This window comes from Mercenaria mercenaria, chromosome 10 (genome assembly GCF_021730395.1).
Source record: "Mercenaria mercenaria strain notata chromosome 10, MADL_Memer_1, whole genome shotgun sequence".
NCBI classification, from domain to species: domain Eukaryota; kingdom Metazoa; phylum Mollusca; class Bivalvia; order Venerida; family Veneridae; genus Mercenaria; species Mercenaria mercenaria.
This window is the reverse complement of record NC_069370.1, coordinates 6,917,867-6,989,955: the sequence shown is the minus strand read 5'-3', so window position 1 is coordinate 6,989,955 and position 72,089 is coordinate 6,917,867. Positions and strand designations below refer to the sequence as shown.

General features: G+C 34.1%; 3 protein-coding genes across 3 annotated transcripts in view; 1 reads left to right on the top strand and 2 right to left on the bottom strand.

Annotated features, from left to right (window-relative positions):
* The window catches only part of LOC123559968 (uncharacterized), a 6,315-nt gene extending 2,587 nt beyond the window's left edge, over positions 1 to 3,728 (bottom strand). The window contains exon 1 of the mRNA XM_045352146.2: positions 3,507 to 3,728. Within this exon, the coding sequence (XP_045208081.1) occupies positions 3,507 to 3,603 (97 nt within the window). The 5' untranslated portion in view covers positions 3,604 to 3,728. The remainder of the gene's footprint in view (positions 1 to 3,506) is intronic.
* Positions 3,729 to 40,506: 36,778 nt separating this feature from the next.
* Positions 40,507 to 55,071, bottom strand: LOC123559966 (myosin-binding protein C, fast-type-like). The gene is made up of 7 exons (XM_045352145.2): positions 54,914 to 55,071; positions 48,033 to 48,272; positions 46,620 to 46,889; positions 45,933 to 46,202; positions 45,252 to 45,389; positions 44,521 to 44,679; positions 40,507 to 41,199 (listed from the first exon to the last, which is right to left on the bottom strand). The coding sequence occupies exons 1-7, from the start codon at positions 54,960 to 54,962 to the stop codon at positions 41,093 to 41,095; spliced, it is 1,233 nt and encodes a 410-aa protein (XP_045208080.2). The 5' UTR covers positions 54,963 to 55,071; the 3' UTR covers positions 40,507 to 41,092.
* Positions 55,072 to 57,784: 2,713 nt separating this feature from the next.
* On the top strand, positions 57,785 to 71,298 carry LOC123559965 (hemicentin-1-like). The gene is made up of 9 exons (XM_053552211.1): positions 57,785 to 58,035; positions 58,748 to 59,020; positions 64,796 to 65,065; positions 65,484 to 65,621; positions 66,533 to 66,694; positions 67,902 to 68,030; positions 68,794 to 68,868; positions 69,720 to 69,782; positions 70,459 to 71,298. Exons 1-9 carry the CDS (start codon positions 57,936 to 57,938, stop codon positions 70,482 to 70,484), a joined length of 1,236 nt encoding a protein of 411 aa, XP_053408186.1. The 5' UTR covers positions 57,785 to 57,935; the 3' UTR covers positions 70,485 to 71,298.
* The last annotated feature ends 791 nt before the right edge of the window (positions 71,299 to 72,089 follow it).

Here is a 72,089-nt window from a genome sequence, read left to right as displayed (position 1 = left end):
AGTCTGGTCAGGATCCATGCTGTTCGCTAACGGTTTCTCTGATTGCAGTAGGCTTTAAAAGCGAACAGCATGGACCCTGACCAGACTGCGCGGAGGCGCAGGCTGGTCTGGATCCATGCTGGTCGCAAACCCACTATGTTGGTTTTCTCATGGCACGGCTCAAATATATTTGATGGAGATTTTCTAAATTTAGCGCAAATATCTAAATATAAAATAATTTAGTGAAAGATCATCATTGGATATCTTTAATCTTATATTGGCTGGCATGCAATATTAACGTAAAAGCTCTGTATATAGTTGCCAACTGTTGATAAGTAATTAACTAGAACAAATTGAGTTTTCTAATTACCGGAAGTGAATCATTGATGATGCTTACACGGTAACAGCAATCGATATAGAGATTTATTTTCATAAGGCGCACAATGAAGACGAAAAACTGCCTTAAGGTTTAAGTTCATCATGTTAACTAAAGTGAAGACATGGAATGGTTATATGAGGCAATATTAATCTGTTTCATCCGTGAGTTAGGTGAACAGGTTCTACAAAAGATCACGATTTTTTTATCATTTGTCGGTAAAGTTCACATGTTTCACAAAATTTCATGAAAATATTTATCAAGTTTTTTCCTTAAACGTGGATTACTTTGAAATGTGCACAGTTTTTCGCAATGTTTTAGCATATAAAGACCTATTTCCTAAAAACTTAAAAGCAATCTTTTTTTTGGGGGGTGGGGGGGGGGGGGGATGAAGTGGATGCTTGTTACACTTCCTGGATTTCCTATATACTTTCCGCTTTCCTCATAGGATGGCTCTGTGTAAGGACATCTATTTCGGACATTGTGAAATTATTTTTTGTTTATATTTGTGTTGTATGTATGTTCTTATTGGTGTTTATATATGTATTTTTTCATTGTATGCAAACTGAATTTATATTTCTAATCTTAGGATGGAATAAAGATATCTCTATCTATCTACCATCCTTTATAATGAAGATTTTGACAGATTACAAGCTTTATAATGATGAATTGGTGATGTATATGAGCCGTGCCATGGGAAAACCAACATAGTGGGTGTGCGACCAGCATGGATCCAGACCAGCCTGCGCATCCGCGCAGTCTGGTCAGGCTCCATGCTGTTCGCTTTTAAAGCCTATTGGAATTGGAGAAACTGTTAGCGAACAGCATGGATCCTGACCAGACTGCGCGGATGCGCAGGCTGGTCTGGATCCATGCTGGTCGCACACCCACTATGTTGGTTTTCCCATGGCACGGCTCATATGACTTTTCACAAATACAAACAGTTACATTGTCCATGCTGTAATTTATGTAAATATACTGCTTTCTCGACATTTTGTAAAAAACAGTTCATGTATATGTACATAACTGACATTGGGTATATCTATCCACTGATCAGATCCAGTATTTCAAGCTTTTTACTCAAAACCCATTGAGCATTCTTGATTATTTAAGGGTGACTCAGATTATACGCCATGTTTGCGCCCTGACTACATAATATTTATATATCGTTTGATTGCTTTTTCGATTAATTATACATGTAAAAAGGAAATATAAAGTGAAAGTAAACACAGACGAATTTCTGTTTTGCCGAGACATTATCCTTAATCTGTTTATAAGCAATATTGTGTACTATACTCAGTATTTATACTTTCCTTTTTACTGTATTTAGCAATTAAAGCCCTGCTCCGCTGCTATTCAAATTCTTTTGTGTGTATGCAACCCATGATTACAATAGGTAACAGTTAACGGTCACTTGCCACACTTTAGCACGCAAAACCACAGGTATTTCATTAAAGAATTTTATATAAAATGGACTCTATTTTGACAGGCGTCACAGTTAATAGTCAGGATTTTCATGCTTTTTCAGTGACAATTCAAGGTTAAAAGGTAGGACTGGAACAGGTCTTTAAGGAGCGGACACGTAATGTCACTCGGCAATTTCCGTGTGAGTACGTACCCTTGGTAAGCAATTCGGCATTCTCCGTGAACATGGATTTCCTTGAAACGAAAGAATGCCGAATTGCGAGTGGAAATTACGGATTCGCCTATCACTGCCGTAAGATGTTAACAGAAAAATTCATATAGTTTATAAATTATATTTTTTGATTTTATATGTAAATAACTGAAAAGTGTTCCTTTCATCATGTTATGATTTACAAGTGATAAACAAATATTTAATATGCCCCTGTAAATATTGACAGTAACAAATACGACCTCGGTGTTATTATTCATGTGTGTCTAATTAATTTAAAGCATTTTAATGTGAACTTTTTGGCAATGACAGATGTATTATTTTGCTCAAATATAATCAGCAAAATGAGCCGCGCCATGAGAAAACCATCCTAGTGGCTTTGCGACCAGCATGAATCCAGACCAGCCTGCGCATCCACACAGTCCTTTCAAATCCTATTGCGATTAGAGAAACCGTTAGCGAACATCATGGATCCTGACCAGATTGCGCGGATGCGCAGTATGGTCTGGATTCATGCTGGTCGCAAAGCTACTATGCTGGTTTTCTCATGGCGCGGCTCAAATATAAATACGAAGGTCTGTTTAATTAAAGTGGAGCTTGCCAACGGGAGTACATGTTAAGACAATCAAATTGCTTTTTTTTTCTTTCATCTGAGATTAAGTAAGACCATGTCTGAATATGACACAATTATTGAATAATTTAATTCAAAGAAGTTTAAATAATTATCAAAACAATCTGTACTTTTACCCGCTTTAAATACTATTCTTGTTTATTCATCCCTTAAAAAAGAACTTACATTTACTAGACAAACTGTGTCTTAAAATTCACAATTTTAACGCTATTCTCTAAAATAGACCGACTTTAGTCTGTATGAAATTGAATTAAACGAAAAGGGAAAAATGCATAGAAACATCTTTATTTTCAGTCTATAGCTAGTAGTAGCTAGTTTAACAAAACAAATGTGTTCATCTGCTTTCCGATAATATGCTAACATAAAATTAAATTTTCCATTCAGTTACCTTTATCATTTAACATTCCACAGCCGTCTGAAGGTTGTGTTAACGTACGTTAAAATCCACATACACATTATTTATGCATGACTACATAATATACATAAACATAGGTATGTAGAGTTAACTATGTAGAATAACATTTGCTTTCTGCGTGAGATAAAAAAAATCTCCAACATTTTTAAAGAAGTTATTTTTATCCACTCCCTCTATCTAACTAATCCGATGAATTTATGAAATGTAAATAAGCTAATCTAACATGTACATCTTGACATATAAACTGGCCACTAGACTGATAATATATGATATTTGACGAAGAATGCGCTATTTGTCTTGTTTCTCTTTCAATCTATCTCTGACTGACAATTAAGAAATAATACAATGAAAGAAAATAGATAGTGATAAAACCACATGTTATTCGTCAGGTTATGAGTATAAATGTCTGTACGAATAAACTTTAACTCATCGTATAAACATTTTCTCTACTTCACCAAATTAACCCACTTACCTACAGCTTTCTTGTCTTTACATAATTCCTCTACATCAACTTCTTCCCCTTTTTTATTGATTATCTTATCTCCAACTATTGCCTTAATTCCTGCCATTTTATTGCCCGTTCCTTACCGTGTTCCACAATACTTCTAAATGCTATGTGAACCTTTTACATATGTTTATATATACAACATACCAAGATAAGTTTGTACTTGTCAGACTGCCAACAAACGAATGCCTAGCAATCAATACTTGTAAACATTGCGACCGAGGTTTTATATACTATTGTGTGGTCAACTGGCCATTGCGTTGTATAATATATAAATATTAATAAAGTTTAACAATGTAAAATCCATACACATTGTATACATCTCCGACCTTGGTAATGGCTATATTTGCATTTATTACAATCGGCGAATCGTTTCATATTCGTAGTAGAAATGTATGGTCAATATTACAGACGCCCTATGTTTATTAAATCTTACCTTTAAAAATGTTACGAAAATATTTTTGTTTTAGCTGGAAAGATAGAAATTAGAATTATCTGTACGAAATTGATCAATAAATTCGGTGCGATACTTTCGTTAATAACTGAAAGGGAGTTTCCTGATCCGTTTCAGGCATAAAATCTTGAGACCGCAGCTATTGCATTTTGATCACAAAATTGCGAATATCTTGGCCTTTATTTGCATATAAAGATTAATACTTTATCAATGACTTTTAAATAAAACTCAACTTTGATAGAATTTGACTCTTTGATTTTTGTCGACCAAGCCAAACAACATTCATTGGAATTGCCATAGCCAGTGAATCGGTAAAATCGTTTGATTATCGGAAGTCTCCGGCACAAGCTATAAGAAATAGCATCAACAGTGTATTCTCACGGCCTCTGTTAATAACTCAGAAATGTGTACCACTTTATCAATACATACAATATATTTCACTTAATTGCTTCTAGGAGTATGTTTTAATAAGAAGAGAGAATTTACCGATGATAGGAATCTGCTGCCTATGGGGGCTCATTTATGCCATTTCATTATTCGTTATGTCGTTATTACGCCCCGCCGAATGTCGCCCCTCTGAATGTCGGCCCGCCGAATGTCGTTATGGCGCCCGACATTCGGTGGGGTGACGTTTATCGGGACGACATTCGGCGGGGCACCTTAACGACGTTTGTCGTTCTGTCGCTGCGACAGAACGAAATAACGAAATAGCATAAATCAGACACCATAGCTGGCTCTGTGATTAGGACAACATTTATGCATTAACTTTTTTCTTTTCAAGTACATGACTTTATACATGACTTTTGTGTTATCAATAGATTGACACAGGTATATCGTAACTACCTGGCTTATTAAGATAAAAGGTGTGCTTTGTTTTGTTTTGTTTTATTCATTTTTATTTGTTTACGCTGCGCTGCGTAGTTATGACTGTTTCCAGTCTTACTAATCAATCGTAGGCTCAGCGAGATTTGAATTTCGAGACCCGTTGCCAGATACAGGTCGGCGCCTGGATCAATTCCAGAGAATTATATTCATATGATATAATTAAAAGGGGGCCTTAATTCAAGGCCCGGGTGTTAGTTTTGGAACATGTCTGTGTCTTGGCTGGAGTATTTTTTGTTATTGTAATGTTGTTAAATGTTATACCCCCTAAATTTGTCTAGATTTCCATAATAATAAATAGATTATGAAATATATATTTAAATTTATTAAATTTTGTCATCCAGGGTAAGAGCCGCGATTACCTTACTTACACTCCTGAAACGCCTGAGAAAAACTGCCACTGACCATGAACTACATCTATACTCTTAAGATTTATTTTATTAATATTAAAACTTTAGAAACTTTAAAACTTTAAAAACACATTTAAAAAGATCATTTATATACGTCCGATAATTGTCAGTACACAGGTTATTTATAGATTACACGCCACGCGTACTGCATAACTGTGTCATATCGATAAATATGCTTACTCTATATGCGCTAAACATTCAATGTGCTTTAACTATTTTGTTTTATTCTATATTTTTAAATTGCTGTCATTTTGTCATTTTTTAATGTTTTTCCGATCTGTTTTTTTGCACTTTCTAGTCTAGGGTCTAAATTTAATGATTATATCGATATAAATTACTTTACGTGTTGTATAGAAAATATATTTACGATCGCGCTGTATGAAATTTTGCTATTGGTTTTATCAAATTTCGACCGTTTCTAGGTGATTTTGCTTATATTAATTAAATTATCTTACTAAAAATGCTCTAGCCATATAGCTATATGTATTCTTCAGCGATTTTGAGAATTTGAAGATAATCTATGAATTAATAAATTTTTTACACGCGAATCCTGTGTACCCGGTAGCTAAATTACGCGTAAGAATTTTTACTTAAAATTCACCTGTTTACCTGTTGTTTGTTTACCATTGTATGTTGACATCTGTATGTTTCCGGCTCATCGTCCGGGCGTTGTTTATGCCACCATAGGTCCCTACCACATATTTACATTGCTGGCCATTACTTTAATTTAGTTTACTAGATTAATTTGATTTTGTTGTATCTTTTATCTGAATAAAAGAGTTAAAATTGAATAAAAGTTGGTTAAAAAGCTAGCTAAAATTCGATAAAATTTGATAAAATTTGATAAAATCAGAGTCGGCCTTTGCCGAAAGACGAAACCACAAAGACTCTTATTCCTGATTTTTATTTTCCTAAAGTTTTAATAAAATTGAGTTATAAAAATATATTTAAAATTAATTTAGTAAAAACAGTTGACCATCCTTGCCGAAATGTAAAGTAACTGCAAGGATATGTCTCCTAGTTTTAAAATCATTGTCTAAAAAGAGCCTGATTATGGCTTAAAATTACGTATATGTTTAAAATCAAAATAATTTAAAATATACTGGTAGATAAAAAGTATTTGGCCTTATGATTTAAAATATAGAAAAATTAAAATAACATATGTATATACACCTTTAACTACTCAAAATTTAAATTAATATAATAAAAGTTATAATAATAAAACCTCTTTCAGGCTTATTTCAACTGATATGCTCCATAAACAGTCGGCTCCTGTTACTATGTTAATTTTAAATTTATTTATTGCTGTTCATAGCTGTGGCCCGACCCTAGTAACTTTACTAGATAGCGCCTTTCACCCTGAGGATATATCGCTTGTATTGACTGCACCAGTGCCGTTAAGCCTTACATGGTACCCCCAGACGGGGTGCATATACTAGCTCAACCCCCCTGATTATTGACGCCATCTCTTTTGTAAGATGTTTAAGATTTTAACATGTTTTTACACGTTTCCCCTGAGATTATATTATCTCTATTGACCGCACCAGTGCCGTTAAGCCTTACATGGTACCCCCAGACGGGGTGCATATAGAGATTCAAACCCCCTGGTACTTTGTGATATTGAATTAAGGCCAAAGTTATAAAATTAGTTGCTTGGTCGGGCCCCTCCTATGTAATGTTTACGTTTGTTTATATTCTGTTCAAGTAACCTATTTTCGTGATGAAATGTTTTAGGAGACTGTAGACCTGCTGCTCGACTTCCTTTGGAGGGAAGAGGAGTGTCTTTCTGTCTATACAGACCAACCCGAGTTTCAGGAGTCCACATTCAAGTTCCAATCTGTGTTCTGCATTTCGTGTACACTCTTTGTGTATGTCAAAGAATACGTGGTTGAATGTTTCGTATTCTGTACAGTGTGGGCATAGATGTTTATCTGAGTAGTTCTCCCAGCCCAGACCGTTCCGCCCCAGCCTTAATCTGGTAATGATCTTATCATGGCGGTGTTTGTGCTATAAATTTGCATTTTACTGGGGATATGTTCTGAGAGGGCGCAGCGCATTGTGTCTTGTTGTAGCCATCTCTGTCTAAAAAACTCCCTTGATTTGGCCGTTATTATGCTATTAACCTCAGATACCGCTAATTTGACCTGTTTTGGGGCTCCATTTTCGGACCCTTGCTTTGCTAGTTGATCAACCCTTTCGTTTCCCATAATGCCTACATGACTCGAGACCCATATTAGGGAAACATGTATACCTATTTTACTGAGATGGCTGATTTTATGAATAATGTCAACTATTATATTAGATCTTGATTGTGACCTGCCTGTATTTATTGATTGTAATACAGACAAACTATCTGTAAATACAGCTATGTTTCTGGGCATGTTTTCGGGTATCCATTTCAGTGCATGTTGGATGGCTGTTGCCTCACACGTGAATATGGAGACCCTTGGGTCTAATTTGAGAGCCGACGAGCAAATTTCTTTGCTATAGGGATCAAAGACAACAAAGGCCGCGCCCGCTTTATTTTCGCTGGGATTTTTGCTACCGTCTGTATATATATGGTAATGTGACCTAAAATACTTCATTATATGCATTTCTGTTATATGTTTGGCCTGGGTGGTATCTTCTGTTTTATTAATGAAGCATTTAAGGCTTAAGTCGGGGGTTGTGACCATGATCCCAGCATTATATGAAAACACCGGCTCTTGTATGTTTACTTCATTTAATTGGTATTTATCTAGTAACCTATTAACCTCTCGAGTGTACGGCTGTGTTCTAAGCTCTTTCCTACCAGTGTGACCGTTTCTAACCCTTTCGATGGTACTGGGGCATTCTTTCAGTGCTTTGATTGTATTATTTATGGGCAGATTTTCACCTAGGCGGCTTGATCTGGCCCAATATTTGAGCATATTGACCTCTCTTGTTATATCTAATGGTAGCTAGGCCGTTTCTACTAATACTGCCATTTTATTAGTTGTTTTATATGCTCCAGTGACTACTCTTAGGGCCTTACTTTGTATTACATCTAGCCTTTTTAACTGTGATTAGCAGGCTGACGCATATGCTGTGCTACCATAATTAATTTTGCTCATAATTAAGGAGTTATATAACAGGAGTTTAGTTTTCTTATTAGCTCCCCAGTTTGTTCCTGATATTAGTCTCAAGAGGTTAATATCTTTTTCACACCTATTAAATAGATTATTTATATGATGGTGCCACGTTAAATATTGATCAAAATACATTCCTAAGAATTTGGCGGTCGGTGCTATTTCAAGGGTTTTACCACATAATTTAAGTTCCGGCGTTACTTTATTCGATTTTGCTAGGACTTTAAGATATGGTTGCCGGCACACCATTAGCACTTGTGTTTTATTAGGGTTGATGGTGAATCCCCATTCATTACTCCATTTTTCTATTACCTCAAGGACCTTTTGGCCTTTTAGTAATGCACTATGTGGGTTTGGTGATGTTACCCATGTGGCTCCATCATCTACAAATTGGGCCGCTTGAAGTTCGGTCCGGTCACCGGGAGGGGACTGTTTGTTGTGTGCATCTATAGCCGTGTTTAGAGTGTTCATGATGAGATTAAAGATCAGTGGACTAATCACACTTCCCTGGGGTGTGCCATTGTCAGGTTCTACTGTATCTGACAAATGGCTATTGACCTTTACCTTAATTTTTCTGCCTTCCAGGAAATTAGCGATCCATGTAAGCATTCTCCCCTTAATGCCTAGAGATATTAAATTCAAGAGAGACCCTTTATTCCAATGCCTATCAAATGCATTACTTAGATCTAAAAATATGCCTAGTAGGTAATAACCTTTCCGATGGGCCTCTTTACAGTCTGATTCGAAGCGAAGGAGGTGGTCTTCGCACGAATGGGCTTTCCTACATCCTGACTGATATGGGGAGAACAGATTATTATTTTCAATATAAGTTTCAAGTCTTGGTTTTATCATTCTTTGCATGACCTTGGTGAGGGTTGACGTTAGGGAGATGGGGCGGTATGAAGCAGGGTTTGTTTTTTCCTTATTGGGCTTAAGTATTGGCACTATAATGGCCTCGCCCCAGCTTTCTGGGGTAGAGCCTTCTTTCCAAGACTGATTATATAGCTTTAAGAGTTTTTCTTTGGCATGTATTGGTAAATTTTTGATCATATCATAATGGATCGCATCTTCGCCTGGGGCAGAACTATTACATTGATCAAGGGCTATGTTTAATTCAAGGAGGGAGAATGGTTTATTATACTCAATATCGTCATGTGGGGCTGTGTTATTTTCATTGTAGAGATCGTATTCTTGCTCTTTATATTGTTTATTTGCCAAAAATTCAGCACTGTAATTGTCATTACTGCTGATTTTCTTATAGTGTTGCACCAGAAAATTCGCCTTATCTTTTTCCATAACCACCGGATCGTTGTCCTTCAGAAGTGTACCAACAGAGCTAGATGATTTGCCTCTAAATTTATTGACAACGTCCCATACTTCTTTTGATGTTGTTTTGTGATTTATTTGCGTTATGTACTTTTCAAGACTGGTGCGTTTTGCTTTTTTAATTACCTCTACAGCCTTATTGCGGAGTGACCTGTATTTTTGAAGATTTTCATTATCTTATTTCTGCTATAATTTTTCCTAGCATTCTCCCTTTGTTTAACTGCATTTGCGCATTCCTCATTCCACCAGGGTATAACCTTTTTCCTGTTGTTGTTGCCTTTGACCATTGGTATACTCTTTTTACTAATACTATAGATATCATTTATAAATTGTGTGTGATTTTCATCCACTGTCTTGCCCTCAGTGTTATAATGGAAATGCCTGATTGCAAAGTCATGATATTGGTCCCAGTCTGCTTTACCTATCTTATATTTGCGGGTGGTATGAATCGCCTCTGTTTTTATTGAAAATTCTAATCCCAGCAATATTGGAAAATGGTCACTGCCAAAAGTATTATTGATAACTCCAAAGAATGCATATTGTGCCAAAGTATGAGAAACTATTGCCAAATCTATTGCTGAGTCTTTTTGATTTGGTAAATCACTTAGCCTTGTTATATTTCCATCATTTAATACAACTAGATTTTTCTGTGATAATAGATTTAACATAGTCTCAGAGGCCGAGTCACACCTTGGATCGCCCGGGGGATTCCAGAGTGGGTTTTTAATGTTGAAATCTCCCAGAATTACTGAGTGGTTTCGTATGTTAGAGAACATTTTTTGATAGTGTTCTTCGGTGTTATGTCTGTCATATGCTACATAACAATTATAAATTGTTATGTTTTTGCTGTGACCATATATAGTTATGCCGTTAATTTCATATTCATTGTGAATTATTGATCTTTCTACTGTGTATTTGATGCCCTGTTTGACATATATTATTGTACCGCCTCCTTCTTGATCTGTGCGTTTTTGATATGTGGCAATTTCATAGTCATAAAGCTTTGGTGGTGTTATTTTTTTGCAATATCTAAACGCTTCCTGAATACACACGGCATGTATTGTATCTGTGGATGAGTTAAGGAAGCTGTTTAATTCGGTGACCTTTGTATTTTTGTCCCCTGCAAACCTCCGGGCGTTCCAAGACATAATATTAAAATTACAATTACCTGCCGTCTTGGAATCTACACCGGACATTATTAATTAGTTAATTAGGTGGGGATCATTGTTTTACATTTTCGTTTTACTTAACAGTGATGTCACCTAATAGGGACCACATCCGGCATACCACTGGGGTGGTGGTGGGGGGTGATGTGGGCCCCACCGAGGGCGTCTGCGACCTATTGCACCATGTGGCCTTACATTTCTGTTCACGTTATTATAATGTCTGGGTCCAGATACCCTTCTGTTGTGGTATCTGGGTGCACTGGTATTTTGTGTGTAAGTGGGTGGGGTATGTGTTTGTCCCGCCACAGTCTCTTGTGGTTGGTCTTGTTGTTCTGGTGTGATGTCGCCCTTTGATATTGCTTCATCAACCATTTGTTCGATTGTTTGGCCATCAATATCTTGACCTTGTATCTTAGTTGCTAGTTGCATAATGATATCTTTAACCTTTGACTTGTGTATATATTCGTTTATGTTTTGTGGTTGCTGCGATTGTGTTTTATGGTTCGGTGCTTCTGTTGATGTGAGACCAGCATCTTTCATTCTGGTTTCATATTCATGTTTAATTGCTGTGTTTTTGTTATGGATGCTTTGCAAGTAGTTGGTGTACACTACACAGCCTTTGTATGCAGCGCTATGTGGCCCATTGCAGTTAGCGCATTTCTTTATATCGCGGTATTGACATTCATAGTGTGAGTGTGGGCCCGCACAGTGTGGGCATATTGGTTTTCCTGTGCATTTGTTTGCAGAGTGCCCGTGTTTTTGACATTTATTACACCGGAGGGGAGATAACAACGATGGGTAGACTGGTACATGGGTTCCGTCATTCAGTTTCACCTTCAACGGTGCATTTTCTGAACTAAATGTGAGTTTAATTGTTGCTGACGGAACCTTCCTTCCATTAATTATTTCGAATCCCCGGTGATAAACTTTGATGTTATTTTCGCTGGCAAACTGCTTTATGATGTCATTGTAGTTTATGTCTTTAACTTGTATGACTCCTTTTGATATTTTATTTGTGTTTTGACTGGAACGTTTGTCAGATATCAACGGTTCAAGAGTGAAATCATATTTATCAAACGTAAACTGCTTAGCCAGGTCCAACTTGTCATTGCGTATCCTAAAAGTAGGACACCCTCCCTCGGTGGATGGATCCTTAATGAAAGCCCCCCCCCCCACACCCCCCTACATAGGCTGTGAATGCAGAAGAGATTTCCTGCAGCTTCTGCTTTGGGAAAGCACATGCAACTGTACGCAGCGTCACCGCTACGTAACACATGTTCAGGGCCTCCCCCACCGTTGTTTTACCCGATGACCTTTTTGGTCCCTTGGTATGCCATGGATTACTAGATGGCATATCAGAGTCTTCCTGTGCCGACATGTCTGCCGTGTGTACCTCACTGTGGGTGGTTGTGCAGGGTGGGTCTCCGCCATTATCGGTGACCGGTTGTACCTGGTGGAGTCTTGGTAATGATGGTACGGGAGGGGTATCAATGATGTCATCCCCCTGGGTTGATGGTGAAACAGGGTGATTATTACCGGACCCTTCCGGTTGACTGTTACCAGTTGTACAGGGTGGTGATGCCCTGGTTTCGGTCTCTGGGCCTTGCCTAATGCTTTGTTCACCACCTTCCCGGTCAGTTGCTTTGGGCGCTGCCGGTGATTTTGGCATACCATCCCTGTCTGCGGCCGGTTGGCCAGGGTGGCCAGGGTGGTGGCTATCCTCTGACAGGGAGGGGGGTTGCTATCTATTGTTAGCCTCCCCGGGCTTCCGGTCGAGTTGGACTGGTCCACTACCACCGGGCTTGGGACCGGGTATGTGACGTTGCATAAGGGATTTAACCTTGTATTGGATAGATCCAGAGATCCGTCCGTGGAGTCAGAGAGAGCCTGCACCTTGTTAACGGGGCTCCCTGTAGATGAATTGAGAGATGTTTCTCTCGACCTCTTTTTCCCTGTTATTTTGCCCAGTGACTGCATTGAGTCTATAGGCGTAGACCCACCCACTGGTGCAAAATCAGCACTTAACAGCTTTCTAGCTGTCCCTGTTGCTTTAACCTTAGGGGTTGTACCGGGTGATGATGTCCCTGGTGACTTATTGTTTTTTCCTGACTTTTTACCCATTGTTTATTAAGTACTTCTTGAAAATGATATACGTAAATATGCCTATTTATTTATTTAATAAACCTATACTTATGAACTGTTTTCTTAATTATTTATCTTATTTATAAATGTACAATATATGCCAAATCGTCAATTTTCTATATTGTACACTATGTCCTAGATACTGACTTTCTATAAGTCAGTATTAACCTTATAAATTACCTACACTAACAGTAAAGTGCAGTGGTGTTAGTTAATCCTATTGTACCTACACGATCAGTTAACCTTAAGGCTCGTCTACACTATTCAAGAAAATCTTGTAGGGCCCATAAATCACTAGATAATTTATATCTTGTACAAGCAATTAGTGCTTTGCAATATTTCTTGAACTTGGAAGACACATTAATTTTAAATGGAGGGAAATCATGACAGGTAAATAAGAAAGATGGCCGAAATGATACCGGTACAAAGTGTTTATAAAGATCAAATATTTGTACATTTAAAAATGAATCATTGGTGAAAACATTGATTGAGAAAAACTCTTGTTGAAGTGATACATATCCGGTTGAAGAACAAAGCTACTTAAAAGATATTATTTCAGGAAATATGATAAAACAGTCATATTTTGTTAATATGTAACCTTGTGAGAAACATCATTGATAGTGTAAAAATACTTTTTGAGAACGCCGACCTGCTGATGTTACTCTTCCACTGGAGTACTAGATATAATTTTATTATTGAATTATATAAACTTGGCTTTTGAGCATTTCATTCAATTAAAACATCATTTTTTTTCTGCTGTCCACACTGCCATGTTTATTGTTAAATCATCAAAGACAAACATTCAATGATGATTTTATTAGATCTCAATACACATTTAATGAAAAAATGTAAACAAAATACCATACTGGGCAGGTGCTCCTCATCAAAAACCCTTTATCAGCGCATTTGACAGCACTACCATCCAAGAAAAATAGGATGAGTTCTAAACGCTACAAGATCTTGTAGCCAAAATTTATCTGGAAACTGCCACTCAAAAAGACACTAATGGGGGACACAATGTACTGTCTACACTATACAAGTTGCTGTGATTTATATCTTGTGCAAGTTTTCTTGAATAGTGTAGACGAGCCTTTATATCGCCTGCGGCCTAATAATGTAAAGCGACGCGCACGATTTTTATGTGAAAGTTATGAATTTATCCTATTTCTAAGAGTTAGTTAGAGTGCTTTACGATCAAGTATTTTGATCAAGATCAAAATACCTTCACGTAGATAAATAGACCCTAAATACCTTAAAAGTGGCAGTTGTCCGGTGTCCAACGCAGATTTCCAACGACGGCCAATTAATCGAGTGGTTCTATGAGCATACCGTTGTAAGGAATAAGTCACAGGACGAGCCTATTTGCCCTACTCGAGAACCTACCGAAGCTAAGTATGACACTTGTCGATACTTTGCTATACCATACGTACGGTCAACGCACCGATAAAAATAACGTCTTATCGTTACGTAGCCAATATGGTTTGAAGATGAAGATAAAAGGTGTGCAGACAAGTTGAGAAGTTTGATACATGCTATAAATTCGAAATACAAACAAATGTTGTTTTTGTAACAACTCAAAGCGAATTTCAATCCGCGGACAAAATTATTGACAAGCAATTAGGAAATAAGTAACTTAGACAGCTGGTTACAGCAAAACCTCGCTAGAACGAACACCGCAAAAAGGTTTTAAAGAAAACAGTTTTTAATCTGCAGACTTTAATTTATTGAGAGTTTAAATAAACGGGAAACAAAATGTCAGCCACTGTAGAGAAGGATTTGCTCTTCTGATGTTTTCTTGAAAGGGTTATACTGTATTGTAAGCATCAAGTCATGGTTCATGAGGTGTAACTTGCGAAAAGCTTTTATACAAGCAAAAGTTGTTCTATTCGAAACGACGTAAATTCATTTTCTTTTCTGGCCAAAGTTACACACTTTCAAAATATATAACAGAGTTGCGATTTTATACATGTACATTGCAGGATCTTTGTACTTCAATAAGCTTCTCCATCATATACTGCTACTGCACGTTTTTCACGCAAATTAGCCGTGCAAGTTCAAAATTTACGTGTAAACTCGTAATCTGTAGTCTTTTATTTAAATACAGCAGTTCACAAATACGTAATCTTTCTCACAGACTCGTGTGTCTTACTTCTTAAATTCATACTTGACACTCTAGTCTAGCTACCGACTAGATAATCTTTTTTTTTCTTTTGTTTAGAAAAAATAATTCTGTTATCTATTCTGAAACCATCAGTCTTAGCTCTGATTATCTAATGTTTTGAGAAGAAAAGGGCATAACTATACAAAATTTGAATCGCCTCAGGAGTTATCTCCTGTGAACAAAACACAAGGTCTGAACACATACTATTGACACTCCTTTACCACTCTAAAATCAGAGATACTCCATAGATAAGCCGAGACATACAGATAAGCCGCTAACATTCGGCAGCAGGAAAAGGTAACCATGTTATAACTATGAAGGGAAGTAATTTAACATAAAATATGAGCAGAGACTATGACTGGCAAATGTAAGGACTGTGACCAGTCTAGCCATTTCATTACAAGTGCAAGTGTGATATTTTAAAAAAAAAAGAAAGGAAGAAAAGGAAAGAATTTGAAAAAATTGGGTCAAGCCTATAAACAAGATGGTAATTGAAACCTTGACAACCTTTCTAATATCATTTCATTAATCATGAACTTGGTATTCAACTATAAGCGGGTTGAAATTTAAACCTTGTACGGGCGCGGCTTTATATAGGTTTTCGCCCGCGTCATAGATTTCAACATTCAAAAGAATTCCTTTTTCACCAAATATAGCAATATACGTTCAAAATATACTTTAAAATTTATGTGTTCATAAAAGTGATATTTAGTTCAAGTTAAAATGTAGTACCTTCGCTATAAACTGCCGAGTGATATTTCACTTTATTATCTACGGTGTTCCGTTTGGACAATCGTGACTTTTTATTTAATACTAAACCGCGATGCACGATGGTACGATGACAAAAACGCGATGGCACGATGATAAAACAACGATGGCACGATGGTGAAAACGCGATGGCACGATGATGAAATCGCGATGGTGCGATGGTACGATGGTGAAATGTCGATGTAATATCGGGTTTTCATCATCGTACCATCGAGTTTACACCATCGCACCATCGCGTTTTCACCATCGTGCCATCGCGTTATCACCATCGTACCATCGCGTTTTTACCACCATGCCATCGCGTTATCACCATCGTACCATCGCGGTTTCACCATCGTACCATCGCGTTTTCACATTGTACCATCGCGTTTTCACCATCGTACCATCGCCTTCCGGTTAGAAATGTGTAGTTTCGTGCACATGTATTTTTGTCAACAATAGATAAATGTATCTCAATGAAATTTACCATTTAGATTATGCTGTATTGCAAAATGTTTTACAAAATGTTTAGTGCTCAGTTCATTAAAACTGTGTAAAATCTTCAAGGCCATGTCCTTTGTATTTTATGTATGCATGAATGTAAATAAAAAGCTGGGTGTAATAGTCATATGATATTATTCAAACTCTGCTTATTCTTGTTAGGATGTAGAAGATGCATAGTGCAATGTGAAGATGAGATTGTATGTGATAACGCGATGGCACGATGGTGAAAACGCGATGGTACGATGGTGAAAACGCGATGGCACGATGGTACGATGACGAAAACGCGATGGTACGATGGTGAAAACGCGATGGTACGATGATGAAAACGCGATATTACATCGACTTTTAACCATCGTACCATCGCGATTTCATCAAAGTGCCATCGCGTTTTCACCACCGTACCATCGTTGTTTCATCATCGTGTCATCGGTTTTCGTCATCGTGCGTCGCGGTTTAGGATTCAATAAAATGTCACGATTGTCCAAACGGAACACCGTAATTATCAGATTAGCTACTTAAAACATCTGATCAATGCAGTGATTCAAAGTTAAATCCTATACAGGTAAATATTGCAAAGCTGCAATAAAATAATTGTAAGTGTATTGAATCCTCAGACAATTTGTTAATATATACCGCTTTTATATCAGAAGAATCAAAACATCTTTGGTGCTGCTTTCAAAAAGGAAAAAATGGTAAGATACCAGTTATTTTTGCAGTAATTAAAACCACCAGGTTACAGGTTTAGTAAGGTAAAACACGATGGAATGTAACGAAACACCAAGCAAATATATTGGCCTAACGATAGATTCCTTTCCTGGCATTATCATTATATTGACCGGTTCTCTTTCCCAACGGAGAAGAAATTACCGCTCGGAAACGACACGCCTCGCGGGGACTCGATTTAACGATCTTCTTGTAGGAAGTACTGTGTACTACATGTTGAGCATTATACAAATAAACGTGAATTATTCATATGCAAGCTTTGATTTAATACTATTCCGAAACAATACCTTTTTATTTGCAAGTGTAAATATGACTATTTCGATTACACTAAATACAACTATGACTCTATTTCGATTACACTAAATATAACTATGACACTATTTCTTTCACACAAATATAACTATATGACTCTTTTTCGATTACACAGGATAATAAATAAGCCAGCAGTATGGATATTAAATTAAGCAACTAATCCTTTTTTTGCGGTTTCGCAACACCTGAAAGTAGTTATTCTGTGCAAAATAAGTACAAATTGAGTTTTTGACTTTTAATGGGGAGAAACACTACAGAGAATAACGTAAATTAACAAATAAAATAAACAAAAAAATGAGGAAATTGATCAAGAAGAGACAAAAGAGGGAGAAGAGAAATAAAGAATAAATAAATAAAATTAAATGAAAATAAGAAATGAAAGCATTTAAAAAAACGAAACCTTTACCTACTTTATAGTTTTCAATCTATATGATAATTATAATTTTCAAAACAAAATAAAAGCAAAAAAAAAAAAAAAAAAAAAAAAAAAAAAAAAATCAAAAACGAAAAAAGGTGACTCGGGTAGTTTTAACTTCTGTTTAAACTTTTTTTGAAATAGTTCATGTTAATAACATCTATGTCAAACTACATACAGATTAAAATGGATTCTATTTTATTGTTTTGTATGCCACCGTGGATAAAACAAATAATAATGCCAACAAATAACAGCTTTATAATCGAGCATTAATCGAGTTAAGCCCCTTTAAATGTCATAAAATCAAGCCGTTGACCGACTTCATGAAGTTTTACTGTACCACGAAATTCATATGTATATCACAAAAAAGATAACGACAACTTGTGCTAGAACAGTTTTTATTTATTTTTTTTTTAAGGGGGGTGGGGGGTGGGTGGTGTGGGGAGTGAATTCAAAATTTTTCAACAGAGACATCACCATATTGATTTATGTTGCATCTTGCTGTATATTTTCTAGCGATCACTTAAACGAAAATGAAGGACAATCGAAACCAAACACATACACAGAAAAAATACAGGGTGTGGAAAATTCCCTTCATACTTCTATAGATGGGATTTTCGAAATTTTAATGGGCTGTTCAACTAACCGTTGGTTAGATTTTGATTGAAAAACACATTGGATGCACAAGTTAAATTTCTCAGTAAATGTTGGAGAGTTTCTTTTTTTGTTTGAAAGGAACATATAACATTATATATTCATCTGAATTCATTACACTAAAAACATTTTCTGATATCGTACAATAAGGATGTACACAGGCAGATAAGTTCCGCGCCCAATAATCCAATTACATATGATAGGTGGGACTCATGAAAGGTAGATAAGAAGTTTCAGAAAAGCTAGATGTATGCTTGAACATGATCAAATGAAGAGTTTAATGTTATGTTCTGTCTGTTATACATAGACACTCACCATTGCTTTTTAAAGTGTTTGTTTAACCATTTAAAATTTCAGGTGCTCTTTCTTCCACCTGTACATATATAATCTTTTAGGTTATAATATTACTGACATGACGAAGTCCAGATTTTTAACTTTTCAAGGTCAAGTATAAATGGATAAGAATTTAAAGGTATAATAATGAGTGTTTTTTAAATCAGAAATAATGTATTTTATGTCCCTCTTGTAATAAATGAAACACATCTGTATTTAGATAATCCCTATTAATAATAATGATATACGTCATAGTAATCTTATTAAGGGAAATAAGTATGCATTCATCAACTGAAATAACTATGCACTCATCGTTTTCTGGTTGCTTACGTACACCAACGCGTTCAACCGGTAACGCCGATTTAGAAAAATAATGAAATGTATTGCTTACCAAGCGCGGAAAGACAAGGTAATGCGGGTGGGAGTTCGGGTAAATGTCAAATTGACCCACACAAACTGTTGTGATCGTTTAAACACAATGCTCATAGATACCATATGCGTTTACTATTGTGTTTGAATTTTCGAAGAGTTTTTTTTTCGTCTCTGTGAAGTTAGCAGAATAGCAGAATAGCAGACTAGCAGAATAACTGCAGCAGAACAGCAGAATAGCAGAATAACTCCAGCAGAAAAGCAGAATAGCAGAATAACTCCAGCAGAATAGCAGAATAACTCCAGCAGAACAGCAGAATAGCAGAATAACTCCAGCAGAATAGCAGAATAACTCCAGCAGAACAGCAGAATAACTCCAGCAGAACAGCAGAATAACTCCAGCAGAACAGCAGAATAACTCCAGCAGAACAGCAGAATAGCTCCAGCAGAATTGCAGAATAGCAGAGTAACTCCAGCAGAATAGCAGAATAGCAGAATAACTCCAGCAGAATAGCAGAATAACTCCAGCAGAACAGCAGAATAACTCCAGCAGAACAGCAGAATAACTCCAGCAGAACAGCAGAATAGCTCCAGCAGAATTGCAGAATAGCAGAGTAACTCCAGCAGAATAGCAGAATAGCAGAATAACTCCAGCAGAACAGCAGAATAGCTCCAGCAGAACAGCAGAATAACTCCAGCAGAACAGCAGAATAGCAGAGTAACTCCAGCAGAATAACATTAAAAAGACAAAAATGCTAAATGATTTTGTGACCCCCCACCCTCCCCTATGAGTGGTGGGGGCATATAGATTTGCTCTTGTCCGTCCGTCCTTCCATCCGTCCTTCCGAGAATGTTGTGTCGCGCCTAGCTCCAAAAGTATTTGACGTAGTCACAAAACTTTACAGGAATGTTTGTCAGCATGTGTAGTTGTGTACCTTGGGTTTCGCGTCCGGATTCATTTAGTCGTGTAAGAGTTATGGCCCCTGACTTTGTAAAAATTGTCATTTTAGTGTTGTGTGGCGCCTAGCTCCAAAAGTATTTGACGTAGTCACAAAACTTTACAGGAATGTTGGTCAGCATGTGTAGTTGTGCACCTGGGATTTTGCGTCCGGATTCACTCAGTATTGTAGGAGTTATGGCACCTGACTTAGTTAAAAATTGGTCTTTTTAATGTTTTGTCGCGCGTAGCTCAAAAAGTATTTGACCTAGAGTCACCAAAGTTTACAGAAATGTTGGTCAGCATGTGTAGTTGTGCACCTGGGGTTTCGCGTCCGGATTCATTCAGTCGTGTAGGAGTTATGGCACCTGACTTAGTTAAAAATTGGTCTTTTTAATGTTGTGTCGCGCGTAGCTCCAAAAGTATTTGACCTAGAGTCACCAAAGTTTACAGGAATGTTGGTCAGCATGTGCAGTTGTGCACCTGGGGTTTCGCGTCCGGATTCATTCAGTATTGTAGGAGTTATGGCACCGGACCTAGGAAAAATTGTCATTTTAATGTTTTGTCGCGAGTAGCTCCGAAAATATTTAACCTACAGTCATTATTTCACTACACAAGACCCGACTTCTTGTCCAGACTTACTCAAAAAAAAAAAAGTTTGTGAAACATGTATGTTAAAATGTAGTTCACCTAGAATGATAAAACATTAGAGGATTGTTTTATAGCCTATGAAGTGTTCTCTTTAGGATTTTACTCAGCTAGGCCAGAGTTATGGCCAACTAAGTGAAAAAACACATAAGGTTCTTAAAAGTTTGTGTTGCAAACATCTTAAAACTTGTTTAACCTGAGTCATTTAACCATGTTACAGTGGCAGGAGTGGGGGCACATGTGTCCTATGGACACACATCTAGTTTTTAACTCCAGCAGAATAGCAGAATAACTTTTTTTTTCATTTAGCTCGCATCTGTATGACAATTAAAATTAGCCTAAGACTATTTTTGCAGTAAGCATGTTACCATTTTATTTTGTTAGAGATACATTTTTGTCAGTTAAAACAACACTTTTAAACATTATACGTCTCGCATATTACCTCGCACAATTAACATTAGCATAAGACTCTTTTTGCGACACACATGTTACCATTACTGCTTTAATGACTGTTAGTAAATCATTTTAGCCTGTTGAAAGAACAACTTCAGCAGAACAGCAGACAGAACAGCAGAACAACTCCAGCAGAATAGCATTAGAATTATAATGGTAACATGTTTACCGCAAAAATAGTCTTAGGCTAATTTTAATTGTCATACAGATGCGAGGTAAAATAAAAAAAATCATTTAGCATTTTTGTCTGCTGTTCTGCTGGAGTTATTCTGCTATTCTGCTGGAGTTATTCTGCTACTCTTCTAGCTTAGGCTAATGTTAATTGTGCGAGGTAATATGCGAGACGTATAATGTTTAAAGTCGGTCTTAAAGTTGTTATTTTAACTGACAAAAATGTTTTTTTTTTAACAAATTAGGGTTACATGTTTACCGCAAAAAGTAATCTTAGGCTAATTTTAATCGTCATACAGATGCGAGGTAAAATGAAAAAAAAATCATTTAGCATTTTTATCTTTTTAATGTTGTTCTGCTATTCTGCTGGAGTTATTTCTGCTATTCTGCAGGAGTTATTCTGCTATTCTGCTAGAGTTATTCTGCTATTCTGCTGGAGTTATTCTGTTATTCTGCAGTTCTGCTGGAGTTATTCTGCTATTCTGCTGGAGTTGTTCTGCTATTCTGCTGGAGTTATTCTGCTATTCTGCTAGAATTATTCTGCTATTCTGTTGGAGTGGAGTTATTCTGCTATTCTGCTGGAGTTATTCTGCTATTCTGCTGGAGTAATTCTGCTATTCTGTTATTCTGCTATTCTGCTGGAGTTATTCTGCTATTCTGTTATTCTGCTGGAGTTATTCTGCTATTCTGCTGTTCTGCTGGAGTTATTCTGCTATTCTGTTATTACGCTATTCTGCTGGAGTTATTCTGTTAGTCTGCTAACTTCACAGAGACTCTTTTTTCTACTACATTTTACGCGTACTGTTCAATGCGCACGAGCTCGAGCGCGTGTGCGTGTGCGCATATATATAACGTCGCAGAATCCCGAGGGACTGGATGTGCCAAAAAGCCGTCAATTAGCACAAAATGTTTTAAAACCTAAACTGAATTAGTATTTTTGTACAAGAGTTCGTTTCTTCTCTAAATGGTTAACAATGGCCGAAATACGCTTGCACGTTTACATACATGGATCGTGGATATATGTAAAACTGTTTGTTGTTAAAACATGTTCACACTTTTGTTAAACTACTCTTTGAATAACAGTTACAACAGTTTTATCGCATGTATTTTCCATACCTCATGTTTTTATTTCGATGTAAATGAGATGTGAAAGTCATGTTTGGCACCATATAACCTGTTCTGTGTTAGTGTGCCGTAGCCTGGGACGTCATTGATAATTCGTGCTTTGTCAGAAGAAATCATTCCTAATATCTATATAGTACTGATCCCACTGACAAGTTCCTATTACAATTCGGTCACATCTTGATCAATGACTTGATAGGTAGGACTTTTTGCAAAAAATGTAAATGAGAAATTAGATTAGAAGTTTCAGAGAAGCTTAAAATAGGCTTGACATAATCAAATTATGTTCTGTTTTAAGGTATTGGACCCGTAATAGTGTACCTCCTTTTCGAAGATTATTCAATTCCTACCATAAACCTACTCTGACTGCAATTTTCAGGGAGGGGAGTGGGTGGGGGCGTGGGGGTTCAAGCGCCACTGGGACCAAAAATTTGTTTCCATATTTTCCTTTTTTTTCTAGTAAGTTTTTACTTCTCTCAAGACTTATTATGAATGTATTGTACAAAAGTGGAAAATTTTCATTTTATAAGCGATTTCTTGCTGTTCAAAGTGAATTTACCTCTGAATCAGGAGGGGTAGAGTTAGACATCTTTAAAATACTGAGTTACATGCAGTAAAAGTTCTCTATATTGCCTTCAATCTTTAGATTACATATTGTGGAAGAAATGCAGGTAGGTTTTACTTCTGCCCCAAGGTTATTTTAATGAAGTGAGCAAAATTCAAAACAGACCCACAGGATTCGACCTTAATTTTTCAATGTTGGAGTTAGAATTCTGTCTCATTAAATCTGTTAACTTGAGGCACTCTAGAAAAAATGATATTTAAGGTTTTATTTTGTGTTTTATAATTGTTTAACTATAGTTTGATGTTTCTTTTATCAAAATTAATGCTATAATGAATTCTCTGCAAACGTTTAGACAATGGTCATCGCATTTAAATTTGTCTCTACTTGAGCTTGAGGAAATACCATAAATTATACAAAATTGATAAAAAACAGCACAGTAAAAGTTGTTTAAACTTTGCAACACAGTGCGAAACATGGTCAATTTTAAGATTATACCGAGCAAATGCCATTCTTTTAAACATTACTATAAGGGGTCCAATACCTTAAACAGTAATACACTGTTACTTTTTTTAATTGTTTGTTTAATAATAATTTATTCGAGGTTCTCTCTTACGTCTGTATAGAAACTCTTTTATTTGTAGATTATAATATTGCTATCATGAAGTCCAATTTCTTAAAACCCGTCAAGGCCAAGTATAAACGGATAAAAATTTAGTGATTTGTTGTAACTAATACACATCTATATTTAGATAATCCTTATTAATAACACTGCCGACCTGATATACGTCATAGTAATCTTATTAACAGAAATAAGTATGCAATAATCTATCGAAATAACTATGATGGCATTGTTCTTTGGGTGCTTACCTGTATTTAGAAAGAAAAAAAGAACTGTATTACTTGCCTAGCGGGGAAAAATGTCAAGTTGACACACTTCGCAGTGCGTTGACCCACATAAACTGTCGTTTCGTAATGTCTGACCTGCATAGAGACCTCCTGGTGTATTTGGCTGCTTTCTGCCATTTTGTGTTGGCGGGGCAATAACATGACAGCACGAAAACACGACAAATTTTACACGAAAACACAACGTAGAGTAGAGGGCACCGACACGACACATTTATCTGGCGAATTTTCGTGTTGGCGGGTATGAATCTGCCATGTTGGTGCCCTTTGTCATGCTGTCCTGTTTTCGCCCCGTCGACATGAAACCACGACAAATACATTATTATTGTCGAGGTTTCGTGTTTTCTCCCACCCGATACGAAAACACGACAAATAGGCCTATCTTAAGTGGCAAGGGCCAGTTACGTATTTGGCCCGGGTACGTTTTTTTTTTCAAATAAAATAGATAAATGTACTTTAAAGGCATTTGTTGCACCTCAAAATGGTAGCAACGCATTTTGGTAGTCACTACCAAAATTCGGCCGAGTTTTAGTAGTCACTTCCATAATGCGTTACACTCAACGCAATTTGGTAGTTTGCAATATATGTACACATCTAACGCAAAACTGTATATATAATAATCTTGTGATTTACAAAAAGAATATTTTGTAACCAATGGACATTATCATTTTAAAGAGAATCATGATGGAACTTTGTCGCTCATGCAACCTTGACCTTTTGACCTTGAAAATATAACGGCCCTAGATTCAGTCAAGCAACTCTAACTTTGACATACATCGAGAGATACGATATTGAAGGAACTTGGCACAGCCGCTCACCACAATTATTTGATACGTCGTTCGCATGATCCTGGGACAGGTTTCACAAACGCCACCTTACATCTAAAGAGAAAAATCTTTTCTGCCGGAAATATTTATCTAAGATCCCTAACACACGCACAGAACTCACCATTTATGTTTATGTAAGATGTTTTAAAAAACATTTAGGTGGAGGACCCACGTGCCATCCTAACATTTATACTTGGTTTTACAGAATTCAATTATCAGATTATATGTCGTTTAAAAGTCAGGAAATTTTAATTTTAAACTTGCAGATTATTTAATGAAATCTGTTATTTAGAACAAAGAATTCATCAACTGAACATGTGGATGTACTTTCTATCTATTTATAAAATTTGTAGATATACATACCTGCATTTTCAAAGTGATTTTTTTTTTCAAGAAAAGCTGACAGTAGACCAAAAATAAACAAACATGAAAATATATGTTCCATAGCTTCCTTCACACTGAAATTCTACCATCTGCGTTAAAGGAAGTCCTTGCAAAATGCACACTAAACATTAAGTCGAATCGATTTATTTCGACTTAATATCAACTTCGACGATATATATGTGTTTCTACACGACGGAATTCGACCAAAACTACATACAAGATCTATATGTGTCGGTTGTGCGTTTTAATCGGCCTTGCGGGGCGGGGTTTCGCGACGGTCCACTGCATTATTGTGCAGATGATATAGTATATTCGGCATTCACTGGCCATGTACCTTGCATTGTAACCAATGCAGCGTTGAATAGAAGATTACGGTATTAAACAATTCTATTGCTCTACAGAATTACCGAAGCGAGCTCAATCTGACCCCCCTGACCTTTTGACCCCTCGGTCCAGACTGACCAATGCCGGACAATTTAAAATCCACAGGTTTTAAACCAAGTAATTAACCCAACCCTAAACTTATAATACTAACTCGCGAAGCCGAAACCTTCAGGGTCTTTGACCCAGTCAGACCTACAGTCTTTGGTTGCACTCGGTACACTTGTACCCTCAAAATCTAACGACACCGGTGTCATTTTCTTTAACAAGTTTATCAATCAATATCGTTTGTGAAGCGACGAGTTTAAACAAATATTGACTCAATGTAAAGCGACACCGGTGCCGCTTTATTGGATTTATTTTCATTCATAAAACCGATATGTTTACATTTGTAGTACAATTCGTTTAAACTTCCTTGTGATCGATTTACGTTTTACAGCTGATTTAATATAAATGTCAAAGGTAAATCAAGTGCATTTTTTAAAAATGATAATGCGGGAAACCACAAATTCAACCAATCAAAAGCCTGCCATTTTTCTGCCACGAAGGCAGCAAACTGTCATTTGCTTTTACTTTGGCCGAATCTTTGGCCGAATCTTTGGCAGAACTTTGGCAGATTATATTTATTAATAAAATGTAAGGTATTTGATCTTATTTTCAATTAGTAAGTATATTATCAGGGTACACATAGTAATTAAAACTTTAATTAAACTTTTAATTAAGCTTTTAATCCAAAAGTCTGTTTCTGCCATGGGATACAGGTTCATCCGATATGTAGAATCTGATGTAACTATCCGCCAAAAGCGAAAATGTTAATTCTGTAGATGCTGAATCGTCATACGGGTGAATATCAATCAACGCCCCTTGTTCTAGATAAATTTTAATTTTTTTCTTATACATAGATATTAACCGATCAGTGTCAAAGTCCTCAGCTGTTATATTTACATTATCAGATATAAATATAAACAAATTTGGAATAATACTCCACCACCTAAATATAAAATGTGATATTGGGCTTTTAATCGGTTTATCCGGTTCACCTATGGGCCTGGCCCCCGTTAATAAAATATTAATATCTATTATATAAGTTCCAGTTTTTTCGACTATAAACACACCCTTCAAAGTCACATCTTGTTTAATTAATTTATATTCTTGGTTTGTTTTTATAAAATCTTTATAATCTACAATAATTCCAGGTCTAAATTGAAATGTATTTAAATAGTTCAGACCGGCCAGATCTTCATATGTTGAATATATCCAGACACCACTACGGCTAAAATACTTTTTCATTTTTACATAATCATAAAAACTTTTATTATAGTATTCAAAGAGAAACACTTCATGTCTCACTTTTTCTATTTCTTTTTCCAATTCTTTTTCCAATTCTTCTTTTATTTTTTTGTCTTTCTTTTTAAGTTTAAGAATTATTTCAGCTAAATCATCAAGTCGTTTTGTTGTAGCAACTTCAGAAGCAGATAAATTGTCAACAACGCCTTTTGTTCTAGCTAATTGTGTTTCTTGTTTTAAAAAAAACATTTTTTACTTTTGTAATTTCTTGGGTATTAGTGGTAATTTCTTCGACATTAGCGGTTATTGCTTTAGTATTAGCAGTAATTACTTGGGTATTAGCAGTGATTGATTCTCCTTGTTTATCTGATATTTTAACTACAGAGTCCAAATCATTTATTATTTTTTTAAATTGATCATTAACATCTTTTTGTAATAAACCTTTAAGTTTACTTAACTCTTCGTACTTTATATTGTGACGTGCATCAACATTATTAATCATGTTTACAAGTTGTTTCCTCAAATTTTCTAGCTGATTATTAATTATGTTAATTGCTTCAGTATTAGCAGTAATTAACTCTCCTTGTTTAACTGATTTTTCAACTACAAAGTCCAGTTCATTTTTATGTTCTTCAACTTTAGCATTAAATTCATTAATATCTTCTTGTAATTTTTTTGTAATATTACTTAATTCTGCATATTTTAAATTGTGACGGTTGTCAACAATACTAATCCAATTTCGAATTTGTTTTTTAAAGTCATCTATTTTAGAACTGAGCTCTTTTTTAAAGTCCTCTAATGCTGTGTCATGATCATCACCTCTTTGTGAAGCTGCCTTTTCCAGGTCAGATTTATATTCTGCAAGTTTATTTGAAATTAATTCTGATAAATCTTTATGCTTATTTTCAGTTTCAGTATTTAGTTTATTTATTTCTGTTCTAATTTCTAACTGATACATATTTTGTAACTTTTTCTCAGCTTCAATAATCTTGTCTTTTAGTTCTTCATGTTTAATCATACTATCTTTTAATTTTTGAACTTGAGTGTATAACTTTTCAAAATTGCTTCTAAATACTTTTTTTATATTGTCATCTGTCAAATCAGATTTCTCTTCAAGTTCTTTAATAGAATCAGTCATAGCTTTCATTTCTTCTTCAATTTTACCTTGTAATTGATTAATTAATAATGAATTCTTTTTAAAATCTTTTGTTAATTCTTCAATATTCTTTACTTCTACTTCTAGTGTTTGTTTTATAGATTTGATATCTTCAAGATTATAGTCATCTATTACACTTTGAACTTTTTTAAACATAAATCGTCTTGAAACTGCATCGTTGGGTTTATCTGGATTTCCTAGGTTGATTATTTCATTACCTCCCATATCTAATGCTCTGTTCATTGTGTTATCAAGTTCCTTATTTCTGTGAAGATACGATTCCGTTTCCTTTTTAAGCTTTTTGAATTGTTTTTTAGTAGCATAATCACTTAAATCAATATCAAATTTAACTTTACTTATACTGTCAGGTTCACTTATTTGTTTTACATCATTAAAAACTCCCATTATATAATTATTATATATTACCAGTAAAGTTTTTTTTTAAAAAACTTCCTTGGTTTGTCAATATATAAGAAATCATGTTTTTGATTTGTTACATTAGCAAAAGTATCACGATCTATATTTTGTTCATTACAAATCCTATTATTTTCCATTTTATCTGGATATATAAATAAAATATAATGTGAACAGTTAATTCGAATATCTTTTGGTGTTTTATAGTAAGACTGACTTAAATAAATAACACAACAGTTTTTGTGACGTCCTTGAATAAAGTATTTTGTTATTTCATTTTGAACTTTTTTATCTTCACATACAAAATCATCAAATATTACTACTTTTTGTTTTTCTGATTCAAGATTTTCACAAGGTTCAATTTGGTTGGGATCAGCTGAATATTCAAGTATTTCATTTGGATCTACTTTAATTTTTTTTGCAATTTGACTTAAGTTGTTAATTAAATCTTAATATTTAGATTGTTCTAAGTTTTTAGCATATAAGTATAATTTATCATAATATATAAGAGGTTTTCGAAGTATATGCATTAATGTATTTGTTTTTCCAGATCCAGAAGATCCACATATTAACATTCTAAAACATGAATCTGGCATAAAAGGATAAAATTGTTTAAAGTTATTGGATTTATCACTTTTTGTATCATAATTTGGAATTTCCATTTATATAATATTACATTATTTTACATTATTTTACAATATCTTACATTATCTTACATTATTTTACATTATTTTACATTATCTTACATTATTATATAAATGCAATCAAAACTTAATGAAATGATAATAAGAAAAAAATTAGTCGGGCAAAAGATGAGAGATCTTAGAGAAGAAATAATGAGAGAAAAAATAAGAAAAGCTACAAATCGGGATATGTATACTGAAATTTATAAACCAATTACTGAAAAAATAGAAAGTCAAAAAGAACAATTATCAAGTCAGTTAAAAGCATTACCTGGAATAAAACAACAATTAGCGTTACTAGGTGATGAAATGAAAGACATACAAACATACCAGGGTTTACCACAGCTATTCCAAGAACCACCACCATTATTACCATCAAAACCGGCTCCCTATACACCAATAGATTGGGGAGATGAACCTGTTGGATGGGTTCCTCAAGATGAACTTAAAAGATTAGAAGATTACGGAAGAGAAAAGATGGGAATAACTGAAGAATCAGAAGAATTTCCTGAAGAATCAGAAGAATTAGAAGAATTTGAGGCAAATTTAGATATAAATATCGATAAAGATGTATTGTCAGATTGGGACTTACCTGTATTATCAGAGTTAGCAATAAACAAAGATAAAGATGATTGGATAAAAACAAGAAAAGAGGTTACCGAAAGATTAAAGAAATGTACTCGTAGAATAAATGAACACAGGAAAAAAAATCCAGATGAAATAGTTAAATTTAAAGATGCAGAACCTATGGCTGCAGGTGAGTATGTTTCGGAGTTAAAAACAGACAAAGAAAATCTTAAAAGATATGGTGAACGCTTATCAAAAATGATTAATGACTCAGAGGTATTTGGAAAAGGAATAAGATATCATAACCCATATAAAGTTTCACCAAATGGACAATATGGTAATTTAATTATTAACTTAAATAAACTTTATGGTCAAAACAAATTAATTGCTAAGGATAGAATAACTGGAAAAGAAGTAATTAACACTAAAGTAGATGATGATTTAATTGATTTGATTAATAAAAGATATAACAATAATAAAAAACATTCAATTCATTCAAGAAAAATATTTAAAGAATTAACAGAAAAATCAGGATTACCTATCAATAAAAGATCTATGAAATTTAAAAAAGTAATTAGAGGTGAAGGTTATGACGTTTCTCCATGTAATCCAGAAGAATTGGTTAATGAGTTGGAGTTAATTTGTGGTTCAATTAATGCTGGAAATAATAATGAAGAACTAAAAAATGAAGGTATTAGAATAATTGATGAACTATTAAAAATGAGAACATTGTTACCAGAACAACATGAAATGTTTTATAAAAAATATTTTTCTTGAATTTAAACTTTTAGTTAAAGTTTTAAAACTTTAGTTTTTAATTATATATAAATGGAACAAAAATAGTATTAAGTTCTGAAACAGTTAAAGATAATAAAAATAAACCGAGTGATTTTACAATCAGATTTAGTCGTTCTTTAATTTTAGATAAAAATAAAACTTATGTTGTTGGTTTGGATAGTATTAACACTATGACCTATTCTTGGCATAATATTAGTGATGAATATGACAATAAAAGAATTCGTTATAATAATGGTAAGGATTGGAAAGATATCATATTTACAAATGGTTCTTACAGTTACACAGATATTAATAATTATATTAGGGAAACATTAATAAGTAATGGTGATTATGAATTTGATAAATCAGAAATTGCTCCAATAAGTTTGGAATTTGATTTAAGTAGTTTTAAGATTTTGATTTCAATTACAGATAATTTTATGTTGGATTTTAGAATGTCAAATTTTCATACATTGCTTGGATTTGAGAAAAAAAAATTAGACAAAACTGAATGGGGAACTACAACACCAAATATAACTAACTCTGTGGATACAATTTACATTCATTGTGATCTTATTGATAATTCACTTGTTGATGGTAATTTCAGTGATATTATCTATGCTTTAAGTACTGCAGATTTAACAAGAGCTTATCCATTTACAAAAGAACCACAAAGAGTTGGATATTCTGAAATTAATAAATATATTATAAATTCAATTAGAATATATATTACAGATGTATTTGGTAGAATAATTAATTTTAATGAGGTTGAAACAAGTTTTACACTAATTTTAAAAGAAATTTAATTAAATTTTAGTTTTATATAATGTACAAAAAAGTTTATGATAAAAATAAAGGAATATTTATTTATGTTGATGCTCACACAGGAGAAGAAATCATACACGGAACAGGTATCTTTGACACTTTAACGAAATTGCTTTCAAGTTCAGCCGCATCTTCAATTAGCACAGCTGGAAAAAAAGCTTTGGAAACAGCAGGAAAAGCAGCACTTGAAAGTGGAACAAAAAAGGTTGGAACAGAAGTTGGAAATTTAGCTGCAGCTAAAATTGTTGAAAAATTTAAAAAGAAACCTGCTCCAGCAGTTGGTAATTTAATTGCTAAGGAATTACAAGAAAAGAATAATAAAAATAATAATAATAATAATAATAAAAATAATAATAAAAATAATGATAATGAGGAGGATATTCATATGAGAATAAATAGAATATTGTCAGGATCTGGGACTTTAGCTCGTGCTGGAACTTCAGCTCAACAAAAACGTATTAACAGATTAATTTATAAAAAATAAAATAAAAACTAAAATAAAAACTAGAATAAAAAAATAAAATAATATATAATATATACATGTTTAGAACAAAAGAATATTGCGAAAGATATGAATTAACTCCTATTCAATTAGATACAGCATTAATATCTGTCCTGGGAAATAATGTTAAACAACAAAAAAACGGATATCACTTTACAATTAATGATAGAAGTTCATATTTTGATTGGTTTAATGGTTATTTTGAAGTAAGTTTTAAAGTAAATAAGCTTGCTAATGGTAATAATTATGGTGGTGGAGATCAAATTGCTTTAATTAATAATGCAGCTTCATTAATTGATCAGTTAGTGGTTAAACAAAATGGAAAAATTGTATATGATTGTAATAATTTATACAAAGTAATAAATGTAAAGAGTTTGGTTGAACTATCTGAAGATTATGTAAAATCAACTGGAACAAATGAGTTTATTTATTTAGATACTGACGCTGGCACTGAACTCAGAAAAACCGAAGATGCATATAATAGTGGTTTTGCTTCTAGGAAGTTATTAATCCAAGGTGGTAAAGAAGTAAATGCTAAAATTCCATTAAATAATTATTCATTTTTTCAGGGTTTAGAAACTAATATTTTACCTCCAAGTCAAATTCAAATAACACTGCAGCTGACAGATGATGATGAATTAATTTTTAGAGCTAATGCTGCTGATCCTGGTAGGGTAATTGTAACAAAATTAATTCTATGGGTTCCACGTTTAATTTTTAATGAATTTGGGTTTGATCTAATTACTACTGAAAGATTTAAAAAAGCAAGATGGTCATACCTTAGGGAAATGATGACGCAATCAACTGATACACAACAAACTAATATAACCTTTAGAATAACAGCTGGTGTAATAAAACCACAACATGTATTTGTTTATTTACAACGACCTGACAAAAGTAATTCACAAGAACATAATCCACATTTATTAGATACATTTAAAATTAATGCAGCAAATGAAAATTGCATTTTGAGTTCTTGTCGTCTTGAAGTTGGTAATGGTGTTTTTATCCAGAAACAGAATACACAAGTATATCAAGAATATATGACGATGTAATTAATTATTATTATAAACAAAATAACAAAACTACTGGAAGCCTGCTAAATAGATCAAACTTTAATAGTTTATTTGGATTTATTCATTTTAACTTGGAATATAAAAAGGAAGTAACTACAGATGACCCTAAGCATATTACATTAACAGCTAAATTAAATATTCCACCAGCAGCCAATATTCGTGTTTATGCAATTGTACTGTATGAAGAAACAGTTGAAATAAATACTATTGGAAATGAACTTGTTATTGTTTAAATAAAATAAATATAAATTAAAATAAATATAAAGTATATAATGTCATCAAATTATATTGAATATAAAGTTAACCTTACAGATGGACAAAAGAAAAATTTAGCCCGAGCCTACAACAACAAAATTCCACATACTTTTAGATTAAAACATGAACAATTACGTGGAAACTTCCCTTTACTTTTAACAAAAACACAAATTAATCAAATTAAAAAAGCTGTTGCAAATAAGAAGGGATTAGAAATTACAATTTCAAAGAAACAAATGTCCAGTCAAGGTCAAAATGGTGGATTTTTAGGAGCTTTGGCTGGTTTGTTAGGAAAAACAATTCTTCCAATGGCAGCAAAAATAGCTCCAAAAATATTAGCCCCTCTAGGCATTGGCGCTTTGTCTGGACTGGCCAGTACTGGTGTTAGTAAAATACTTGGAAATGGTATGATTTCAGTAGCTAATGATAAGAGAAATATGATATCACCATATCTTACACCTAATCAAAGAAAGCAATTAGTAGGATCTGGAGTGATTAAATTAACACAAAAACAAAAACAAGACGGTGGCTTTTTAGGTATGTTGGCTGCTAGTCTAGGAATACCTTTGATTACATCTTTGTTAAGTGGGAAAGGACTACAGATTGATTCTCAACGGAGACCTTACAGACGAATTCCTATAGTAAAAAAAAAAAATAAAATTTATAAACAAACCAATATCTAACTTTGAAATTGAACAATGGGTAAAACAATTAAAAATTAAAAACTTTAGGGGTGTATTTAGTAGAAATAATTTACCAAAATTAAAAGAAAAGGTTGAATGTGGAATTATAAATTTGGACGACTCTGTTGGTCCTGGAACACATTGGGTTTGTTATATTGGTAAAATATACTTTGACCCATTTGGACTTCCTCCACCAAAAGAAGTAATTAAGTATATACCAAATGTAAAATACAACAATGTTCAATATCAAGACAAAACAAGTATGCTTTGTGGATATTATTGTTTATTTTTCATTAAAATGTTACAAGATAAAGTACCGTTGTATGATTTATTGTATAAAATACTAAAAATTCATAATCAAAGAGTAAATGAACAAACTATTATAAATTATTTTAATAAAAAAGGACATTTATTTAACTGGAATAATTAATATAATGGGAATATTCAATAATATAAATGAAAAAGTAAATAAAATAGAAAAAAAAATAGAAAGGCAATTAATAAGAAAACCTCCATTGTTTTTAACAAGTTATACCCAAGATACTGATGGTGGATTATTTCAATGGAAAACTGTAAATGCTAGTCCTGGTTTAGTTCAAAATGGTAATAATGTAAGAATTAATTTTAATTGCATCTTAATTATTCTTGTTGATGCAATTAAATTAGATAAAGGAGAATCTAAATTACAACTAAAAAATAAAGAAAATGTAATTCTTCAAAGTTATCATGTAAAAAATAACAGAAAAAATGAATCTATTTCTATTAATTATGCAAATGAATTTAAAATGGATGATGTTTTTTATATTAATTCTTTAAACGTTACGAATATTCAGTTAACAATTTATGGTTCTATAATTTAATAAAAACTTTAATAAAAACTTTAATTAATTTAAGAATAAGCTAATGTATCAATACCATTATCAAGAATATATCTTTTATCATCATAACATGATAAAGATGTTTTATTTATAACATAACTGGAAAGATTGTGTTTATTAGAACGAATAACTTTAAAGGTGTGATTACTTTGGGTTGAATTAAACAAAGTATCTTTATAATTTTTATGAACTATTGTTTTCTTAACAACAAGTTTTTTAATTCCTTTACATTTTTTAATGTTAACTTCATTTTCTAATAAATATGAATACATTTTACTTCTTAATCCGACAAATTCAACAATGGGAATGCCGGCAGCTTCATCTTTAAATTTTCCAATTACTTTTTTATTATTATCGAAATAAAATTTTGAATTACTATCATAATCACTATTATCAAATAAATCTTTGTCCTTATAAAAATCCTCATATGCATCTTTAGTTTTTATTTCATAACATAATGAATCAGTGTCAGTAAACAATAATTTACAATTACCCTCGTACTTTTCCTTAATGTAATTATAATGAAAATCATACATTAAATATTTTGATAAATCTAGAATGCACATTCCAACATAACAAGGTCTGTTTAATAACAAACTTTCTTTTATTCTATGAATACCAAAAAGGTTAGAGTTAAACATCGTTGAACTAACAAATGAAGGTTTGGCTATGTATTTTAATAAAATATTTTCATCATGAGTTAATTTAATATTAACCCTCTTGCGTAAATTCTCCATCGTCTTACCGAATACAGAATTGTTCATTAACTTAAAAAAGTCCTTTTCAAATGAATTTTTTGCTTTAGATCTTTTTTGAGTATTAAAATCAATATACTTTTTTAACCAAGGACTTTCGTCAAAAGTTAATATTTTATGTATTTTTGTTACTTTTAACCCTAATTGTGTATATAGTTCAAGATTTTTATAATGAACTACATAATTTTGTTTTTTCATTAAAGTTGGAACCAACTTCTTTACATTACTTTTTCCTATTTCAAATTCTGTTTTAATATTTTTACTATAATCAGAAAGCCATTGATCTGGTATTTTTATTTTTTCAGGAGCTAAAGGATAATCGTTGTGGGTTTTATGTAATTCTTTTGGATATTCAAGATCACATTCAACTATAAAGTTAGTTTTACCTTTTGTAATTAATTTCTTGAATTGTTTTTCGGATATAAATTTAAAGTTTCCAGAGGGCAAAGGTTGACACATAGCCCAACCGTAAAGGTTATTGGCGTCGAGGTACATAATGTATTTGCTTTCTTCTTTTGAGTTATAATCCTTCATATATTTATTGTTTGCTTTACTGTATCTGTTTGAAATATAACTTATTCCTCCTCTCAGTCCCTTTTCAATAAAAAGATACATATCAATATCAGTTATTAAATCTAACTTAATTCCAGTCATTTTTAACATTGCATCCCAAGCTAAACCAGGACTACTAAAATAATGACAAGGATCTAATTTGTAGTACTCCAAACATAGTTTTCTAAAATTTTCGAATACATCAGCTAAAAGTAATACGTCAGTTTTTAAATATAGATCATGATATTCTCCCATTGTTTTAATTTTAAATTTTTTCCAGATATTTTTTGCATGTTCGTATTCATTATCAGAAATATTAGTTTCATTTAAAATTGAATAAAACTCTTCTTTAGAAGGTAATTTTGTTTCTTTGAACTTTTTAAACGAATCCATGTAATCATATGGATAAACACCTTTTGTTTTTAATAAATTAATGCTTTCACAATCAAATTCTTGAGATAAGTATTTAAATTCTGGAATATTTTTTACTAAGTTATCCAATGATTGAGACATAAATTGGAATGAATCAATAAAGACCAAGTCAGAAATCATAAATGCTATATACATGTATCTTTCCATATTGTTAGGAATAACATTAATTTCTTTTTTAAATTTCCCTATTTGTTGCATAATAAAATGACCGTCATAACCTCTTAAATTATGAAAAATAACAGGAATTTTATGTGTTAGTTTAAAATTAATATTACATTCTGAGTGAGCACTTCCTCTGAATTTTCCTGTTATATGACAATGATCACGTACTGGCACTTCATTTTCCTTATATTCTTTTTCACAGATATGACAAAACTTTTGTTTTTTAAATTCACTTTCATCTTTTTTAGACATTCTCAAATCTTTGTTAAAATGTTCTTTAAATATTTCTTTACAATATTCCTCTTCCTCAAGCATTTTTTCAATAAACTTATAAACTGCATTAGGACCTCTATAAATCTGGGTTGGTTTAGTATATTTATCGTCATAACAACAAACAACTTTATAGCCGTAACCACAATCTATATGATTTTGATATGGTTCAGTAAATGAAAATTCAGTTGATGGTAAAGCAGTTAAAACTTTTTTAGTTATTGATTCAAAATCAGCATAAATTACAAAAGGTACTGCTAAACCTTTATGATAATTTTTAAATTGTACTTTACTTCCCTCTTTTGGCATTTTTACACCTTGGGTACCATTAATAGCTAAACAATTTGGAATATGTTCATTTAATATTCTTTCTTGAGTAAAATGTTGTAAGCAACTTTTACAAAAATGTTTTCTATGTTGGTCTTTGGTTTTGTTAGTCATTAATCTATTAAAGTCTTTTATCCAAACATAATTTTGGACTACAGTTCTTGAGGGCTTACAGTCATCATCATTTATTTTATCATTTATTTTATCATTAGTAATTAGCAACATGTCACAGTGTTCTTCGTATTGATATTTTGATATGTACAATGGATAAATTCCCGTAGGTTCTTCATAACCAAATATATTAAATGATATTTCATTTAAAACTTCAATTTTAGGTATTTGATTTAATGTAACAGGAAATTTAATTCCAGTATAATCAAGATCGTTTATATGTTTTTTATAATTTGAAACTCTTTCAGAATTTTTTGTTACAGGAAATTTATAAGCTAAATGACACCATCTAAAACATTCGTTATCATCATTCTTTATATTTATTAATCCTTTCATTGAATTTTGTAATGGTTTTGGTAATTCTAAATAACTTGAAGCAGCCAATGGACTATACTTATATCTATTTATATAATGAGCATCAACTGACTCTATTCTCCAGCCACTTCCTTCAGAAATCCAATTACCAATTCTATTTATTATTTCATCAAAAGCTTGATGTAAAGTTCTTTTTATTTCGTTTGTGTTAATAATTTCTAAAGCCTTTGATTGAAAATAAGCTGATTTATATATTGTATCAGTTTTATCCATTTTTGCAAAAGTTATTTTTAAAACAACGTTTAATTTTATACCTTTTAAAGTTTTAAGTTCAGATTTAAGTATTTCATAAGAGTCGTTTATAGTTAAATATAATTGATTTTTTGGATCTTGTCTATATGTAATTTTAATTTCAAATTTCTTATAATATTGTTTTGTAGATCTCTCGATTTCCATCTATATATTATATTTAGAAAAAAAATCACTAAGGAAAAAAGGATTAAAAAAATAATTAAAAAAATAATAAAATAAATAAAGTTTAAGATGAATTAAAATATTTAAATTTATATCTTTTTCCGCTGGTTTTTGATATTCCACTTTTAACTTGGTTTTTTCCTTTGCAGCACATTGTTATTAACCCTGAATTAATATTAAGGTCTTTGGATGCTGCATAAGTGCTTTTATATGTTTTTTTTCATTAGTGTCACAATCGGTTGCAATAACTTTTTTAGGATTGTTTCGAATATTATTTGGTCTGGGACAATCACATAATCTTTCAGCATTTTCTTCTTCAGTTAACAGACAACCGCAGTTCCATTCAAATAAATTATTTTTTAAAAGATAAGGATCTATAACATTTTGTAATTTATCAATGACATGATTTTTATATTCATCGCTAACTATTTGATTAAGTTTTGATTTAATAACATTTCTTCTTTTAAGAACTTTTTTATATGAATTTTTGTCTGGATTCATTATTTCTCCTAAAGTGCTAGATAATTTTGGTATAATCATTCTATCTACCTTTCTATTAACCATCTATATAATATACTTATAGAAAAAAAATCTCTAAAAACGCATGTAAAATTTAATACAGCTCTTCTTCTTTTTTACTTTTATATCCGTTAAGTTTAAATTCCTTCATGTGCATTTCAAGAGGTGTTGAATAATTTTTTTCTTTCTGCATTTCTAATAGTATTGTAAAAATATCCTGAATAACTTTATTTGGATCTTCTTTATTTACTTTTCCGATCCGTGCTTTTGTTATAAGTTGTTTTATTTTGTGATGATGTGCTTTTAAAATAAATTTCTTGTCGTCAAGTTTTAGTCTGTTAGTAAATATTGTAATTACTGATGGAACAGCACCAGCAACTGCTACAAATATAGGAATAGCTGGAACAAGTGCTAATGCAGCTGAACAACCAAAAACACCTGCTGTAATATATAACCCAGTACTTACTCTCCCACAAAATTTATAACTTTTTCTGTAAGCAGCAGCTAGTTTAGTTAAGTGAATAATTAATTGATCTATTGTTTCTATTCCATTATTATTAGAAATTAAATTTTTATTGCTCATTTATATAATTAAACTTTTTATTTCTAAATTAAATTTGTTCAAGATCGCTAAACGGAACCCAACTATTAAATTTTTCACTATAACCTTTCCATTTTACTAAAGCTTGTCTTTTCTTATAGTCTCGTCTAATAACTTTTTCTATTCTAAAAACTTCTTGTGTAGTAGGTAAAAGTTCTTGTTCATAAAATGAACCTTGAACTATTTCATTATTTAAATCTTTAATAGTGTATGTTCTGGGATTTGTATTATTAATTTTATAAATTATAAATATTTCCTCTGTCCAGTTTGGTGTATATCCTTTTTCAAAATGTCTTTTAAGTTTACTTAAGCGAACTCGATCACCAATTTTAAATTTTGCTTTACTCTTTGGTATCTTTAAATCACCATATAAATTAAAGTAAACAGTACCTTTATTTAAGTTTTTACTAGCTTCGGTTGGTGTCATTTTTATACTAGAATATTTTGTTTTGTTATATTTATCAGCCATATCCTGCAAATTATCTAAATAAGTATAAGTATTATTTGCTGTAAAATATTTCCACATTATTCTTTTTAAACTTCTATTAAATCTTTCTATTACTACAGCCTTTCCTTCATTAAATGTATGGTACATATTAATCTTATTTTTATTCAAAAATGATTCAAACTTTTTATTATAAAATTCTTTTCCTTCATCTACCCATAAATTTACTGGTAATCGTCCTTCAGAAATTATTTTTTCAAATGCTTCAGTAACAGATTCTCCAGTTTTATTCTTTAATGGAATAACCCAAGCATATTTACTAAATATATCAATAACGGTTAACAAGTACTTTACTCCTTTATTATATTTTGAAAAGGTTTGCATATCAACTAAATCAGCTGACCAAGTATCATCAATATCATTAACTATCACTCTTCGTTTCCTAAATTTCCTTTTAATTGGTTTGTGTAATTCTTCTGCTAATTCATCGCTCCAATTTATTTTGGGGGTAGTAAAAGTTTGCTCTAGCCCCTTTTCCCGTTTTTTGACTTTCGTTTTTGTCCCAACCCAAGTTTGTATTTCGTTTTGATAGCTGGTTTTACAACTAAATGTTTTGCAATCTTTTCTCCAAATGTTTTTGATTTAGTGTTATTTAAATTGGAAAGCATTTGCTTATCACATGTACTCTTTTTTACACCACTGTCATAGCAAAGTCATGGTCCATACATACTGCATCCAGTTCGTTGACAGGAGGTCCGTTATCTAAAGGATTTCCTGGTCCACAATAGTTATATCCTGGAAGTGTTAAACCTTTTTTAGGTAATAAAGGTAACATTGCTTTATGAATATCTAAATTACCCCCTGTACTTTTAACAAACTTTGATTTCATCTTTCCACAAGATGAACAGGTAGCTTTTATCATTTTTCTCCCATTTTTTGTTATAACATAATGGGGGTTTATATTATCAGTAAATCTTCTTTCTTTCAAACAATATATTTTATTCTGTAAACTCATCTATATCATATGTATTTAAATTTAACTTTAAAAACTTTTAATTGGGTTTAAAACCTGTGGATTTCAAATTGTCCGGCATTGGTCAGTCTGGACCGAGGGGTCAAAAGGTCAGGGGGGTCAGATTGAGCTCGCTTCGGTAATTCTAATACTACTCTCTACCTATTTTGCTCGTTTTTTGAAATTATCATTATTAAGTCAGGGATTAATTCCCCGCCCCGTAGGTCAAATGAAATGCACATTACTAAAGTTCAGTAATTGCACGTTTTAAACTGTTCATCTAAAATCGGCCAATATATTACATAAGTTCTCAAATGTCTTAAATTTCAAGTAGCGCGATAAGTACTGGTAGTAACAAATTTCTCAAACTCAGTGGATATGGCATGCTTGCTTCTGATGGTGACGGCGGTTCTGGTGGCGGGACAGCTGAAACAAAAACTAAACGGTAATTATCGTTATTATATATCTTTCGACCAAAATGCTTTTATCGATTTGTTTATGGATTTGAATATTACATATGTCTTTTATTTTGTATCTAACTTGAAATTTGAATTTAATTTGAAATGTTAGATGGCCTGAGTGACCGAGTGGCTAAGGTCGCTGCCTTCAAATCACTTGCCCCTCGCCGATGTGGGTTCGAGCCTCACCCGGGGCGTTGAATTCTTCATGTGAGAAAGCCATCCAGCTGGCTTACGGAAGGTCGGTGGTTCTAACCAGGTACCCGTCCGTGGTGAAATAATGCACGGAGGGGCACTTCGGGTCTTCCTCCACCATCAAAGCTTGAAAGTCGCCATATGACCTATAATTATGTTGGTGCGACGTTAAACCCAACAAAAAATAACTTGAATATTAATGTTTGCAAGACTGCTGATATCGATCATAAAACGAACTTGAAAATGCGAGAATTCTTAGGCTTTAACTCGAGGATAACTTTAAGAAAAATACAAATTTACATAATTGAGCCGTGCCATGAGAAAACCAACATAGTGGGTTTGCGACCAGCATGGTTCCAGACCAGCCTGCGCATCCGCACAGTCTGGTCAGGATCCATGCTGGTCGCAAACCCACTATGTTGGTTTTCTCATGGCACAGATTTATTATTTGGATTAAATGAATGCGTTTCCTCCCTTTGGTATTGACATAAAAAGGCAGCATGCTTGTTAACATACGTTCTGTGGCTGTATATCTATCAAAATGCATGGAAAATGAAATAGTCCTCTATTAAACAACATAAATGCATCAGTTGTTCAAAGACTGTTGTTACAAATTAAGTAGTACGAGAACTGTTACGCATGTAAAACAATTATTGAATGAATGTAGCAGTATGCACAGTATTTAGACCACGCTCTGTCTCAGTCTACAGTGTAAGATAGTTACTTAACTACGATATTCTATATCTACACTGCAAAGATATTGACAGAATAAGTTTGCCAATGAGATTGTGAAAATACACTGATTCACCACAACCTAAGAATCTAATAGTTCCTCCCTCTTGAACTTTGTGAAAGGATGGTACAATACAGCAATATTACAAGAAGACAGGGCAACTTATCTACATTGCTACATTCCTAAGAAACATACCTGGTGTGTTACACTGAACCATATTAGATAGATTTGCTAAATCCCTCAAAAACATACCTTTTTTGTTACACTGAACCATATTAGATAAATTGGCTACATTCCTCAGAAACATACCTGGTGTGTTACACTGAACCATATTAGATAGATTTGCTACATTCCTCAGAAACATACCTGGTGTGTTACACTGAACCATATTAGATAGATTTGCTACATTCCTCAGAAACATACCTGGCGTGTTACACTGAACCATATTAGATAGATTTGCTAGCTAAGTTCCTCAGAAACATACCTGGTGTGTTACACTGAACCAAAATAGATAGATTTGCTACATTCCTCAGAAACATACCTGGTGTGTTACACTGAACCATATTACATAGATTTGCTAGCTAAATTCCTCAGAAACATACCTGGTGTGTTAAACTGAACCATATTACATAGATTTGCTAGCTAAATTCCTCAGAAACATACCTGGTGTGTTAAACTGAACCATATTAGATAGATTTGCTAGCTAAATTCCTCAGAAACATACCTGGTGTATTAAACTGAACCATATTAGATAGACTGGCTACATTCCTCAGAAACATACCTGGTGTGTTACACTGAACCATATTTGGATAGATTTGCTAGCTAAATTCCTCAGAAACATACCTGGTGTGTTAAACTGAACCATATTAGATAGATTTGCTAGCTAAATTCCTCAGAAACATACCTGGTGTGTTAAACTGAACCATATTAGATAGATTTGCTAGCTAAATTCCTCAGAAACATACCTGGTGTGTTAAACTGAACCATATTAGATAGATTTGCTAGCTAAATTCCTCAGAAACATACCTGGTGTATTTAACTGAACCATATTAGATAGATTTGCTAGCTAGATTCCTCAGAAACATACCTGGTGTATTAAACTGAACCATATTAGATAGATTTGCTAGCTAGATTCCTCAGAAACATACCTGGTGTATTAAACTGAACCATATTAGATAGATTTGCTAGCTAGATTCCTCAGAAACATACCTGGTGTGTTAAACTGAACCATATTAGATATATTTGCTAGCTAAATTCCTCAGAAACATACCTGGTGTGTTAAACTGAACCACATTAGATAGATTTGCTAGCTAAATTCCTCAGAAACATACCTGGTGTATTAAACTGAACCATATTAGATAGACTGGCTACATTCCTCAGAAACATACCTGGTGTGTTACACTGAACCATATTTGGATAGATTTGCTAGCTAAATTCCTCAGAAACATACCTGGTGTGTTAAACTGAACCATATTAGATATATTTGCTAGCTAAATTCCTCAGAAACATACCTGGTGTGTTAAACTGAACCATATTAGATAGATTTGCTAGCTAAATTCCTCAGAAACATACCTGGTGTGTTAAACTGAACCATATTAGATATATTTGCTAGCTAAATTCCTCAGAAACATACCTGGTGTGTTAAACTGAACCATATTAGATAGATTTGCTAGCTAAATTCCTCAGAAACATAACTGGTGTGTTAAACTGAACCATATTAGATAGATTTGCTAGCTAAATTCCTCAGAAACATACCTGGTGTATTAAACTGAACCATATTAGATAGATTGGCTACATTCCTCAGAAACATACCTGGTGTGTTACACTGAACCGTATTTGGATAGATTTGCTAGCTAAATTCCTCAGAAACATACCTGGTGTGTTAAACTGAACCATATTAGATAGATTTGCTAGCTAAATTCCTCAGAAACATACCTGGTGTGTTAAACTGAACCATATTAGATATATTTGCTAGCTAAATTCCTCAGAAACATACCTGGTGTGTTAAACTGAACCATATTAGATAGATTTGCTAGCTAAATTCCTCAGAAACATACCTGGTGTATTAAACTGAACCATATTAGATAGATTGGCTACATTCCTCAGAAACATACCTGGTGTGTTACACTGAACCATATTTGGATAGATTTGCTAGCTAAATTCCTCAGAAACATACCTGGTGTGTTACACTCAACCATATTTGGATAGATTTGCTAGCTAAATTCCTTAGAAACATACCTGGTGTGTTACACTCAACCATATTTGGATAGATTTGCTAGCTAAATTCCCCAGAAACATACCTGGTGTGTTACACTCAACCATATTTGGATAGATTGCTAGCTAAATTCCCCAGAAACATACCTGGTGTGTTAAACTGAACCTTATTGGATAGATTTGAAGCTTCTCCTTTTCTGTTACTGGATTTGATCTCCATGTCGTATGTTGTGGCTGGGTTTAGGTTCGAAATAGTGTGGGTTACACGATCTAAGCTGTGGTCTTCCAATGTTACCGTGTCCAATTCTGTTCCAAATGTAATTATAAAATTACATTTTAACAAAGAAACACTTTCTAATTGTGCATAACCTTGTTTGAAAATTATTCATCAATTAACTGCTTTTACTCTAAATTTCAGACGTAAGACTAGAAACACATTTTAACATAATGTAGAAACTGATTCCACAGAATGTAAATGTTCTTGTTTTTTTCAAAAAAAAGACATCTTTAAGAAGTCACTTAGTTAAGGCCGATGTATCTACTTCGGTCGAAAGGCAATACAACTGACGGAGCAAAATTACTTGGCCTGCATTGAAGAACTTGATAACTGTTCATTTAAAACTATGAAGTAAAGAAACAGTACAACGTTTTGAGCTAAGACAAGTTTTGCAGGTAGGCAAGACAGGAAAAATCTCTTTCATTTTTTTAATTAAGTAATATTTTCCTGGTATTTTTATATTGATCACATTTACTTTTCAACGATATATGTACAACACATAGTAATGATAAATTAAACGTGCTTAACTCTCCATTTATATCACAGTTTTGTTCACAGCACATATTGATATATGGCAAAAAATACAAATACCTTCTCTTACCTTGTTTTTCGCCGTTTTGTGTCATAATGATAGTGAATGTCTGTTTGTTGCCATAGTCAAAGCCGGGAAGCCAAGACAATATCGCGCTGGTAGTGGTTATCGTTCCTGCCTGAAGATCTGTTGCACTATCAGGTGGACCTTAGAAAATACAGCTGCGTAATTTAAGTATCACGTTTCAACAGACTCGATATAAAAAGGAAATCAGTTCAATTACGATATATATAGAGAAATTTATATAGAGAAATTTTTAATTACTGCATTTGATTAGAACAAATTAGGACTTTATATTAGAAATCTTGATAGATTAGATGTTTTAAACAAAAATTATCAAATTATTTCAAGGATGGTCTTTAATACATACTTCATTTCAAGCAGCTATTTCACGACATCAGTACCGATATTAAGTAAATCAGTTATACTTAAAGGGTAAGCAAACTAACCTAATGTTTTGACACAACAGTATTTCTGTTGGCTCAGTGAGAACCGTTTTCAAAATTATTACAGATATTTGTTTAACATATGTGCATATATAAGTCAAATTTAGAGAAATGTGTCGTCTTTTCAGACAGACTGCAATAGTTGGTTAATTGCTGCATCGTATTCTTTCAACAACATTTCTGACTGTTTTTCACGAGTTTTGTATTGAATATAAGGTTATCTGTCATTAAAATGATCTTTTACCATCAGCTTCTATCCAGTACTGGTATATGTTTTCGCCGACCGAATTACTCATCGTAACGGTATAATTTCCAAAGTCGTCGACTTTCATGCTCTGGAGATTGACGAAGGAGGTATATCCGGAGTCAACATGTTCTATTACAGTGTCATTATGGTACCAGGTGTAATTAGGAGGCGGGTAACCAGTGGCAAACATCTCCAGCTTCACATATTGTCCTACACGTGGTTTTTGTATGTAGCTGATAGCTTTTTTCGGGTCGGGTCTGGGAACACCTAATTTATTAAAATAAAATTTATCTAATCAAATAATGTAGAAGATGTATGTACTTCGTCATTGTACGTGTTACCTGCCTATAAGAAAACATAATTTATAAAACTAACATACGCAACTTTGAGCTTTGCCACTGTATGTGATGCACGTTTACAAGGTATACTATATTGAACTAGGACGCGTGTATGTAATGTAGAGAACAGTTTATACAAACGTGTTAGTATTATAAAATACTTCTTTCTTTCTTGCAAGCTGTGTTAAAACATTTTATTCCCTGCCTACAGGTTGTTTAAAACTAACCAATTTACTTAATGATACCTCTTGGTTTCTTGAAGTTTTTACACGTAACGCCAGTACAGTTACTCAGTCTCATACAAACACTATAGATCTGTGCCAGTGAAAGTTTTAACAATACTTACATAGAACTGTTATATTAAAATACAAATGGTCGTAGTTTAACTCATTAGAACATGTCAGTAGATATCTGTCCATGTTGTTGCAATGCACTACAAAGCTGATGCTTAATTTTCCTTGGTTGTTGACTGACTGGTATGCAAGTGCACTGTTACTCATCTGCACTAACTTCACGTCCGGGAAAGGGTTCCCCTCCACAATAATTTCTGTAGAAAATGTCTCATTTTCAACTAAAGTATCTTTTACAAGTTTGTTTTCTAGGATGTTAGCTGGATCTGAAAAAAAGAGAAGAAAATGCAATTGATTTTAACAACAACTGTTAGCGAAGATTATAAATAAATAAATACTACGTACAGGAAGATGAATAATGCATCTTTGGTTAAATCAAAGTCGGAGTGAACCAGCCAACGACTGTATTAGAGCTGCGCCATGAGAAAACCAACATAGCGCGTTTGCGACCAGCATCCGCGTAGTCTGGTCAGGTTCCATGCTGTTCGCTAACAGTTTCTTTGTAGGCTTTGAAAGCCTGCTGGTCGCAAATTAACTATGTTGAGTTATTTATGTTGCAGCTCGTTTACAGTTTGGCTATTAACTCATACCTTTGTATCAAGAAAAGCCTTATTGAAAATAAGATATGCAAATAAGATAACTGTATTTTCATAGCCGCTTTAGGAGTTCATCATTTACACTATTCATAACTATTCATAAATCCAATCCGTCTGTAAAAAATCAAATGCCAAAATATTAAGGTTTCTAAAACATTTCCCGCCTTTTAGATACAGGTACTACGGATACTATCTCAAAGGATATATGAGCCGCGCCATGAGAAAACCAACATAATGGCTTTGCGACCAGCATGGATCCAGACCAGTCTGCGCATCCCCGCAGTCTGGTCAGGATCCATGCTGTTAGCTTTCAAAGCCTATTGGAGTTAGAGAAACTGTTAGCGCACAGCATGGATCCTGACCAGACTGCGCGGATGTGCAGGCTGGTCTGGATCCATGCTGGTCGCAAACCCACTATGTTGGTTTTCTCATGGCGCGGCTCATATCAGAAATCTAAATTCAAAAATATAAGAAGCGAGATTAATCATTGCCCGAAAATAATGGCCAGTTCCTTCATTTTTCAATACTCCTTGTCGTAAAAGTTGAAGTTTAGCAATATTTTAGGCCAAAGGTTTTGATAAATTAGAGTGTGTCACAATATAATAGATTTTAGTCCTGAAGTTCTATTTGACTTACTCTTTAATCGAAACTATAGTTATCTCCTGATGCACTTGAATCACAGCATTATAATTTTAATTTACTCTCCTCAATGTACAGGTACTATATCAACAGTTAGAGATAACTGGACATTCGGACTATTTTTTTGTGCCGTTTTACTTCCAATGTATAACCACTGATGGAAAATTTACTCACAAGTCACATCTACAGATGCTTCAAATATCTTCTTCGTTGCATTTGTAGAATGGTCAATCTCAAAACACTCGTAGTCGTCTGCAGAATTCCGCGTGATGTGGTTGATGGTTAGACTCGGACCATCCTGGTGATACTGTAAATTTGAACTTTCCCAGTATACTGAAGTCTGTGGTGATCTCTCTCCATCGCAGAATACAAATAGGTCGTTGCCTTCTCTTACCGGTTGTTTGGTATTTTGGGCTGTTCATTAAGATATAGAAGAGATTAAGTCAGTATCAAGTACAAACACTCTCAATATGGAGGTCTCCATGAAAATTCGTTAAAGTGGTTAAGGTCGCTGACTTTGAATCACATGCCCCTCACCAATGTGGATTGAGCTTCACTCGGGGCGTGGAATTCTTCATGTGAAGAAGCCATGAAATAATTAAGAAATGATTTATATAGCAAAAAAAAGTGTTTTTGAACTATTTATGCACGATGGGCGGTTATAGGTCGGCCGCAATAATTCCACGAGGGCGAAGCCCTCGTCAAATTATTTGTACGACGTAATGTGTATAAATAGTGTTAAAACACGATTTTGTTATAAATTATTTCGATTCTAATGTGGCCTTAATCTTAAACAGTAGATAAAATATAGGTGCACTCTTTCTTGGTCGCAACAAAAAAAAATGACGTAACCGCACGTTTACGTGACGTCAATCCAGCGTTAGTGTGTTTTATCAGAGACAAGCATATTGAAATGCAAACTCTAATATGCTTGTCTCTGTTAAAACACGCTTACGCTTGAATGACGTCACGTTAACGTGCGGTGACGTCAAAGCTTTTGTTGCGACCAAGAATGAGCAGTACTGTATTAATTTTTATCTACTGTTTTAGATAAAAGGCATATTGGAATAGAATTATTTTATGTTTTCCAGTGAATTATAGAGTTTTCTCAGTGAAATAAAAGTGATAATCAACAGTTTTGAAACAGTAGATTATCATTTTTATTTTTCACTGCTTTTGCCGAACTAGTTCCGGTCCTCCGTCGCGACTGAAGTCAAACTGTATACCGAGCGTTATGAATACCGGGGACCATAATGACGATGACGTCGTTAAAATGACGTCATTTGTGTTATGCTTTCCGTTGATCTTTCCCGCGATTTTCGACATTTTATAAATTGCGTAACAAAAGTAAAGTATTACACACAAAAATAAAAAGAAAATTTGATTGTATCAGTGAAATATCTATTTTATTTCACTCGTGAGCACCAAAAAATGTCATTTTCACTCGTGGTCACTTGAGAAATAAAATTGATATTTCACTGAAACAAACAAATATCCTCTATATAATTTATAGAAAAACCGTGTTTTAACACTATTTTTACACTCGGGCCGTAATACGTGGTACAAATAATTTCACTCGGGCTGTGCCCTCGTGAAATTATTACGCCCGACGTATAACCGCCCGTCGAGCATAAATAGTGTTAAGGCACTGTTTTGCTATAATTTATTTCTTAAATGAGGCATCTGGGAGTCTTCCTCCACCACCAAAACTGGAAAGTCGCCTTATGACCTATAAGTGTGTCAGTGCGATCCAACAAAACAACCTCTGAACATGATTTTATATTAACATCATTTGCAGTCTTTATAAAGCAAATAAATATTTTTCTTCCTAGGAATCTGAATCATATATCTTTAAACCTTAGAAAAACAATGATTTTTACATTACAGAAATCGTGTGGCATTATAAAACGAAATGAGCCGCACCATGAGAAAACTAGTGGCTTTTCGACCAGTATGGATCCAGACCAGCACGCGCATCCGCGCAGTCTGGTCAGGATCCATGCTATCCGCTATTACAGGGGTGGTATAGTACGTCATCAACAGGTGCGCACAACACTTCCCGATGCGGCTTTTTTATGTCAAAACACCTCGATTCGGTTAGTAAACTAGCGATTATTTCATTGGTAACGTATAGATTTGGAAATGACCTGTAGTCTAAAGTACCCGCATGTGTCTCTAGTCTATCACTGACGTTTGCATTTTTCAAGAAAGTCTTACGTTTAAGAGAACATTCGAGCACAATGCACTTCATGGAAACACTTCCCCATTCACCACACCATATTATATCGCATAAAAAGAGTTTTCATGCATTTCTAATGACTAAATACTTTGACGGGTGTTCTTTTATGGCAAACAGAGGTCAGTGATACCTTAATTAATTATTGGAATCTATAGTTTCAAAGAAATCAGTAATATAAAATTTTTCCTTCCCGGTTCACCAGGTAAAACGATGCACTTCCCGGCTCCCGCCCGTGTGGCATTGTGTTTGACTTATTATATGTAGCCTTTCAATTTATTTTGACGCATAGTACTTCGGTTACCATACCAGCAAAACTAGTATTTAGCAATGAACGTTTATGTCAGTAAAAACAGTGTTTAATTTACTTTCAAGGGCTATATTATGACATATTTACTGTTTTCTTTTTCAGATCACAACAGAAACACCTGAGATATTTTGTTTATCAGAATTAAATTATGAAGCTAAACACTTGGGGTTCAGCAGTATGATATCCGTAGACAGATGAACATAAACTGCATATTGTAATTCATGCATTTCTCGGGAATAAAATGACACATCAAAAAAATCAGAATTGTAGAAAGAACAATACCCGCTTGTTGTGGATGTTTGTGAAAAAGTCAGAAATGAAGACAACAAAAGTAGTCGTTGTTTGAGGTTCACTCACTGGCAATATGTGCAGACACCGTTTAAAACAGCTCACTGTTACGTGTGACCACTACCGTACAATATTGAGCCATGGACAGCTTTTGTAGAAGGAATTTAATGTGATTTTGCGTGACTTCAAACAATTGTGATTTTTTATTGAAACATGTTTTGTTTTGTCTGTCTGTGTTGAAGTCACAGAGTCTTGTCAGTGCCTCGCTTTTCTTCTAAATAATATTTGACAGATTTTGATGAAAGGCAACAGCAGTATTAAACTTTGTATGAAATGTAGTTGACACTAATGCTCATAATGGGTAAAACACAACAATGTAAGTATTCTTGTTATCTCTATGTTTCGGTTAATAAATGTTCACAGCCACTTTATCAATTTTTGTGTTTTTAATGAAATTTCTGAGTTATAATTAGTGTAACTGCGCAAAATCTCAACATTTTCCAGTTTAATGGTTTCAAGAGTTATTATATTCTGATTTTTGTTGATTTTGAAGTTTAAGCAGTGCATCTCCACTTCATGTCTTTCTGTGGTGTCTGAATATTTCCAATTGTTGAGAATATGTGACATAGAGATGTACACTACTTCTTGATCGAAGAAAATTAAAGCATACAATGTGGAAAGAATTTGTCAGATATGCGATCTTAATGAAACTTAAGGTGAATTTCATTTTTTTAAATGTTGAGTTATAAAGAATTACGTCCAAAGTTAATGAAACGTTATCATTATGCTCGTATTTATAAGTGTGTATAAAATTTAGAATTGCTACAATCAAGTAACAAATCTACTTTCGTTGATTTGTGTAAATATATAACATAAGCTGATAAAAAGGAAGATGTTGCTATGTCTTGAAAGTGTATGTGCGTATGTTTGTGTCACAACGGCTTCCACTGTGTAAGGGTTTAAATAAAAAATCAGTAAAATTTCCTATTTTAAATAATCTTTTATACAACAACCTTTTCAACAACTAAACAGTTTAAGAAAAGCAAAATAATTTACATTGCAAGTAAAATTGTTCTACCACTGTTCAAGCTCACTTCGAGTTTAAACATGTAATTGGGTGCACTAAGATTTACAAGCAAAATCTGAACATTAGTCAAATGTTAAATCCTGAACCGCTTTCTAGTGTAGATTCAATCGATGTCCCACTACGTGGTAATTATAATTTAGTTGCAGTCTCTCTTGGTCTTTCCCTGCGCACATCTAAAACTCCTTAAAAAGAACATTTCGTTGGCGCTATACAGTAATTTCTCATTTTTCCCGAGCGATTGTGATGATCACGTGGCCCTGAAACGTTAAACAGAATAAATAGCAGCATATCATTAAAAACTAAACTGCATTGGTGCGACTTTATACCTTTAAAGATATATTAAAAGGTTGCTCCTTTAAAAAAAACAGCACATGATAATAATTTAACTATATAATTTTGCTTTACTTAGCATATTATCAATGCATATTCTTATTTGTCTCATCGAGTCTTGCCTTGAACTCAAGTTCGGAATCAAAGCCGTCATACTCGACTATTTTCGATGACACGCCATATAGTTATCATGAAAAAATAATTAGAGTAACAAGTTAACTAATGGTTTCCAAAATACTTTCTATTTATATTATCATGTGTCGAAGTGCCTATCTAACTATACTCCTTATTAAGGTTTATCTGCTGTAACATTATTGAAATTAAATCAGTTATTTATACCCATACCTTCAAACAGCAACCGACATAGTCGTGATAAAGTTTGGTACGGAGACCTAGTTGAGTGCTGAAATCCTTGTCTGGGGTAATAGAAGATGTTCTCCACTTCTCAAATATTATGTCGTACAGCTTTTGGAAAATATAATACGTCAATCATGTCTTGCATGCCGATCACTCAGCAATCCTTTTGAAAATATATTGACAATTCCATTGATGCAGACTAGAAGTTTTGTTTCTTTTTTCATCTTTCATGTACCTAAAATAACAAATATAAGGACATGATAGAACATAATTATATCATACATATGCACGTTTATAGTATACAACATATGTTCAAGATATGCCTCGTTCTTTAAATATTATCTTCAAATGCTTAAATAAAGTCTACGGACCATCTAGTGCAAGCAGTCTAACTATTAGTTATTCGAATTAATAGAACTTTCAGGCAAGCGTGATCACATTTACATGAGCATCAGCCCGATGTTAGTCATGCTGGAAACTGGTGAGCCGGGAAGGACATCAATTCAGTTGGTGAACCGGGAAGGCGAAATTTTAGTTTACTGATTTTTCGGAAAGTTTAGATTCCAGTGACTAATCAAGGTATCACTGACATTTGTTTACCATAAAAGAACACCCGTCAATGCTTGAATTTATCAGAAATGCATGTAAACTCTTGTTATGCGATAAAATATGGTGTGGTGAATAGGGAAGTGTTTCCATGAAGTGCATTGTGCACGAATGTTCTCTTAAACGTAAGGCTTTCTTGAAAAATGCAAACGTAAATGATAAACTAGACGCATGTGCGGGTACTTTCGACTATATGTCATTTCCGAATCTATTAGTTATCAATGTAATAATCGCAAGTTTACTCACCGAATCGAGATGTTTTGACACAAAAAAGCCGCATCGGGAAGTGTTGTGCGCACCTGTTGATGACGTACTATACCACCCCTGTATTATACCCCCTTCACATCTACGATTTTTTCTTACGATTTGCCAACTCGTAGGCAGTCGCACGCAATCGTAAATAGCTCGTAGGTAGTCGTAAATAGCTCGGCACTATTTGCAGACGATAGTATGCAATCGTGAACGTTGAAGTAATATTTTTGACATGTCAAAAATTTCTTACGATCGTCCGCGATTTGAATTATCGGTGAATAGCTCGTAAAAAGCTCGTAACAAGTCGTTAGTATCGTAAACAACACGTAAACCACTCGTAAGCGCTCGTAAATGTATCGTAAAGACTTTGTTTTTCTATTAAATACGATGTGTTTACGAGTTCTTACGATTTCTTTCACGATGCGGTGCGAGGAGTTTACGATTTGTTACGGGCACTTTACGAGTACTTTACGAGTAGGTATGTATGCTTTACGATTTATGAGAGGTATAAAAGCTACCAAATCGAACAGTTCCTTTCAGTTGCCGCAAATACGTCAAAGGAGTGAGACCTCAATCATATCTGCAACAATGCCACCTAAAAAGAAGGTAGTCAACAAGAAGAGGAGAGCACGCTCGCCTTCACCACGACCACAACCAATGTTAAATGTCACTGAGGTAGAAAAACATGATATTCGTAAATACTCGTATCTAACACGCAACTACTCGTAAAAACTCGTAAACAAATCGTAATGTACTCATAAAGCTTTTGGTGAATCATGATATTCCGTAATTCACTCGCAACAGCTCGTAAATAACTCGTAAATAGCTCGTAAAACGATCGTATTGATCCGTAATTACTCGGAACAAATCGGTAATTTTAGTCGTGAACTTTTACGATTTTGTGCAATCCGTCACAAATCGTAAATAAACGGTTTCTCAATGGGAAACATTAGGCAGTTACTTCCCTTGATTATGTCCAAGAAGTATATTGGTCCTACCTCTGTTTTTTATCGTTGACTTCTTTGTAATTTTCAAAAGCAATATCTATAATAAAATTCATTGAATTGGAAAATGATTAAGGTCAGGTTTTCTTTTAGTGGCTCTCTGTTAAATTTAGGTTTGGTTAATAATTTTTATTTAGAAACCTACGCATAAAAAGCATATTTATTTTGACCAACCACAACATCTTGGACAAAGGTTATAATGAAAAAGTCAGAGAAATCCAACTGAAAGGGACCAATGTAGTATTTGGTTATCCTTGCGCTGTATCCTACAACTTTTCAAGGGAAGTAACAAGCTAATGTTCCTCATTTGCAATAGGCTTTGAAAGCAAACAGCATGGATCCTGACGACTGCGCGGATGCGCAGGCTGGTCTGGATCCATGCTGGTCGCAAAGCCATTATGTTGGTTTTCTCATGGCGCGGCTCAAATAAAGAGATAGAAACTAACACACGTTCATAAGCCATCTGAGCTGATTTAGCATTATGTATGATTCTTTGATGATCGTTTCGAAATGTTTTATAATATGTACACACCGGTTTTCAATTAGCGATTATTACGAACTAATGCAAAAATAAAATAAACCTACCTGCAACTAAAACAAACCAGGTTATTAACAACACGAGTGCTCTTTCCATTGTTTTATAACTTTATGCAAGCATTATGGAGGTATATATGGTGTACACTGAGCATATTTAAGAACGGGGTGTTTTATAAACTGGTAGTGATATAGAAACAGTACCTAAAATTTCAAATTATGAAAAACAATTTAAAAAAATAACGTTGATTGTTTATATATATAATTTAAGACCGAATAAAATACTCAAGTTTTGATCTGATCATTTTCAAGCCTGTTATTGATGATTTTCTGAAACTTCTTACTTAATTTCCATGTACTCTCTCTTGCAGATAGTCCTACCTATCTAGCCATTGATGAATATTTAATCCCCAATAATAACTGGATTATTCAGAAAAAAAAACTTATGTCAATGCAAAAGAATTGTCAAATACATGCACATTGTATGATATCACAAAATGTTTTAAGACTGATAAAATAAATTCAGATCCACTATTTAAGCTGAAATTTAGATATGATATTATTTATACCATATCACACATCATATATAAAAACAAGAAAAAACTCTTCAGTATTTACCATAAAAATGGACATTTAAATGAAATGACTTATCGCTAGTTTTTAACCATACAGTTACTGCATTCTGCCTTTTGATATTCGTCATACAGGTGTAAATGTAAATTTAAGGTAGGATTATTATTTGGGTAATTGATTGATCTCTAGTACTATGTCTAAGTGATGCTATGTTTTCTTTAAACAATTAATTTTAGTTCGATCAAAGTCGCGAGTACATGAGTTACCTTATCTTTAACCCCGCGAATCTGTTATCATGAATATGTGTTGTATATACATCATCATATAGGAGAATCATATTGATTTTAGTGAATTAATTGTACAAAATATGCAAAACAAAAATCTCTGTATCCATATATTTTACGAGTTGTTACATTTTGTTCTGACACAATTTATTTTCCTGTATTGTTTTTATCTCCAGTTGTATGTGTGTTGAAATTAAAGTTTTGAAGTATACATATCTATTACATACATATATGCATGCATATCGGAATATCAAGCAATAGAAATACGAACGTGTTTCGAATGACTCCAGTTTTAAACAGGCTAAACATGAAGAATGTTTACAATGATTTAAACGTAACGTCTAACTTGTTAGTAAATAAGGTATATGAAGGAATGTAACTTGTAAGTTACTGAAAGGAGTTCTATCACTGGACAATGGATTGGAATCCCCACTTTGCGTCTGGTCTTCTTACTGGACTTTGAAAGGCGTCTGAATCATTTCTGTGAAGGTATGTTCTTGCTTACTATTCAACTGTTTGGAAAAATAAAGAAAATGTATAATGTTTGAAATTCGTCGTTTAATACTAATAAAGCTGTAACAGATAGAATCTCTAATCCTATCAAGTTATTCAACATGATTGTCCTCGTTGACAAATTTAAAAGGTATGTTTTGTTATCTGATAAAGCGGACACGATGATCCAGGTAGGCATAATCGCTGTACATCGTGCATCTGATCATGATCCACGTTGCGTAATCAGTATCTTTGAACCCCTTTTAACAGCAATGGTACTGTCGAAATTGAAATATAGGCACAAGTTCATAATAGAAATTTAGCAGAATAAGGGTTAGTGATTAAAATGGAAGTAGCTGAATAAATCTTTAAAGCATATATGAGCTGCCATAAACAAAATTTAGTGGGTTTGCAAACAGATGATCAGACACTGCGCATCCCGAAAGTTTATTTTGATGTTGATATTTAAATCTTGAAGTCACTTTCAAAAATGCACTTTAGAACAAATGGTACAAATAACTTCAACCACAAAATACCCGAGCGAGTTACTTAAATTAATCATAAATTCATATTTTTCAACATTTAAAATAGGTTTAGATATTAAAATAACTTTATCTGAATGAATAATGTGATTTTGTACTTAGTTTGGAACTTAATCACTTACAGATTTTTCGAAATCTATATATATATATAAACTGAAAAGTCTTTATTAAAGACCCATCACAACCTTGTGGCCTACATTTCCCACCCGCATGAAATTCGTGCGAATCATTCTGATAATACTGGTATTACAGCTGTCCTGGAAGATGACAGGTTGACAATTTAGGCCCTTCTTGAATTAATGTGTTTTCACAGCTTCATCTGCAAACTTATTCAGTCATTCTCTTCTCAGTTAAGTTTTATAAACATAGAATATAAATTATGTTACACTGTACAAACAAAGTCTGAAACACACCTTAATACACCAAGTACCGTGCATACTACGACATTAAAGACCTGCTCCTGTGCTACCTTTTAACCATAAATTGTCACCGAAAAAGCATAAAATTCCTGACTATTAACAGTGACGCCTGTCAAAATAGAGTCTATTTTATATAAAATTTTATATAAAATACCTGTGGTTTTGCGTGCTAAAGTGTGGCGCGTGGTCGTTAACTGTTACCTATTGCAATCATGGGTTGCATACACACAATAGAATTTGAATAGCCACGGAGCAGGGCTTTAATGTAATATTAATATTAGTCATTTAACACACTGTCTCGGCCTTATACATGTCACTGTCAATTTGTAACTAGATACTTGTTATATCTCATTTTCTTTATGCAAAGCATGTTTAATTACCATCATGGAAATACCAAACAATACAGTTATTTTGTGGGGCGTCTTTAAGTAGTTAAAAAAGATATTGGCAAAAATGTTGCGGGCGGTAGAACATTGGCTTTACCAGACATATGGTATCATACCTGATTTTTTTTTAAACATACCCATATTCAGTATTTTGCTTAACTTCGGTCACAATGTGATTCCTTGATTAACAATTAAAATCACAGTTTGTTTAGTGATATGATAAAACTTTTTTTTTCTTTTCTCTAGATCAAAAGCCTTTACAAATTCTAGAAGGAGGAAACGTTGATGTATTTTGCAACAGCTCCGGGTACGCAGGATATACTATTTTCTGGGAAAGTTCTGATAAACTCTTCCGTTTAGATGGAAACGAACTTTTGATGTCAGGTATCACCCGGAACCAGTCTGGATTATATGCATGTTATGCCGCTAATGAAGCCAGCTCTGATGTCATACAATACGTCGTGATTGAAGTGTTATGTATGTATTTTGTTAAATAATTATTCAGAAAATATTGATTTTGTGTACAGGTAAAATGTTTACAAAACATTTCCAGTAATAGCTGAATTTTAACATTAAATTTTTTTTGTATTTTATATCTAAATTGCTTTTTAAAAATAAATGTTTTGTAAAAGACTATTTTCAAGTGACTGTGCATATCATATGTCAGTCTCAGTTGAATTTTATGTTGAATTCCAATTAAAATTTCTTGTCAAAATTTTAATCTCCAACTCATTTTAGACCGAAAATGTTTCGTAAACATGAGGTCGGTAGATCTATGTTGTGTGAAAATATACTGGTTCCGGTGTAGCGTGATTATCACACGATTATCACGGCTATACCCGGAACCGTGCGATTCTCACGCCGCTGCGTAATTATCACACGCGTGGTAATATTACCACGCGTATGATATTCACGCGACACCTGTAGCCGGTTCATTGAACATACATGTCTGTTTGCTTAAAAATAGGTTTTCAGCTATCAGACTTTAAAAATCCGTTTCTCTACAGCTTTGATATTTGGCAGTGATGTAGGGGTTTTCTTTCTAAATTCAGTAAATTATATTCCATTTTAAAACCAATATTCAATTAGACTGATATTCTTTATGATTTAAATGAACGAAAATTTTGAAATAATTACACTTTTAATGGTAACTTTACAAGAAATAGCATTCGTTCATTTAATATAACAGATCCTGCAAAGATTGTAGATTGGAGTTTTCCATATAGCCGACTTCGTCCAAGTGGAACGTACGAGATGTCTGTAGAAATAGAAGGAAAGCCGCCGCCGGATCGTATCTTACTGATTTCTGATAAAACAGGCGATGTTTTATACAGGGATGAAGGAGGTGGAGTAAAGAATGCAACAATAAAGCCTGTCCAGTGTGGTGACACGGGAACATATCACTTGTATGTCACGAATGATTTTAACTCCGCATCACTTGACAAGAACGTTACAGTATATTGTAAGTACATCACACTTTACAAGACCGTTAATTTCATTGTTAAATATGAAGGATTTCGATAAACGGGACATGTCGCTTGCATGCCACAAATGACTTTAACATCGCTTCACTTGACAAGAACGTTTATAGGTTATTAACTCCGTATGTGGATTTCTGCACGAGTTCTTCTGCGGTAATATTGCGCGACTTCAAGAGCGCAATATTATCTGCGAAAGAACGAGTGCATATATCCACATACAAAGTTTATAACCTTTTTATTACATACCCACTATCAAATAATTAATTTATGTCTAAATCATTGTTCTGTAACGAAATACGAAAATAATTTCTCCGAAAATGTAATAAACAAATCAAATTGACGCGCATTAATATTTTCCGCGAAAATGACGTCAACTTGTCGTAACGTGCGCGTGGGCGCCATAGACGTCACGCGATTCTTTCCATTACAACGTTAAGAAAACATTCCACGTCGGATATGAAAGCGTTCCACGTCAGTATGGAAAAGATTTGCACAATTGCTGTCCATTGAAACTCAGTTGAAAATAATTTTAGGTATGTAATAATAATGCATATTGTATGCACGCTTTACTTAACAGGAACGTTAAATTCATTGTCAAAAATATAGATCATTACATAAATCATCATAAAAACAGAGACCTTCTTTTAAATACAACTTTTTATATAGAAACTTTTCCCGAAATGATTATAATTAATGTTACGAAATAAATTATGTTCGCCAATTGTTTGAACCTGTTTAACTGCAGCAATGAATTCATATAACATTGCATGGTGTGTGTATTTGATCCCTAACCAGCATTTGTTTACTTTATGGCGCTGATAAAAGCAATTCACAAAGTTAATGAAAAGTTATCGTAACCAATATATCCGAAAAAAAGGTGTATACAGCTATTATGTTTTATACTAATAAATTGCACAATTTACTTTTTTCTTGCAATTAAAAGATCCAAAAGTGTCACGTTTTTTTTTTGTTGTTGTTATTTTACTATTCCTGCATTGATTTGATTTGCATTGTATTTACAGATGTTTTTTTTTTATCAAGTCTTCTTTATTATAGCACTATACAAACACATGTTTATGTTGAAAACTTGTTTATTCTCTATCGCAATGGTGATTATGCTTAAGTAGGCAGGCAGACTCATTTTACAAGTTTGTCTGTAAAAGGCAGGTAGTTTTCCAAAAATCTAGAGTAAACGTAGAAAAAAATATTAAATGGGCCTAGAAAGTTCTCATTACATTCTCGTGATTATTGAATGAGCCTAGAAAGTGTTCGTTACACTGCTGTGATAACTTAATGAGCCTAGAAAGTGTTCGTTACATTGTAGTGATAACTTAATGAGCCTAGAAAGTGTTCGTTACATTGCCGTGATAACTTAATGAGACTAGAAAGTGTTCGTTACATTGCCGTGATAACTTAATGAGCCTAGAAAGTGTTTATTACATTGCCGTGATAACTTAATGAGCCTAGAAAGTGTTCGTTACATTGCCGTGATAACTTAATGAGCCTTGAAAGTGTTCCTTACATTGCCGTGGTAACTTAATGAGCCTTGAAAGTGTTCGTTACACTGCCGTGATAACTTAATGAGACTAGAAAGTGTTCGTTACATTGCCGTGATAACTTAATGAGACTAGAAAGTGTTCGTTACACTGCCGTGATAACTTAATGAGCCTAGAAAGTGTTCGTTACACTACTGTGATAACTTAATGAGCCTGCCGTGATAACTTAATGAAACTAGAAAGTGTTCGTTACACTGCCGTGATAATTTAATGAGCCTAGAAAGTGTTCGTTACACTACTGTGATAACTTAATGAGCCTGCCGTGATAACTTAATGAGACTAGAAAGTGTTCGTTACATTGCCGTGACAACTTAATGAGCCTAGAAAGAGTTCGTTTCATTGCCGTGATAACTTAATGAGCCTAGAAAGTGTTCGTTACATTGCCGTGATAACTTAATGAGCCTAGAAAGTGTTCGTTACACTGCCGTGATAACTTAATGAGCCTGCCGTGATAACTTAATGAAACTAGAAAGTGTTCGTTACATTGCCGTGATAACTTAATGAGCCTAGAAAGTGTTCGTTACACTGCTGTGATAACTTAATGAGCCTGCCGTGATAACTTAATGAGCCTAGAAAGTGTTCGTTACATTGTAGTGATAACTTAATGAGCCTAGAAAGTGTTCGTTACATTGCCGTGATAACTTAATGAGACTAGAAAGTGTTCGTTACATTGCCGTGATAACTTAATGAGCCTAGAAAGTGTTCATTACATTGCCGTGATAACTTAATGAGCCTAGAAAGTGTTCGTTACATTGCCGTGATAACTTAATGAGCCTTGAAAGTGTTCCTTACATTGCCGTGGTAACTTAATGAGCCTTGAAAGTGTTCGTTACACTGCCGTGATAACTTAATGAGCCTAGAAAGTGTTCGTTACACTGCCGTAATAACTTAATGAGCCTGCCGTGATAACTTAATGAAACTAGAAAGTGTTCGTTACATTGCCGTGATAACTTAATGAGCCTAGAACGTGTTTGTTACATTGCCGTGATAACTTAATGAGCCTAGACAGTGTTCGTTACACTGCCGTGATAACTTAATGAGCCTGCCGTGATAACTTAATGAGACTAGAAAGTGTTCGTTACATTGCCGTGATAACTTAATGAGACTAGAAAGTGTTCGTTACACTGCTTGATAACTTAATGAGCCTAGAAAGTGTTCGTTACATTGCAGTAATAACTTAATGAGCCTAGAAAGTGTTCGTTACATTGCAGTGATAACTTAATGAGACTAGAAAGTGTTCGTTACACTGCCGTGATAACTTAATGAGCCTGCCGTGATAACTTAATGAGACTAGAAAGTGTTCGTTACATTGCCGTGATAACTTAATGAGCCAAGAAAGTGTTCGTTACACTGTCGTGATAACTTAATGAAACTAGAAAGTGCTCGTTACACTGCCGTGATAACTTAAAGAGACTAGAAAGTGTTCGTTACATTGCCGTGATAACTTAATGAGCCTAGAAAGTGTTCGTTACACTGCCGTAATAACTTAAAGAGACTAGAAAGTGTTCGTTACAGTGCCGTGATAACTTAATGAGCCTAGAAAGTGTTCGTTACACTGCCGTGATAACTTAATGAGACTAGAAAGTGTTCGTTACACTGCCGTGATAACTTAATGAGCCTAGAAAGTGTTCGTTACACTGCCGTGATAACTTAATGAGCCTAGAAAGTGTTCGTTACACTGCCGTGATAACTTAACTTAATGAGCCTAGAAAGTGTTCGTTACATTGCCGTGATAACTTAACTTAATGAGCCTAGAAAGTGTTCGTTACATTGCAGTGATAACTTAATGAGACTAGAAAGTGTTCGTTACACTGCCGTGATAACTTAATGAGCCTAGAAAGTGTTCGTTACATTGCCGTGATAACTTAATGAGCCTAGAAAGTGTTCGTTACATTGCCGTGATAACTTAATGAGCCAGAAAGTGTTCGTACATGCGTGATAACTTAATGAGACTAGAAAGTGTTCGTTACATTGCCGTGATAACTTAATGAGCAAAAAAAGTGTTCGTTACATTGCCGTGATAACTTAATGAGCCAAGAAAGTGTTCGTTACACTGCCGTGATAACTTAATGAGCCTAGAAAGTGTTCGTTACACTGCCGTGACAGCTTAATGAGCCTAGGAAGTGTTCGTTACACTGCCGTGACAACTTAATGAAACTAGAAAGTGTTCGTTACACTGCCGTGACAGCTTAATGAGCCTAGGAAGTGTTCGTTACACTGCCGTGACAGCTTAATGAGCCTAGAAAGTGTTCGTTACACTGCCGTGATAACTTAATGAAACTAGAAAGTGTTCGTTACACTGCCGTGACAGCTTAATGAGCCTAGAAAGTGTTCGTTACACTGCCGTGACAACTTAATGAGCCTAGAAAGTGTTCGTTACACTGCCGTGACAACTTAATGAGACTAGAAAGTGTTCGTTACACTGCCGTGACAACTTAATGAGCCTAGAAAGTGTTCGTGTTACATTGCCGTGATAACTTAATGAGACTAGAAAGTGTTCGTTACATTGTAATGATTATTGAATGAACTTGGATTATGTTCGTTACGATTACTGAATGAGCCTAGGGAGTGTTCATTACATTGTTGTGATTACTAAATGAGACAAGAAGCCCGCCCGCTTAGCTCAGTAGGGATCTATGGATTGCGAGTTCGATCCCCGGATCATGTTTTCCGTGACGATTTATAAAAGACATAGTGTCTGAAATCATTCGTCCTCCACCTCTGGTAATTCATGTGAGGAAGTTGGTAGTTACTTGCGGAGAACAGGTTTGTCCAGGAACATTGGTTATGTTAACTGCCCGCGATTACATGACTGAAATACTGTTGAATAACGGCGTTAAACCCAAAACAAACAGCAAAAAATGAGACAAGAATATGTTCGTTACAGAGTTGTGATTATTGAATGAGCCTAGAAAGTGACTGTTACATTGTCGTGATTATTGAATGAAAGTTTGATATGTAAACTTGACATCAATTCAAAATTGATAATAGTCACTTGACGATAACAAGTGAGTGTTAGCTGATACTCGATTTAAAGATATCTGTTCAACCCATTCAAATTGTACATGATACTGATACTGACATACTGATTGATATGGAGGGCTTTTAGTCGCAAAGTACTTTTTATAATTTATGCTATTGCATTCTTTTGTACAATAAAAAAAAGCTACAATAATAGACTGGTTATCAAAACAGTATATACATATCACGTTTATGTTTGTTTCACACTTGTGGTGAAATATATGGGCGACGAGAACTTATCTCTATGCGGGTCCAAAAGCTAAAGATCTTTCATGCGGGGCCATTAAAATAAAGCTGAACACTGTGTAAACCAGGTAGACTGCCGTAACTTCTGCAGTGGCATAACAGGATACTAGTGACTCCTCGCACAAATCTCATGAAAATCATTCTATTCAGTAAAAATGCAGTTATAATACAGCTAAACTTCACAAACTGACAGAGTCGAAATTTGATTTCCCTTGTTGGCCCGAGATATTGTTTTGTTTGTTTGTTTGTTTTGGGTTTAACGCCGTTTTTCAACAGTATTTCAGTCATGTAACGGCGGGCAGTTAACCTAACCAGTATTCCTGGATTCTGTACCAGTACAAACCTGTTCTCCGCAAGTAACTGCCAACTTCCCCACATAAATCAGAGGTGGAGGACTAATGATTGCAGACACAATGTCGTTTAACAAATAGTCACGGAGAACATACGCCCCGCCCGAGTATCGAACTCACGACCCCATGATCCGTAGACCAACGCTCTTACCTACTGAGCTAAGCGGGCGGGTCCGAGATATTGTATTTCACGACTGTAACTGCTTGCTGATGGTTTTAGCTTTTTAGTTAATAAATTATTTTAATAATATGAAAGAAAGAGGAAAGGGAATGGTAGGTAAAAGTTGGTAGTGGATGCAGGATATAGAAATGGGGAAATATAAAAGTGTGTGTGTGAGGGGGCGGGGGGGGGGGGGGAGTAGCGGCACCAACATGAAAGAAAATATACATAAAATTTAAAACAAAACGGGCACAAAGCAAACTGTAGTTGTTTATTGTTCACTGTGATAATGGTTAAAAGTACTATTAAACTAAACGGGAGGTTGCATCTAGATATGGTCTTGATTTGTTACTAACTATGGAAAAATGTGATCTCTTAGACTTATGCTATGCTTCAACCTCAATCTGTGTTCTCTTTTAAAAGGTGTTCCCTATGTGAACCCTGACAAGGTCACAACGTTTGATACAATGCCACGTTTAGGGGAGACAGCTGTTCTTGAAATGCACGCTGCTGGATATCCTCAACCTAATTTTACATGGTCACACAATGGAAGCCTGATCCAGCATGTTGATGATGGGTACTCAAGTAAGGTAACGATAGAAAATACCGATGTGAACGACTTTGGTACCTATCTGCTGGATATGGAGAATTCAGTCGGAAAAAGCCGTTACATTTTTCAAATAATACCATCAGGTAACACTATCTTAGTTGTACACTTTGGAAATAAATTTGCCTGTTCCTTTAGTCTATATGTATCTATCTGATGAGTTTCCTCATAGAATTGACTTATTTCACACGTATGCGCGCATGCGCAATCGCACACATACAAGCTCACACAATAGTGCTATTTAATAGCTGTTAATGTTTCTTTTAAAAGATCAGCTTCCCCCGTGATTCGAACTCGGCAAATATTGATTGGGAGCTTAAAGCTCCTACAAGGCTTTCATTCAACATAAGCTTTAGATCGCTGGAAACAATGAAATACAAACAGAAGGAGCTTAAGACATCTGATCATAATAATATGAAGAAACTGTTTTATTATATTAAATTTCAATAAAAGTAATGTTCAGCAGATTTACTACCATAAAGTCGTATATACTGTAACCAACAGGTCCGCCGGATCCGCCAAGTAACTTGACATATATACAGTCTACCTGGCACAGTGCCACTGTCAGCTGGATATCAGGCTATGACTACAACGACACGCAAACATTTGTGATAAATAATTATGAGGACGGCGATTTCAAAGGTATTCAGCTTTATTATAAAGTTCGTCTATATAGGCTGTACCATGGTATATCACAACATGTAAATACTCAAAGAGCAATTGTCAGTATGTATGTATCGCCACATGGCTACATTAGTGGTCCAGGTCCTTTTTCTAATTTTTGAGCAAACTGCTACAACTTTATCCACCACGTGTTTGATGCCGTTGGAGGGACATAAAGCGATGGCGTATTTTTGTATTACACTAGTTTGACGTGAAACGTTAGTCGCACTGACTTGTTCTATAACTGGCATAAAAGAAGGAATACCGGTATAAAACAAGAAAGGGCCAACTTTCCATACTGAATTTATTCCACACGAAAAAAAGTATTCTCGCATGGCATTTCATTTTATTCAGTCCGTTTGTAAAGATATTCATGTAATCCCGTAAATGCGCGCGCTCTAATTCTAAGTTACAAAAATAAGGATACAGCGATATCTTAATTTAATAAAACTGAATGAACTCTATAATCACAAAACGCATTTTTTTACCGTGTTCCGTTTGGACCATTGATATTTTTATTTTTAATTCTCATATCTTGAAACTCGAAATCACTAAACTGCGATGGTGTGAAAGTAGGAACACGGTGGTGAAAACTTGAAATTACGATGGTGAAAGTCGGAATCACGAAACCATGATGATGAAAACGCGATACTTTCTCTCGTTTTCACAATTTTCGTCAATGTGCTTTCTACTTTCAATATCATAGTTTCGTCTTTCATCACCGTGACTTTCACCATCGAACGCACGATGGTGAAAGTCGAAAGCACAGCGTTTGAATCATGAACATGGAAATTGGTGCTTGAGTAAGAATCTTCAACAGCCTATACTGTAATGCTTCTTTTTTCATATTCTCATTTTCATATACAACAATACTTTTTCATACATTTTAGTTTTGCAAGAATTCACAGACGCCTCTTCTGAATATGGAAACATAATTACAAAAACTGTTGGCAAACTAGAGTCCGACCACCAGTACAACATCACAGTTGTAGCAAGGAATAGAAACGGCACGTCTGGTGGCAATGTTCAAAGCATCAGTTTCGTTACCAAAGGTAAGTTTTCATTCTACGATCCAATCGTGCTATACAAAAATTATGATTTTGATAAATATTAGTTATAACTTAAGCGGTTTTTTAAATATGACTAATGTAATTGTTTACGAAGAAACGAAACTGTATATAAATGATCATTTGATTACAAAAATATTGTCGCAGATTTCAATGTTTCTTATCACAGCTTCTGTTTAAGTCAGTATGTAAATATCTGAATTATTTCAGAAAGGTCGCCTCCAGTGGGCGTCATTATTCTATATCTATTTTATTTATCCAATCGTGAACATTTATTTGCAACACGTGATCGTACAATATATTACCGTATTGGACGTACGTGCGTACAAAAAAAACTGTATTTTTTGCCGTATTTGGACGGTTCAACAGTCCAATGTTAAACATACGATAAAGCCCGAAACGCATGGAAATGTTCCGAATGTAATTCGGGTGAAATAGGCGGTCTATGTACAAAGTTTGATTATGCGTTTGTATAATACATATTTGCACTCATGCCAAGCTGGAGGTAGAAATACAATATTCAGTGAATCATTTTTTATTTAAACTTAAACAAAATAGATAATAGAATAAAAAGGTTATTTAACATTGTTCCGTACAATACGAGATATATTTGGACTCGTACCGAGCTGGGAAAACCATATTGGACTAGCGGCTCGTCCAATATGGTTTTCTCAGCTGGGTACGAGTCCAAATATATCTCCGCATTGTACAGAACAATGTTAAATAACCTAATATTATATTATGAGACATAAATAGTCGACATATATGTGAGATAATTTATACGAACTTATCACCACCACAATATAACACACCAATTACGGTACAAACGAACGAGCGTGCACATTCCACAGCAAGTCCACTAGACTAATAAGATTAGTTTCGACACACCCGAATTGTACTACACATTCGTACTAGTTCAGCATTTGCATATGTACTCAAATCTCTGTTATCATGTGTACTATATATGTGTTGTATTTATTAATAAGAAAATTCACCATTGGAGTCCACTTCTTCACTAAACCAATTGATATGTAAATATATGTTGTATTCGAGAAAGTTCGCCTTCAATAGGCGTCATTATTGTAGTCGGTTTCGATAGTGTAAACACAGTCAATATGTTAATATGTGTTGTACAATACACCATCAATAGGCCTCTTAAACAGTCAATATGTTAATATTTGTTGTTTTTCAGAAAGTTCACCATCAATAGGCGTCATTATTGGAGTCATGTTATCTCCTTTTGTAATTGCATTTGTGTTTAGTTTTGCCATAAAACAAAGTTCAAAATGGAGACGTCGGAACAAATACACTCTGTGCCAGGGTGAGTCAAACAAAATTTATAGAATTTCTGGCAATTCGTATAAAATCTTCCATGACCTTCAGCGTTTATTAATGTATATATCGTCTTTCGTAATACATGTACTTGTTTTATTTTTTGTACAAATACACAATACACATTTTTGAAAGGTTGACTTTTTTTTGGCGGCGGCGGCGACGGTAACATCGCATCGACATAATTACAGGTCCTGTGATGACTTTCAAGCTTTATGGTGGAGGAAACCACCAAGTGCCCCTCTGTGCATTATTTCATCACAAGCGGGCACCTGAGTAGAACCACCGACCTTCCGTAAGCCAGCTGGATGACTTCCTCACATGAAGAATTCAACGCCCCGAGTGAGGCCCACATCGGCGAGGAGCAAGTAATTTGAAGTCGGCGACCTTAACCACTAGACCGCGGAGGCCCCGGTTTCGTGCAAGGGCTAATACATTTATAAAATAGGTTAAGAACAATGACGAACAGCAATAAACACTAACTGTTTGCATTAGTTTTTCAGTAATTCTGTTGTGTTATATTTTTAGATTAATTGTTACGTGGGGAATGTGATAGTCTGCCTTACAGTTACTTAGATTGTTAAAATGGTGTCACAGTGTTTCCGTATTTCAATACGTGCATTATAAGAACCTATTTTTTTGTGTTGCTTGGATATAAAGTGTTTTAAATTGTGTGTATATCCAAAACATTTACGTACATAAACTTGGACAATGTTACATGTAATAACATAAAGCATATTCTTATTCAGCAGACGACGGTGAGAAAAAACCTCTACTCCCTGGAAACCAAGAAAATGTCGACAAAATGGAACGTAATAATGAACAAGGTATTTGTTACTCTGTCTCTAATGTTAAAACCGCATTTCATATAGTAATGTTGTGACAAGGAAGACAATTCGTTGACAGAGGAGTTCATGTTGCTACTGGTTTGAACTTACAGCAGACCATTGTCGCATTGTTACTCATGCGACAATGATACTATTTATAAAACAACAAGGTCACGATTCAATAGGAACAGTCTGTAAACGTTTGCATCTATAGTTTGATAAATTTCAGTCAACTATAAAGAAAATCTGAAAAGCTGTCGTGGTTGGCCTACCCGGTAAGTTTCATTAGTCAAAGCTTGTGTTCGGAAAATCAAAGGTTCGACTGCCGCAACGGGTAGGAGCAGGTCACAATCATATTTGAAAGGCGGTAAGGAAATATGATATAGTTCTTGCCATCACGGAGTCTGCGCAGTCTTTAAACTGTAATAAGTCGTAAAATTGATGTCTAAATTTGTGAGTTGATATGGAAATAAGCGTTTATACAAGTAAAGGAATTGCTTACCTCCACAGGTATAAACAGAGTAATGTGAATATTGAATCCACGTTTACTTCTTAACACATGTGACAAATCACTTAGGATCAAGGAGTAAGCTCCTAGCTTGTACATGGTAGTGAATGAAACTTACATAATAAAGATATAGTTTACTTCTATATATATTTTATTATAAACTTGTTAATGCCCTCGTATTTTAAAAGTCGTCAGTGCGAACATAATAAGCTGTTTAAGTGTCGCCTGCATCAGAGTTCCTATTCAGGTTCTAGAAGTCGGACATATACAAACAATGGCTTGTGCAATTGTAAAATAATAATTACCTTATACTGTATTACTTCTTATTTTTACTTTTTAATAGATAAGGAGACAGAAAATTTACGAAATGCAACCAAAGAACATACATATAGGAACAATGATCAAGGTACTTGTTATTTCTTCTTTCAGATGTATTCGATCTTCATTTGATTCCAATTGTCAAGATGATAAATTATTCAAATAACATTTGAGCCGTGCCATGAGAAAACCAACATAGTGGGTTTGCGACCAGCATGGATCCAGACCAGCCTGCGCATCTGCGCAGTCTGGTCAGGATCCATGCTGTTCGCTTTCAAAGCCTATTGCAATTAAAGAAACCTTTAGCGAACAGCATGGATCCTGACCAGACTGCGCGGATGCGCAGGCTGGTCTTGATCCATGCTGGTCGCAAACCCACTATGTTGGTTTTCTCATGGCACGGCTCATTTATAATATCGTTCTGTATGTTTTCAGATAGATTTTGAATAAACAATTCCTTAACAAGTTACACATGAATGTACAATCTAAAACATGTTGTTATCATTTATATGCATTTAAGTTATTCTGCATGTGATTGTATACAATACTGTTATCATTTACACGTTTTAATGTATATCAAATAAATAATAGTACGAGAATGAACGAAATACATTTATCAATTACATGTTTTAACCATACTCTGCATGACTGTAAAAAAATATTGTAAACAATTACAATTTAAAAAGTTAGCTTTTCTTGTTCTGGTAACATATTACATATAATTTGAATGTACATAACCTTTATTCTTGTCTTCTTCATCACAGTTGATGGATATATTGCGCCTGAATAAACTCGATTACTTTGAAGGGAGGACAAGTTTATTCCCAGAAAACCGTTTAGAAAGTTGCAGAGAACGAAACCTTGAAGGTCCAGAAATGAGTCTCATGAACTTACGAAATACGTGAAAGGTTAAAGAAGTACATGTATATAAGTAACATATTAATATTCATGTGAAAAAATATCATTCTTGCAGTATATTTTGAAAAACCTAACTTTGATGACTGCGTTACGTGTTTTTCCCCTTGAAACTGTCGTGTTATGTTATACACTACTGCTAATGATACAATTATATTTGCAAAAATGTATACATACATGTGAACGCAGTTGTTGACTGCCTTTAATATATATGTAAAGATCAATGGAATGGTTGTTTTATTACTGTCATTACATGTAAATCTCACCGTGTAGTAAAACACTTTTCTCATATATTTTAAATTGTAAATGTGTGTGTGTTCGGGTTTAATGCCTTTTTAGTCATAAAAACGCCAGTGTCTACTTGTAGCAGTGAGCACAATGTCCAACTTTATAGAGCTGGCACACTGGAATATCGCACTGTTGACATGTGACATGATATCCCACCAAGTCACATTATACTGACACCGGGCTGACCAGTCCTAATGCTGAGCGCCAGACGAGGAAGCTACTAGTACCATTTTTAATGTGTTTGGTATAACGCGGCCAGGAATCGAACCCACGACTTCCCGAACTCAAAACGGGCGTTCTACCACTAGGTTACCGAAAAATTGTAAATGAAAATCTTTAGACAATATTATCTATGTAAATGTATGTTTTATCGGTGTCATTGAATCTGAATTGCAGTTTTTCACAATTCACAATTCAAAATGTTTCCAGAGTATATTGTTAATTACTTATATAATTATATTTTTATTGGGCAATAAATATATAATATCTCAAAAATACGTTCAACTCTTTCTCACAAATTTTTAGATGAACAACTGGGCTACAGATCTTGATCTGAGGTGCTGAGCATCTCTAAATGTCAAGTGAATTTAAATTGTTTTGTCCGCCGTATTCAGCACATGAACTGCTTTAGTTGATTCTGTTAATTAGTAAAATGCACAAAAGGAGTTTAATTATATAATTTTTATTCTGATCCCCATGTTTTATTTTAGCAAGATGCAGCTAAAGATACTTTTGTATCTTCATCTATTTTATGCAGTGATCATAGCAACTCCTGGAGCAGCGGTGAAACCGTAACGATGTTTAAGGTAGTATGGAATGCCGGTCACGACATGCCAGTAACTACTTGCCAGTTGCTAGTTGCTACTTGTCAGTCTTAATAAGGAAAACGTGCTAATATGTTTTTTTTGGTAAATGAATGCAAAAATCAAAACAAAAAAAAACTTGTTTTGATAGTAATTGACATTATCTGAAAAAGTGTGACAAAAAGACAAGACCTGTTCGTCCGTCTGTACGCAATTTAGGATAAAGGTTGTACTAGTATTTCCGTACGGAAATTGTTCGTCTTTTTTTATTAACTTCAAATATTTGTAGAACTTTCCAAACACAAGATATGTTAATGAAATAACTTAAATGAATTAGTTCTAAACAGATATGTAATTTACATATTTTTACTGCCAACGGATTCGTCGGG

Coding starts and splice junctions, on each gene's coding strand:
- LOC123559966 (XM_045352145.2), bottom strand. CDS start 54,962: ATGGAAAGAGCACTCGTGTTGTTAATAACCTGGTTTGTTTTAGTTGCA. Junction 48,273..54,913: donor CTGGTTTGTTTTAGTTGCAG/GTAGGTTTATTT, acceptor CTTAATGAACAG/CCCAAAATACCAAACAACCG. Junction 45,390..45,932: donor GTACTGGATAGAAGCTGATG/GTAAAAGATCAT, acceptor GTATTTTCTAAG/GTCCACCTGATAGTGCAACA.
- LOC123559965 (XM_053552211.1), top strand. CDS start 57,936: ATGTCAGGTATCACCCGGAACCAGTCTGGATTATATGCATGTTATGCC. Junction 58,036..58,747: donor CGTCGTGATTGAAGTGTTAT/GTATGTATTTTG, acceptor TTAATATAACAG/ATCCTGCAAAGATTGTAGAT. Junction 68,869..69,719: donor GGAACGTAATAATGAACAAG/GTATTTGTTACT, acceptor ACTTTTTAATAG/ATAAGGAGACAGAAAATTTA.